Source organism: Gorilla gorilla, chromosome 6, assembly GCF_029281585.2.
Source record: "Gorilla gorilla gorilla isolate KB3781 chromosome 6, NHGRI_mGorGor1-v2.1_pri, whole genome shotgun sequence".
Taxonomy (NCBI): domain Eukaryota; kingdom Metazoa; phylum Chordata; class Mammalia; order Primates; family Hominidae; genus Gorilla; species Gorilla gorilla.
The window spans coordinates 136,641,816-136,711,377 of NC_073230.2; the positions used below are offsets into that span (position 1 = coordinate 136,641,816).

At 46.6% G+C, this 69,562-nt stretch overlaps 4 protein-coding genes and 1 long non-coding RNA gene across 7 annotated transcripts; 2 read left to right on the forward strand and 3 right to left on the reverse strand.

Annotated features, from left to right (window-relative positions):
* Window positions 1–17,392: 17,392 nt before the first annotated feature.
* Window positions 17,393–22,387, reverse strand: GCC1 (GRIP and coiled-coil domain containing 1). The gene is made up of 2 exons (XM_004046153.4): window positions 20,918–22,387; window positions 17,393–20,075 (listed from the first exon to the last, which is right to left on the reverse strand). Exons 1-2 carry the CDS (start codon window positions 21,947–21,949, stop codon window positions 18,780–18,782), a joined length of 2,328 nt encoding a protein of 775 aa, XP_004046201.1. The 5' UTR covers window positions 21,950–22,387; the 3' UTR covers window positions 17,393–18,779.
* A 2,715-nt stretch (window positions 22,388–25,102) lies between these two features.
* On the forward strand, window positions 25,103–28,463 carry ARF5 (ARF GTPase 5). Its single transcript, XM_019031343.3, has 6 exons — window positions 25,103–25,327; window positions 25,845–25,925; window positions 26,247–26,356; window positions 26,826–26,897; window positions 27,727–27,852; window positions 27,977–28,463. Exons 1-6 carry the CDS (start codon window positions 25,261–25,263, stop codon window positions 28,061–28,063), a joined length of 543 nt encoding a protein of 180 aa, XP_018886888.1. The 5' UTR covers window positions 25,103–25,260; the 3' UTR covers window positions 28,064–28,463.
* Window positions 26,341–29,006, reverse strand: LOC129534619 (uncharacterized). The gene is made up of 3 exons (XR_008681255.2): window positions 28,892–29,006; window positions 28,576–28,767; window positions 26,341–26,711 (listed from the first exon to the last, which is right to left on the reverse strand). It is a non-coding gene; the product is annotated as an uncharacterized lncRNA (long non-coding RNA).
* Window positions 29,007–30,436: 1,430 nt separating this feature from the next.
* FSCN3 (fascin actin-bundling protein 3) lies at window positions 30,437–38,917 on the forward strand. 2 transcript variants are annotated; one of them, XM_019031341.4, is made up of 7 exons: window positions 30,437–30,741; window positions 32,051–32,747; window positions 33,075–33,193; window positions 35,179–35,338; window positions 36,124–36,294; window positions 36,941–37,141; window positions 38,352–38,917. In XM_019031341.4, the coding sequence occupies exons 1-7, from the start codon at window positions 30,598–30,600 to the stop codon at window positions 38,543–38,545; spliced, it is 1,686 nt and encodes a 561-aa protein (XP_018886886.3). In that variant the 5' UTR covers window positions 30,437–30,597; the 3' UTR covers window positions 38,546–38,917. The 2 variants fall into 2 exon arrangements, with proteins under 2 accessions (XP_018886886.3, XP_004046202.4); XM_004046154.5 differs by having other exon boundaries at window positions 30,444–30,741; window positions 36,936–37,141; window positions 38,352–38,526.
* Window positions 38,918–47,093: 8,176 nt separating this feature from the next.
* PAX4 (paired box 4) lies at window positions 47,094–54,782 on the reverse strand. Of its 2 annotated transcripts, XM_004046156.4 has the most exons (12): window positions 54,602–54,782; window positions 53,915–54,040; window positions 52,556–52,667; window positions 52,041–52,171; window positions 51,520–51,735; window positions 51,124–51,199; window positions 50,398–50,523; window positions 50,091–50,173; window positions 49,661–49,730; window positions 48,743–48,798; window positions 48,335–48,476; window positions 47,094–48,006 (listed from the first exon to the last, which is right to left on the reverse strand). In XM_004046156.4, exons 3-12 carry the CDS (start codon window positions 52,566–52,568, stop codon window positions 47,864–47,866), a joined length of 1,056 nt encoding a protein of 351 aa, XP_004046204.2. In that variant the 5' UTR covers window positions 52,569–52,667; window positions 53,915–54,040; window positions 54,602–54,782; the 3' UTR covers window positions 47,094–47,863. The 2 variants fall into 2 exon arrangements, with proteins under 2 accessions (XP_004046204.2, XP_018886890.1); XM_019031345.3 differs by lacking the exons at window positions 53,915–54,040; window positions 54,602–54,782 and having other exon boundaries at window positions 47,094–47,785.
* Window positions 54,783–69,562: the final 14,780 nt, after the last annotated feature.

Genomic DNA, 69,562 nt, shown 5'->3' on the forward strand with positions numbered 1-69,562 from the left:
TAATGCAGTGCTCATGGCAACTTTCTAGAATGTAACTACTGTGGATAATGAGAATCAACTATACTTAGGAGGTCACTTCCTGCAGACTCAAGGGTCAGGAGGGTTCTAAGAGACCTGAGGTAGGAGTGAGCCAGAAGTGACAGATGGGGGAAAGAGTGTCCCAGGTAGAAGATACAGCAAGAGCAAAGCCCTGGAGGCCTCAGCCAGAGCAGAGACTTTGGGGGGCTGAGCAGCAGTGTGATTGGCAGGGAGTTGGAGGAGGAGAGGCCAGAGGACTAAACTAAGGGCCAACCACACAAGAACCCATAAATCCGATTGAAGGTGTGGGATTCACAAATTTAAGCAGCTGAGCTCCACAAAGTCTATACCGTTCACATTAAGGTTCACTGGTGGCCAAATCTGTGGGACTCTGACAAATTTAAGCAGCTGAGCTCTGCAAAGTCTGTACCATTCACATTAAAGTTCACTGATGGCCAAATCTGATGGTGGGTTCTCTGTTTCCACAACCCCTGACCCTTCAGCAGGTAGCTTTTGACACGGCAACCCCTGCTTCTTGATGTGCTTTCTTGTTTGGGCTTTGGTGACTCCAGGCTCACCTGGTTTAATCCCTACTTAACGGGCTTCCCCCCTCATATCTCCTATGCCAGCTCCTCCTTCCCTGCCCACCTCTAAAAGCTGATATGCCTCAAGCTCTGTCCTCTGATCTCCTTAATGGCTTTCATTCAGGCCCACAGCTTTACTATCAGGTATATTCCAATGGCTCCAGCGTAAGTCAGGATCCTAGCAAGAAGTGTATGACACCCTCCCTGGGTCATGAGACAAGTTTAATAAAAGGCAGGATTTAGGGAAACCACAAAGGACAGTTCAGCCCTACTGGGCTAATAACAGTGAGATACATTATCACCCCTAGGCTTGATGGGGAATGGAGGGAGTAGTTCCTGAAACTTGGAGACAGGAGCTGTGATCTTCAGTTAAACGACACAGTCAGCCCTAAGTGATACTACATAAACAGAGGGCTAGAGGAATAAATAGCCCGACCTCACTCTCCTTGCTCCCTTCCCCCAGATCTTCTTCCAGGGCTCTTTATTGGCCAAACACAATGGGAAGCCACAGGACAAGATAGGCTGTTGAGTTAATACAGGTCAGATTATTAGAGTTCAGTGCAGGGTAAAAAAAGAGTGGAGAGTGGTTCTGAAGGGCAAATTGAAGACACACAGCACAACTCCCAAATCTGTCTCTGGTCTTGACCTGTCCCCTGAGGTCAAACTCCTACGACCAACCTTTAACCCAACTCCCCAACTTGGCCTATCTGAGAACATCTCGAACTTAACTTTTGACAAATCAAAACTCTTGGTTTGCTGCCCCCTACATTCACCTCCATCCTCAAACCTGTTTTTTTTCCTTGGTTTTCTCCATCTCTGTAAATAGTACCACCATCACCTACTTACTCAGGCCAAAACCTTGGGAGTCATTATTGTTTTCTCTCTCTCTCCCTCACAGTTGACATCCAAACATTCAGTCAATCATACAGGCTCCCTCCAAAATATATCCCAAGTCTCATGACTTCCATTGCTAAAACCCCATTTCAAACCATCATCAACTCCTCCCATGACTGCTACAATAGTGTCTTGATTGGCCGCCCTTCTTCCACTGTTGGACTCCTTCCACTCAATCCTCCAAATAGTAGCCAGAGAGTACTTCTCAAAGGATAAACCAGAATACAGCCTCCTCTGTTTTAAATGGCTTCATACAGTAATTTGAATAAAATCCAAACTCCTTACCATGACCCCAAGGCCTCCACGATCTGACACAGTCTACTTGTATGACTCATCTCTTATTCCCTTCCTCCTCTTTCCTTCCACTATGGCCAGTCTGGTCCAATTTTGTGTCTCTCAAAAAATTTGGCCAGGCACAGTGGCTCACGCTTGTAATCCTGGCACTTTGGGAGGCCGAGGTGGATGGATCCCTTGAGCTCAGGAGCTCCAGACCAGCCTGGGCAACATGGTGAAAGCCCATCTCTACAAAAAATACAAAAATTAGCCTGGTGTGGTGGCACATACCTGTAATCCAAGCTACTCAGGAGGCTGAGGTTAGAGGATTTCTTGAGCCCAGGAGGTCCAGGCTGCAGTGAGCCATGTTCACACCACTGCACTCCAGTCTGGGTGACAAAGCAAGATCTGTCTCAACAACAACAAAAAAATCAAGTCTGTTCTAATATCAAGGGTTTTGTACCTACTTTTTCTTCTGCCTGGAAATCTTTCCTTCCTGAAAAATCTTCAAAGGGCTGCTTCCTTCTCATCAAATATTTACATTTTAATTCAGTTGTCATGTTCTCAAAAATACCTTCCATTTTACTTAAAAATAATCCATCCAGAATCAGGGAGGGGTAAGAGATGCAGGTGTAAATGAAACAACATGCGGCCCTGATATAATAATGGTCAATGATGGATGATGGATATGAGGCTGTTCATTATTCTGTTCTCTTTATTTTAAATACATTTGAAGTTTTCTGTATAAAAAGGCTTCTAAGGGATCCATCCCCTCCCTGCACTCAGGCTCTCTCTTTGCTCTTCTTACTTTCTGCTGCTTCACCTGCTCATGCCCGTTGGGCATGTGGTACTGTTTCCTCTGCTTTGATTCTCTGCTCACTCTCCAGAACAGCTTAATTCCTACTCATCCCTCAGGTCTCAGATTATACATGCCTTCCCTAGGGAAACCTTCCCTGACTCATTTATGTTCCAAATTGCCTTGTTCACAAGTGAGAGCTCAAACTGGTTCAGGTAACTGTAAAGTCCAGAGTTAGCTTCTGGCTTGATCCAGGCCTCAAGAAGTGTTACCAGGACTACTCATCTCTCCATCTCTTGGCCCCATTTCCTCCATGTTGGCTCCATCCTCAGAGAAGCTCACCCTCCATAGTGGTAAGATGACTTCCATGTCTCCAGCTTTCTCCTTCACATTCAAATCTAACATGAAGAATGGATTTATTTCTCCAAGAGTGTTCAAAAAAAAGCCCCATAGCTTATTCTTACTAGCTTGGGTGACTTGACTCTGGGCATAGTCCTGTTTTAGAACCAACCATTGGTGCTGTGGAAAAGCAATGATCTGATTGACCAAACAGGACTGGGTCTTCCCTGACGCTGATTGATAGATTATGTGTGGGGGGAGGTTGCCAAACCCCAACCGGAATTACAGGAAGTCTGAGGATAAATCCTGGAGAGGCAAACAACAAATGTCCACCAGGAATTTCTTTTTTTTTTTTTGAGATGGAGTCTCGCTCTGTCACCCAGGCTGGAGGAAATTTCTTGACTGAATGTTTGCATAACAACTTGTCCTCTTTAACAGCACTATGATAATTATACACTTATGTATAATTTGTTTAATATATGTGTCTCCCATAACACTGTACGGTCAACTTGAGAGAGACTCTGTCTCCTTTTTTCACTGCTATATGCCCAGTGTCCAGCACCGTTTTGGCACAGGGTAGATAGTATTTTTTTCAATAACTATGGTACTAACACACACACACACGCACACACACACACACACGGCAGGACACAAAGCAGTAAAAAATAAAAAATTTTTTCAAAAAACAATTTATCCTTAACCAAGTGAAGAAAAAACCCAATCCTCCCATTTATCCCTAATTTATCCCTTACTAAACCTTCTTTTTTATTTTCTTCACAGTAAGTATCACTGTCTGAAGTTATATCTCACATATTTATCTATACGTTTATGGTCTGTTTCCCTGCCCGTCCCACGACCATCCCTTGCGATAGATTAACTCCATGACAGCCAGTGTCTTTGCCTTATTTACCACTCGACGTGTCACCAAGGTCCAGCACAGTGGCTTCAGAGTGAATGTTTAATAAATATTTGACCAATGAAGGAACAAAGGCTGGGAATGGTGGCTCATGCCTGTAATCCTAGTACTTTGGAAGGCCAAGACAGAAGGATCACTTGAGGCCTGTTCCTGTTCCAGGCAGGAGTTTGAAACCAGCCTGAGCAACATAGTGAGACCATGTCTTTACAAAAAACTTAAAAATTAGCCAGGTGTGATGATTTTGCCTGACGTCCCAGCTACTTGGGAGGCTGAGATGGGAGGATTGCTTGAGCCCAGGAAATTGAGACTTCAGTGAGCCATGATTGTGCCATTGCACTCCAGCCTGGTTGACAGAGCAAGACTCTATCTCAAAAAAACCCTAGAAGAAAACCTAGGCATTACCATTCAGGACATAGGCATGGGCAAGGACTTCATGTCTAAAACACCAAAAGCAATGGCAACAAAAGCCAAAATTGACAAATGGGATCTAATTAAACTAAAGAGATTCTGCACAGCAAAAGAAACTACCATCAGAGTGAACAGGCAACCTACAAAATGGGAGAAAATTGTCGCAACCTACTCATCTGACAAAGGGCTAATATCCAGAATCTACAATGAACTCAAACAAATTTACAAGAAAAAAACAAACAACCCCATCAAAAAGTAGGTGAAGGACATGAGCAGACACTTCTCAAAAGAAGACATTTATGCAGCCAAAAAACACATGAAAAAACGCTCACCATCACTGGCCATCAGAGAAATGCAAATCAAAACCACAATGAGATACCATCTCACACCAGTTAGAATGGTAATCATTAAAAAGTCAGGAAACAACAGGTGCTGGAGAGGATGTGGAGAAATAGGAACACTTTTACACTGTTGGTGGGACTGTAAACTAGTTCAACCATTGTGGAAGTCAGTGTGGCGATTCCTCAGGGATCTAGAACTAGAAATACCATTTGACCCAGCCATCCCATTACTGGGTATATACCCAAAGGACTATAAATCATGCTGCTATAAAGACACATGCACACATATGTTTATTGCGGCACTATTCACAATAGCAAAGACTTGGAACCAACCCAAACGTCCAACAATGATAGACTGGATTAAGAAAATGTGGCACACATACACCATGGAATACTATGCAGCCATAAAAAATGATGAGTTCATGTCCTTTGTAGGGACATGGATGAAATTGGAAATCATCATTCTCAGTAAACTATCGCAAGAACAAAAAACCAAACACCACATATTCTCACTCATAGGTGGGAATTGAACAATGAGAACACATGGACACAGGAAGGGGAACATCACACTCTGGGGACTGTTGTGGGATGGGGGGAGGTGGGAGGGATAGCATTAGGAGATATACCTAATGCTAAATGACGAGTTAATGGGTGCAGCACACCAGCATGGCACATGTATACATATGTAACTAACCTGCACATTGTGCACATGTACCCTAAAACTTAAAGTATAATAATAATAAAACAAACAAAAAACAAATTACACTTAAAGAAGTTATCCAAAATTCAGAGTGAATAAAACACCTTTTTTCTTTCAAAAAAAGAGAAAAAAAAGAAAAAAGAAAAGAATAAATGAAGGCTCCAAAATTTCCATTCATGGCCATGAGCTCTCTCCTGAGTTCAAATCTATCCTTGAGCATTATATCTAGAAAACTTCACCTGGATCCCCACAGTGGTCTTAAATTCAGTGTACTCAAACTCGATACATCCAAAACTGATCTCAATATGGCCAAAATCTTCCCCCAAAATGTGTCCTTTTTCCTCTGTCCCTTATTTTAGTCAAAATAAAATTTGATAGGGCTGAAATGCATTTCTCCCTGGACTTCTTTAATATCCTTCTTCTGATTTTCTCTTCCTTTTCTGGTTGGGCCTTGTTGTTTCTTGTCTGTCTCTGTGTGCTCTTCTCACTGCCTACTTTTTAAATTTTAATGAGACATTTAACACTAATAAAAGATTGAAAAAGCTCCATCCCAGAGTTCTTGCAATAGAAGAAAAGAAATACAAATATAGAATGAGGGGTGGTAAGGAAAAACCCTGTGAACATGAACTGTAATTAGAGATATTGGTATAAATTCATGATTTCTAAAATGTGTATGTGTATATGTATAGTTACATGTGTACATATGTATTATATACTTATATACAATACACACAGACATTTCCTACCTCTGTCTGCTATAGGAACGTAGGAACAAGACACCCCAGTAGCCATGAGCTCACATAACCATCCAGATATTGGTCTCTAATACTAGTCACCACTAAAAGGAACCAGAAATCTGTGGTCAAAGAGCTGATTCTAGGGCTGGGACACAGAAGGTGTAAGATGAGCCAGAAACACGTTTTTGTTTGTTTGGGATTTTTTTTTTTTTTTGGATGGAGTTTTGCCCACGCTGGAGTACAATGGCATGATCTCGGCTCACTGCAACCTCTGCCTCCCGGGTTCAAGAAATTATCCTGCCTCAGCATCCTGAGTAGCTGGGATTACAGGTACCCACCACCACGCCTGGCTAATTTTTTATATTTTTTAGTAGAGATGGGGTTTCACCATATTGGCCAGGCTGGTCTCGAACTCCTGACCTCAGGTGATCCATCTGTCTCTCTCTCCCCAAGTGCTGGGATTACAGGAGTGAGCCACCACACCTGGCCCCAGAAACATGTTTTTATGCAAGAAAGTAAGACAGTACTCCAAAAAATAATGGAGGTATATCACAAGAACACAAGAGTTTGAAGGGACTCTTGTTCTCCAAATCCAATTCGAAAGGGAATTTTGAGCACAAAATAATTACGTAAAATAACGAACTGCAAACCATTGAGAAACTATTAGTCCATACTTATGATAAATGAATGGATGGATGGATGGATGGATGGATAGATGGATGGATGGATGGATAGATGGTAGAGAGGGCAGAGTTCTTGCTTAGAGGATGTCAAGAACTAAAAGGTCAATGCAGTGCAATGCTAAAGATGAAAAATCATCATTTTGCAACCATCATAGCAAAGATTGGATTATCATCAGTAGATGCTAAATTTGGCGGGGGGAACTTTGATGAGGAGCAGAATATTTGCATGGACTTAAGTGTCTCCCCACGGATTACTTATTAGTAGCAAAACAGAATATATTAACTATAGTGAAGAAATCAGACATCTTGTTCAACTGATCAAAATTAATATCATCAATGAGGAGCAGATGAATATACTTTGCCTCTGGATGTGATACCTTAAGAAGATCACAACGTCTCTGGCAGGGAATACATAACCTGAATCTAATCATGAGGAAACATCTGACAAACTCAAAATCAAGAACCCTCTATTAAAAGGGAGTGGGAAGCTGTATTATTTTTAAAATGTTAATATCATAAAAGACAGTGAAAAAGTGAGAAACTATCCCACATTAAATGCAACTAAAGAGACATGACAACTAAAAGCAATATGTAATCCTAGACAGGATTCTGTACTAGAGAGGGAAATGATCCTGCAAAGGACATTATTGCGTTAATTAAATTAGAATGCAGATGGTAGATTAGATCATACGAATAAGAGAGGAGACCACCCCTCATATTGTCTTATGCCCAATTTCTGCCTCCAAAGAAATAAGTAAAAACTAAAAGGCAGAAATGGAATCCACAGGCAGATAGCCCAGCACCGCGTCCTGGGCCTGGTAGTTAAAAAATCAACCCCTGACCTAACTGCTTGTGTTATCTATAGATTTCAGACACTGTATGGAAAAGCATCGTGAAAATCCCTGTCCTGTTCTGTTCTGTTCTGATTACCGGTGCATGCAGCCCCCAGTCATGTACCCCCTGCTTGCTCAATCCATCACAACCCTTTACGCAGACCCCCTTGTAAGCCCTTAAAAGGGACAGGAATTGCTCACTCGGGGAGCTCAGTTTTTGGAGACGTGAGTCTGCCGATGCTCCCAGCTGAATAAAGCCCTTTCCTTCTACAACTTGGTGTCTGAGGGGTTCTTGTCAGCGGCTTGTCCTGCTACAATACCATTGTAAATATTAAATTTACTGCAGTTGATAACTACACTGTGGTTATGTAAGAGAATATCCTTGTTCTCAGGAAATACTCTCTGAAGATTTAAAGGGCAGAGAGCCATGACATATATAATTTACTATCAAATGGTTCAGAAAAATATACACATGTGCACAGAGGGAGCAAATGATAAAGCAAATGGAACAAAATTTTAACAATAGATGAATCTGAGTAAAGAATATGTGAGTGTTCTTTGTAGTATTTTGAAACTTTGCAGTCAATGTGAAATTACTTCCAAAAAGTTTTTCTCGAAGGGGGCAAGTGCCACTCTTGGCCCTCTTGTCTCCAGATGCTACACATTCCTCAAGTAATCTCACCCACATTAATGCCTACATCACACACTACGACAATCTTTATCTCTACTCCAACCCGTGCTCTTGAATTCCCAAACTCTATTTTCAACTCACTTCTAGACATCTCCACCCAAATGTGCCCTGGGTGAAACATACCCACATCCTAAAGGCATCTTCTTTCTTCTATGAAATGGGCACCATTCTCCTCCAAGCTGCTTGGGTTCCTCAAAGAGAGCTGCACTCCCTTTGCCACAATCTGGGGAACAGGAAGACACTGGAGCCACACCAGAAAAATGGAAGTCTCGCTTGTGACCCACTCTCTCCCACTCCAATCAGTTCTTGATTCTAATCTCCAATGTAGCTTCAATTACCTCGGGAATCCTAGTTGCAAGAGCAACTGACATTGTTTTTGATGTGCTAGTCTCTGCAATCCAGGAAAACAGAACCACAAGGACACTGGAACAAATGGAAGAGCTAATCTACTCCATCTGCTACAATCCCCCCTGCCCATTGTCACCACCTCTGCCTGTCCATGTGGCTAATGCCAGTTGGGCCTAGTCTTACAAAGCTTGCAAAGTGAAGTGTCACTGTCACTTGAGTTTCTTGATTCCTTGCTGACTGAATTTCATGTCCTGTCCCTTCTTTGTATTCCTCCATTATAGCATTTGCCACATTGAATTGTCATCCTTACTCTTTGAGACTATATCCTGGGCTAAACATTGACAGGATGCATTTCTAGTGACTAGAATAGTGCCTGGGATAGAATAAGATGAATAAGCAGTAACACAGTCATGTGCCACATAAGGAAATTTCAGTCAACCACAGACCACTTATACAACAGTGGTCCCATAAGATTACAATGGAGCTGAAAAACTCCTGTTGCCCAGTGATGTCACTGCCATTGCAATGCCAAACCACCATGTATGTTCGTGGTGATGCTGGTATAAACAAACTCACTGTGCTGCCAGTCATATAAAAGTACAGCACACACAATTATGTACAGTACATAGCACTGGATAACAATAATAAATGACTATGTTACTGGTTTATGTATTTATTATGCTACACTTTTTATCATTATTTTAGAGTATACCCCTTCTACTTATATTTTTTTAAGTTAACTGTAAAACAGCCACCAGCAGTTCTTTAAGTAGTATTCCAGAAGAAGGCATTGTTATCATAGATGACAGCTCCATGCGTGTTATTGCTCCAAAGATCTTCTAGTGGGAAAAGATGCAGAGATGGGAGACAGTGATCTTGACGATCCTGACCCTGTATAGGCCTAGGCTAATGTGTGTGTTTGTGTCTTTTTTTTTTTTTAAGACACAGTCTCACTCTGTCACCCAGGCTGGAGTACAGTGGCGCGATCTCAGCTCACTGCAACCTCCGCCTCCCAGGTTCAGGCTATTCTCCTGGCTCAGCCTCCCGAGTAGCTGGGATTACAGGCACCCATCACCATGCCTGGCTAATTTTTGTATTGTTAGCAGAGACAGGGTTTCACCATGTTGCCAGGCTGGTCTCAAACACCTGACCTCAAGTGATCCGCCTGCTTCAGCCTCACAAAGTGCTGAGACTACAGGCATAAGCCACAGCACCCGACCTGTGTCTTAGTTTTAAACAAGAACATTTAAAAAGTAAAAACAATAAATAATTTTTAACATAGAAAAAAGCTCTTAGAATAAGGATATAAAGAAATAAAAGGCCAGGTGTAGCGGTACACACCTGTAGTCCTAGCTACTTGGAAGGATTGCTTGAGCCCAGGAATTTGAGTCCAGCCTGTGCAACATAGCAAGACCCTGTCTCTAAAAATAAATAAAATGTTTTTGTACATCTCTACAATGGGTTTGTGTTTTAAGCTAAGTATTATTATAAAAGAGTCAAAAAGTTTTTAAAATGTAAAAGTTCATAAAGTAAAAAAGTTACAGTAAACTAAGGTTAATTTATTATTAAAGACAGAATAGGCTAGGCACGGTGGCTCATGCCTGTAATCCCAGCACTTTGGGAGGCTGAGGTGAGCAGATCACTTGAGGTCAGGAGTTCAAGACCAGCCTGGTCAACATGATGAAATCCCGTCTCTACTAAAAATACAAAAATTAGCCGGACATGGTGACACACATCTGTAATCCCAGCTACTCAGGAAGCTGAGGTAGGAGAATCACTTGAACCCAGGAGGCAGAGGTTGCAGTGAGCTGAGATCATGCCACTGCACTCCAACCTGGGCCACAAAGGGAGACCCCATCTCAAAAAATATATATAATAATAATTTTTATAAATTAAGAGTAGCCTAAGTATACAGTGTTTATAAAGTCTACAGTAGTGTACAATAATTCCTAGGCCTTCATATTCACTCACTCACTCACTCACTCACCCAGAGCAACTTCCAGTCCCATAAGCTCCATTCATGGTGAGTGCCCAATACACATGTACCATTTTTATCTTAAAAAATTTATTTTCCTTTAGTACTGTATTTTTTTACTGTACCTTTTTTAAGTTTCTTAAGTTTAGATATACAATACTTAGAATTGTGTTACAATTGCCTATAGCATCCAGTACAGTAACATGCCATGTAGGCTTACAGCCTAGGAGCACCAGGTTGTCCATATAGTCTAGGTGTGCAGTAGCCTATACCATCTAGGCTGTGTAAGTACACTCTATGATGTTCACACAATGACAAAATTGCCTAACAACACCTTTCTCAGAACACATTCCAGTCATTCAGCAACACATGACTATATAACCTAAATGTTCCAGGCTCCACCTATAGGGTTAAAATTTTGGCCCATAAACACTAGCCCTCACAGGTGGGAGTTCCTGGGTAGGTTACCCTTAGTTGGCCAAATCAATAGCATCATCCTTCCTTCTGGTGTCTCCCCTTTCTCTTCTGTTTTTTTTTTTTTTTTTTTTTTTTTGAGACGGAGTCTCGTTCTGTCACCCAGGCTGGAGTGCAGTGGCACGATCTTGGCTCACACCGCTTCCCCAGTTCAAGTGATTCTCCTGCCTCAGCCACCCAAGTAGCTGAAACTACAGGTGCATGCCACCGCGCCCAGCTAAATTTTGTAGTTTTAGTAGAGACGAGGTTTCACCATGTTGGCCAGGCTGGTCTCAAATGCCTGGCCTCAGGTGATCCACCCGCCTCTACCTCCCTAAGTGCTGGTATTACAGGTGTGAGCCACCATGCCTGGCCTCTCTTCTTGTATCTCTTTAAGAGTCCCAGGAGCTGTGGCAGGGGAGGAAAGGGAAGGCTGGCACATCAATGGAGCTGCTGCCTTGCTGTCCCCCTCCCTCTGTGCCTACTGCTGCTCTGCTCACCCAGGCTGACAGTGCACAAACCCCCAGTGAACCTGGCATCCTACTGTGCTAGCCATCCAGCCATGACCCATCACTCTGGACAAGAGTTTCTACTCTACTCCTAAGCCAGACTGGTGATAGAGCCAATTTGTCCTGTGTGGGTCTTGGTTTCCTGTTTTGTTAAGAGAGGGGCATGACCGAACATGCTGTAATATCCCTTTCAGATCTAACATCCCGTGATTCCACAAATGTTATTCTCCCTCAATATCCAATCTATTAATACAATGGGCTTGCACAGTCTGGGCCTTTGGTCCATGCTTTTCTGCTGCGGTGGATGCACTTCCCTACCTAAGTCATATTATGCAGGTCAGATCATCACTCACAGCCAGGTTCATATCCTGAAGCCTTTCTTCATCGCACTGGATCACTCCCTGCCTCCTCACCCTCATATGATCCATTGATCAACCACTCTCAGCATACAGAGGCCTCCTGGGATTGCAGTCTGGATGCACATACTGTGACCCTTGACAGACTGTAAACAACTTCAGGGAAGGAATTATGATTTATATTGGAGAAGCAAAAGGGCTGAAATGGAGAGAGGAGGAGAGACGGGTACAGCAGCATCACTCATACTGGGTTAGCGAATCTCCTCTGGCTGGGAAATCAGGCTCTGATTCTCTGGGCCTGTTGGCCAAGTCAGCCACCACAACTTGAAAGATACATCCAGATACAGCCAGAGTCATCCTCAGGGCTGAATGAGCAGGGGCTGCTGACTTGAGTGATTTAGGCCCCAGGTGTCTCAAAAGTATGGTTCACTCACCACGGGAAATACCATTTCCATCTGTACCCAGGGGACTCACTGACTACCAACCATTTACAAATACTAACCAAGACACTAGAAGCGCTCCCAGAAAGTGTTCTGGTAAGACTTAGAAGAGAAAGAGCACACCACGGTTGACTCTTACCTCATGCCAGGCAAGCATATCTCGCCTAGTCCCTCTCCAGAAGTTGGGTGCTGGTCTGAAGGAGCAAATGTCAGCTCACAGAAAAATACCAACTTTTTTTGTCTGTGACTGAGCCTGGGCATCAGAGAGAACAAAATTCCATTTGTCAAGAAGTTTGTCACAGCCATAGAAAGACAAAAAAGGACAATCCATAATCCCCTTGAGATCAAGTAATGAAGGCGCTTATTCTACACAGCCCTCAAGTCCAGGGGCCTCTGATATACAGGTTCCCCATCAGGGAAGCTTATTGTTGGAGTCTTCATCAAGGGTAAGACCTGAGAGGCCAGGCACAGTGGCTCACACTTCTAATGGCAACACTTTGGGAGGCCAAGGTGGGAAGACTGCTTGAGCCCGGGAGTTCTAGACCAGCCTGGGCAACATAGCAGGATGCCATCTGTAAAAAATAAAATTAGCCAGGCTAGGGCCAGGTGTGGTGGCTCATACCTGTAATCTCAGCACTCTGGGAGGCTGAGGCAGGCGGATCACTTGAGGTCAGGGGTTCGACACCAGTCTGGCCAACGTGGCAAAACCCTGTCTTTACTAAAAATACAAAAATTAGCCTGGTGTGGTGGCGCACACCTGTAATCCCAGTTACTCAGGAGACTAAGGCAGAAGAACTGCTTGAACTCGGAAGGCAGAGGTTGCAGTGAGCCGAGATAGCACCACTGCACTCCAGCCTAGGGGACAGAGGGAGACTCCGTCTCAAAAAAAAAAAAAAAAAAAAATTTAGCCACCCTTGGTGGTGCACACCTGAAGTCCCAGTTGCCTAGGAGGCTGAGGCAGGGGGATCACATGAACCCAAGAGTTCAAGGCTGCAGTGAGCTATGGTCATGCCACCGCACTCCAGCCTAGGCAACAGAGCAAGACCCTGCCTCAGGAAAAAAAAAAAAAATCATCCTCTAGGTATGGGGGTAAAAAATAAAAATTTAAAAAATAATAAGACCTGAGACCCAAAGTTTGGCTATATGCCTGAGCCTAGAGTCCTTGCCACATCTTTTTTTCTCCTTTTCTCAGCGATCTTCCAATTAGCTCTGAAGAGAATTCCTTGATGGGACCAGGACTAGCTCCCCAAGTCCTCTAACAACCAAAGGAAACTATTTTACTTAACATCAATTATAGACATATTCCCAAAGTCAATTCTAGTCACATTCACTAATATGGCTAAAGAAAAAACAAGCAGGAAAGCAGACCAGTGGGAGAAAGCAATACTAACAAAAATTAAATTGCTCATTCTGAAGGTACAAGATTAGTATTTTTCAATCTCTTCTTGATTCATTCAGCTATTTATTGAACACTTACTATGTGCCAGGATATGAAAAGTCCTGAGAGCACAAAGATGAATGGGGCATGGGAGTGACCTTCAGGGATTTATAGGGCAGTCCAGGAGACAGAGAAGTAACTTGAATAATGAAAGTACAAGAAATCACTTCTGTGTCTAAGCACTGAGCAAAGTGCTGGAGAACCTCAGAGGATGAAGTCCCTGGGTATCAGAAAAGTCAGGATGGAGGAAGTGACATTTCAGGTGAGTCTTCAAGGATAAGGTTTGGGATACTACAAAGGTTTGGGATAGGGGTGGGGAAGGACTTTGAAGGCAGAGAGAACAGTGTGCCTGAGGATTCTAGATGTGAAAAATTTAAACTTGCCAAGTAATACAATGCAGGCACTCAGAAACACCAAACCAAAGAAGCCTGGCCTCCAGACTTATCTCAAATCTCATCTCAGCTGGCTCAGCCTCCATTTTGGACAGCTATTCCAGTGGAGTGGAGTAAACGGGATACCAGGGCAGAATGCCCCCAAGGGGCCTGTGAAATTGCCTACACTGAGGCTTCCCTCATGCTCAAAAGCCTGGTAGCTGTTGAACTAAGGGAAAGACAATGGACTCTAATCTAAATACTACCCCTTCATATATTTTGACTGTGGACAGCACAGCCTCAGTTAATATAAAATGTATGGGCCAGGTGTGGTGGTTCACGCCTGTAATCCCTACATTTTGGGAGGCCAAGGCAGGCAGATCATTTGGGGTCAGGAGTTTGAGAACAGCCAGGCCAACATGGTGAAACCCCGTCTCTACTAAAAATACAAAAATTAGCCAAGTGTGGTGGTGCATGCCTGTAATCCCAGCTACTTGGGAGGCTGAGGCAGGAGAATCATTTGAACATGGGAGGTGGAGGTTGCAGTGAGCTAAGAGCTGAGATTGCATGGGCAACAGAGGGAGACTCAAAAAAAAAAAAAGTATGAAATGTATGTGTAAACCTACGTTTAAAAACTCATTCATGTAAAGTGGTATCAGGATTCAGATTCCTTCTGTGAGATATGGAAGGAGATCATGGCAATAGATGAATTTATACTGAACCAGAGATGCTTTCCTTGCTAAAGTCAAGGGACGGGGTATTTCTTCTTAGGAGGGTCATTTTCTCCAGGCATCCTTTGCTTTTATGGGCTCCCTGCAGTGTGAGTCTGTCAGTACCTTCAATATTTAGGTTATCCATGAGATCTGGGTCCCAGGAAAAACAGTCTGTCACTACTCGAACTCTCATAAAACTGACTTGTAACAAGAGTCCATTTCATAAATCTCAGTGTGTAACAGCTCTGCTGCTAGGAAAGCAAGTTTCCGAGAAATTAGGAGGCAGTCATTTGGCACTGAAGAGAGGACCACCTGAACAAGGACCCCTTCCTCCTTAGCCTGTGCCAGCAACTGAGCCCCCTAAATTTCTTAGTGAGCAACACTTCTTCAGTGTTCCACGTTGCCCTCTGCTGGGAGACAGCACAGACATCAGAAAGGGCCTGAGCCTTTTGGTCCATATAAACATGTCTGATTCCTGATTCTGCCATGACTAGCTCTGGCCCTTGGCCAGTTCATCCCACCTTGCCAAGTCTCCACTCACTCATCTGCAAAACAGATATGCTTCTGATTGTTGTGTGATTTAAACAAGGTAGGGGAAATGTTAGTACTCTCCCTCATAGCAGACACTTGGATAAAAGACAGTCATCATTTTTCCTTTTGTTTACATCCACACTTGTGACAAAGAAACACTAGATTTAAATCCAGAAGGCCTCAGTCTGATTTCTAATTCTGCTACTCAACATTCCTGGTGGAGATAAAAAGAGTGTTTTAGCACCTACCTTGTTTCAGATACTACGCTGGCTATTTATATAATTAGGGGGTTTTTTGCTCCAAAAACCATCCATCTGAGGTCACCAGACTGCCTGGGGGAAAAGGGGGATGAGGGGGGAGAGGAGAGTAAAGTGACTCATTCATTAGGATTCTATTTCTAATTCCCAAAACTGTTTCCCCAGTTTTTCCAGAGGTGATAGTTGGAACATACTATTAACACCAGCTAGTACCCAGTACTCTTTTATTGTGTTAGAATTACTCAAGTTCTAAAGCTAGCAATCATCTGGAAACTGGGGACAGAGCAGCTTTAGGGCTGTTATGAAGAACCACTGTTGCCTGCTCAACCCTATAGCGTAGCAACTTTGCTTGGCTGCAGTTTATAGCTGGAGACGTTCTCTCCATTTGAGCCAGTCCAGTCCAGCCTAGAGAGCAGTCTCCCCATCCCTAGAAATCTAGGGAGAGGCTCTGACCCTCCCAAGGGCTGAGGAGGCAGGAGCATACCCAGATTAAGCAGGCTTTGTGGCTAATCAGACCTGACACAGACATTTACTAGTTACATGATCTTCCACAAATTTAACATCTGTTAAGATGGGGGGTAATAGCCCCTGGGAGGAGTAAATGATAAAAATGGGTGTAAATGGCTCAACATGACACCAGGACATTCTACAAGAATGAGCAAAAATGATCCTTAGTAGTAGTAGCTTCACAAAACAAGGTTGAGAGCTCAAATTCTAGGTAACAGACAGGGATTTAACAACAGCCAGGGCATGATACAAGGACAGGTTTATTCCCCAGATGGGAGGTGCCCAAGAAGGGGTCAGAATGCCTTCCCTCCACATTCTCCGTCCATCTCTTCTTCACAGCAATCCTCCTCTAACTTGCGTGGTAATGGTTAATCACGTAAGGCTCAGCCTCATTACCTTACTAACACATCTCATATACCGTCTGATATTCTGGGACCAGGGCCCAAGGAAAATGTGTTTTTCTCTAATTCTGATCTCAATTCTTTCACCCTCATTCTCCCTTTCCTTCCTTACAGTATCTGTCACAGGCAAACCAGCCAAATAACTGGAAAACTTGTTTCAGGGAAGGGTGTGGGAGATAAGGAATTTTGAATTTAGCATGTCTGCATTGATTTTGTCTGTTTCTAGACTGTGTCAAGGGTAGGAAGGGAGTAAGTCTTTTAGTTTCAGTTGGGAGTCTTCACAGCTTTATGTATCTCCCAATTTTTAAAATTAGTAATCAGAAATTGACTTGCTTCTTTTCCTATTTGGTATCTTCTCAAAAGTCAAAAGCACAGGGATTATTAGTCCTAGGAAAGCAACTGTGACTACGGATCTTTCTACTCTGTCCACAGCTACCTAGAAATAACAATTACAAGACATCCTACATTTAGAGAGAACAAGGTAAGAAAATTAAGCAAGTTTATTACTATTTTTTAGTTTGGCTTGATGTCCTGAGACTTTTTCGGGATACTATGAATCCTGATTTTAAGGATAATAAAGCATTCATAAACAGATTACTTACAGAGGTTGAAGTGTAATTATGGAAGTTTTAAGCCTGCCCACTAAACCCATAAGAAAGCATTTTCCAGCATAGGTGGCCACACACAAACATATACACACACAATTCCAGGCTAAGAAATGTGTTATAACTAAGGTGGTTAAAGCACCGAGGTATTCCTCCCTGGATTCAAGCTCATGGATTAACATATGAAAACATTATTTCCATCCTTTTCATTCACCATTTACATTCACAATCTATTTTTGTCTAGATATATAGATACTATTAAGAAACCACACAGGTCAAGTCACTCAGATTTAATGATTCCATCATTTGGACACATAAACTTCTGTTCCATTTAAGTCTGCTCACTGTAGATAATCCAGGTCACCCAGCCTCCCATTAAGATTTAATAAAAGTTTTCTGCACCCCAAACCCTCACAAAACAGACCTCTATGATGAAATCACAGAAAGATACATATTAGTCCAGTTAGTGGCCAAACATTGGTCTTTAGAGTCCAAAGACCTCTATAACCAGTAAGAGTAGTTGGGAGAAAAGAAGGAACAAAGAAACTGAGTTTTCTGAGAACCCCCTTTCCAGACTGCCTGAATAAGTTGCCTTTCCTTAAAAGAGCAGGATCAATCTACTTATGCCAAGACCCACTGGGCAGAAAGCACCCCAACCCAGGTTTAGCTGATCTTTACCACTTCCCTGTGAGAGCTACAGCAATCTTCTGGAATTTTCTGCAGCAATTTTTCCCCTTTTGCTGTCCCTACAAAGGCAGAAAAGCTAGGGGCCAATCTCTGAGCTAATTCCTTGAATCCAGGCAGGATGAGCGTTCACCATTTGGACCCCTCTCTGTAAGAAGCTAGGACTTTATTTCTTAATGAAAGTTCAACACTGAGGAAAAGATAGCAAAGTCGTTGACTCACAATCTCAGGCCAACCTCAGGCAGATAGGTTAAGGCAAGGATAGGCAAGAAAGGTCTATTTTAACCCTATCCAGGCAAAAAGCAGGTTACTTAGGAAATCCCTAAGATCAAGCTGGTGCTCAGGGCCCTCTCTAGGATGGTCATAAGCGGTGTGATTGCATAGGTCATCCCCAGGCACTAACTACACTAAGCTTCCCAGTTCCTTCCAGAATAAACTCACTATTCCTTAGCCCTTGGGCCTAGTGGATGATATGTCACTATTTCAAACTTCCTGGTCCCTTTCCAGCCTGGTTTTATGTCCCCAGAGAATTGGGGCAGCAATGGACCAGACTCAAGACTGTGATGAGAGGGAGAAAACAGCTAGGTTTTGTGCATTTCAGAGATTAACTGAACTCCCTTTGGAGTCACATTTACTCCTAGCTTTGTGCCAGGAGCATATTATTAAAACAAAACATCTTATTTTAAAACAGCCTTACCACTGTTCCAACTTCTGCACTTCTCAGTCCTAACCTCATCTTCTCCTCACATGCACACCATCAGAAGATACTGCCCCAGGACTTTCAGTATCTCTAGGGCCTAAGGATAAAGCAGCATTAATGGCATTTGGCAGAAAATCCCATCCCACATTGAAGACTCCTCCCAGCTCAACACAGTGAAGAAATACATGACAATGTAAGAGAAGAGGCAGCAGAAACCAGAGCCTGCCCTTTCCCACATAAAAGAGGCACAGAAATTCCAGGAATTCATGAAAATGGCATCATCTCTTGCCAGAAGGCCACCAGCTGGCACTGGTTGGGAGTCGCATTATCACTTGTTTCTCCTCTGGACTGAAGTGCAAGATAGTCAGTATGGCTGTGAGAGTCTGCTGGCGGCCCAGGGAGTCAGGTAAGGTCAGGAAGCGGTAGATGATGTTTTTGAGGTACTCCAGATTGGCTCCCTCCCTGCTCTGGTCCCTGATGTTCTTTTCGATGTGGCTCTGCAGGGCTGCAACCTCCTCGCGATGCTGTTCGCCCTCCTCCAGCAGCCGATCCTGCAGCTGATGCACCTCGACCTCCAGCCTGTGCTTCTGCTTCCTCAGTGACGTGATCTCCACCTCCTTGCGGGCCAGTTGCTCAGCATACAGAAAGAAAGTGGGCTCATTGGCTGCTGCAAGTTGTAATGCTTGGGTCAGGCTATCAGAGGATGATGTGTCAGCTGGGTCCCCAGGACCGCCACCACCCACAGGACTTCTGCGTCCTGGCAGCCCAGAGGCCAAGGCCACAGAACGCAGTTGCTCCAGTTCCAAGTCCTTCTCGGTGAGCACAGCTAGGGCACGATCCCGCTGCTTGTGCAGCTCCTCCTCCAGTTTCAGTGTGCGGTCCCTGAAGTCCAGCTGGCACCGCTCCAGCTCCTGCCGGTGGAGCTGCTGCAGCCGGGCCAGCTCCTGCTTCCAGTCATCAGCCTCCTGCTGGTGTTGGTGCTCCAGCTCCTCGCAGGAGAGCCGCAGGGAAATATACTTCTCCTTCAGCTCTGCAAGCTGTTCCTGGGCTGCCTCCAGCTCCTTTCCCAGGTTACCATCTTTGGTATTCTTGCTTTTGAGGACGACCTGGGCTCTCATCTTGTACCTCTCAAACTCTTCCTTCAGCTGTTTCAGCTCCTGTTGGTAATAGAGTGCAGTAGCCTTCTCCCCATCAGCAGCCTCCGAGCTGGGCATTATCTCCAGGTCACAGAGCTTCTCCACATCCAGGGTCACCTGGCTTTTCCTGGCCGCAACCTGCAGCAGCCTCTTCAGCTTCTCCATCTTATCTTTCAGGACATTCACATCCAGACTGGACTCCTCTCCATGGCTGTCTAAAGGGGACCTGCTGGAGGCTGCTAGAGCCAGTGTCTTGTTCTCCAGGTCCAGCTGCAGAATGCGCTCCTTCAGCTTCTGAATGGCCAGCTGGTCCTTCTGCTTGGCTTTCTCGTAGGTGCCTAGCAGCTCAGACACCTCGGATATTTGATTCTCCAGGGCTGCCACCCTCTGTTCTTCTACCTGAGATTGCTGACGGAGTTGATCCTCTGCAAGAGCTGTCTGCAAAACAAGGGAACAGACAAAAATGCATCCACAAAAGCCCCACAGCAAACTCTGAGAAAGCAGGAGAGGGGAGCAAAAGGGTCACAGGTTTGGGATGGCCTGGCAAGAATGCTAACTAGGGATTTTTCGGTTGATTCAGGAGCTAACAAAAGTTCCTATTACCTGCTTGGGTTCTGCAAGACACATATTATACTGAACAATATGAAGCACCTTGGTACATCTGCTATTGTTCTGCTTTCCACCTAACCACATATAATGTGTGTTACTGTTGTTTCTCAGGTGCTTCCTCAAATCCTATTAAGAAATCATACAGCATTCTTTTCCTTATCCAATATTCCTGGAAGTTCAAAACTGCGCTGGATCTCCCTCTCCACATTGAAAGGAGGCACCCTTTCAATACCTGTTCTGGAAAATAGCACTTCTCCAGAACAGGCAAATCTTGAGTAAAGGCAATGACAAGAGGTTACTTCTGAGAAAATCCCCTTTGCCTTCAGCCACCCTCCCTAGAGGCACATACCAACAGAAGACACGCTACCTTTTACTATACAGCTGCCACTATACTGCTTCATAGAGCACAGCTGGTAAGATGCCAATGCCCAGAAGTGCAGAGCTGTCTGGCTTCAACCCAGCCTACACTGAGAAGCTCCACATCCTCCTGGAAGCACATATGTCAACACCGCATAGAACAGGACTTCCCAGGTTCACTAGTGGAACTTCTCAGGTGGCATCAAAAATGACAGTATAGACACTTAGCTCTAACTAGCAAAGGAGGAAAAAAAACCCTAATATTTCTCACTTCAGGTCAATGACTGATGTTTGAAAGAGATGTGGATAATTACCTTTCTCATTTCCTGCTGTAACTGAGCCTGGAAATGGCTCTTAAGGCGGGCAGCCTCTTCCTGAAGTTCTTGCAGCCGGGGGTCTGGCTGATTCTTCTCATCTCGAATGGCCTGCAGTTCACTTTTCAGCTCCTCCACCTCACGGGTCAGCTGCTTGGTCTGCAGTTCAAATCCTTCCATCTGTTCAGCTGCATATGCTCGTCCTGCCAAGGCTTCTCGGGTCTCTTCTAACCTAAGCTCCAAGTCCTGGCGCTGGGTCCTCTCCTCCTGCAGCAGCTTCTGGAGCTCACGCAGCATCAAGGCATGGTCACTCTGCTCTTGGGCCCGATCATGCTGCTGCGTGATAAGCCGGGCTTTGGTTTCTGCTATTTGCTCCTGCAGCCCCTTCAATTCTCCCTCCAGGCGGACCCTCTCCTCCTCCGCCTTGTTACTGGCATCCTCTAAGTCCTGTTTCATCTTTTTCTTGTCAGCCAGGTAAGAAGCCTCCATGCGGGACTTCTCCTGAGTGACTGTGGCCAAAGAACTGGTCAAAGTAGCCAACTGAGTCTTCAGCTGGTGCAGTCTTTTGTCCACCTCCCCACCTGCAAATGGCCCATCCCCACTGCTACTGCTAACGCCACTCTCGGACCCACTGGCCTCTTCGGACTTTGGAGGTGGTGGTCCACGGGCCGGTCTGTCATCTTCTACCCCAAACTCACCCTTGGTGCTGCTGAGACTGGCCGCAGTATCCAAGCTAGTGGCGGTCCCAGTGCTATCCTCGCTGTGAGTGGAGCACCGGTCATCCACAGAGTCAGGAAAGGTGAGGCCTGGAAGCTGGACACCTGCGAGGCCCACATCTGCCTCGTGGGATACCGACAGCACCTTGATGCTGGCCTCTAATGCCTCTTTCTCCTTCAGCAGGCTTTTATAGGCACGGACCACATCCTTGAGCCGTGCCTGGTACTGGAGAAGCTGCTTCTTCTGCGTCTCTATAGTCTCCAGCAAGTCTTTCTTGCTCGGGCCGCCCCCAAAATTCATCCCAAACTTCTCCATGGAGGGTCTGAACGGATTGCCCCACGTCAGCTTTCCAGCAGAACGGGAGAGGGCCGTGAAGACGCAGGCGGGGGCTTAAAGAAACAGCGAGCGGGCTGTCCGGCGGCGGGCCGCACACCTACTCCACCTAGTTATCCCGGACTTAATGCGGAACGGCCGGACGGACTGGCGAAAGCGGCCGCCCGGTCCCAGGCCCGGAGGGCTGGGGCGGATTCTACCCCGGAGGTGGGACGACACTGGCACCAGAGGTGCGCACTGCCAGGGCTCGTTATCGCTGGCCCAGAAGCCGCTCCGCACTCTCCGCTCGTCTGGGCCACAGCAGCCCGGGCCGGCCCCCTCGGCCCACGTCGGCCAGACGGTTACGCTGAGCGATGTCCCATCACGACATCCTAACTAAAGCTGCCTGCCGACAACGCCGCTTCCGTGTCCGCTGGAAGTGACGTCAGCGAGGCGCCGCAGGCTCCGCCCCCAGTGGGCCCAAGGTAGGCGAGGCCAAGTCGGCCGGTGGGTGGGCGCGGCCTGTTGAGAACGCAGTGGGGCCGCGAGCGGCAAAAAACAGGCTTCGGAAAGGCGAAGCCAGCAAAGTACCAGAGTGGCACTGGTTTTGTGAGAGCGCCCAAGCTTGACCTTGGGCTACGCTCAGCGAGCTGCAGAGAGCAACGTCGCACTGCATTCTTACCAAACACCCAGGTGAACGACGCATCCAACGATTTGGGAGCTCAGGACCCATGGTCCCTAAAAGGCAACAATTAAGACTCCCATTTAGACCACGAAAACTGCAGTCCTCTATAGCACAGTGCTTGGTACCTAGTAGGCATACAGCGTAATAGTACCCTTCCTTAGTTCTGCTGAGTTGATTCCACAAATATTTACGGAGGGCACTCTATAGCCATGTCTATCCTGAGTGCCAGCTATATACCAGGAGCTCACAAGAGTTTTGCTATTTAGTCTTTACAGTAATTCTTGTAAGCACTATACTCATTAGCACTATTTTACAGATATGAAAACATGAGGCAGAAAGGTTATACGTAACATGCCCAAGGTCACACAGCTAGTAAGTTTAGGAGTTCTAATCAGTCTGATTCTCAACGTATCACGTGCTGTGCCAGATGGTAACACCATTAAGAGACACGACCTTGCCCTCAGGGAGCTCACAATCTAGTGAGGAACCAGACATACAAATATGTCCTGCTATCACACCAGTATGTCTGGGTATATTCAAAGTGGTATGAAAGTTAAGAGGAAAGAGGCCTGTGTAGGTGAGGCATGGAAGGCTCTTGGGAATAATACTTTGGGATTTGAAGGATGAGTTGTGATTGTCCACCTAACCAGAGATCAGGGAAACTAGCATTCCAGGCAGGTGGAAAAAAATGCAAAGACCTGTAGGGTATCGGAGTTTGACTCACCCAGAAAGCATTCAGTAGCTTAGGGTATGTGAAGGAGGTGACAACAGAGGGGCTGGCACAATAGGTAGGGTCCCAACTTATGGCATTTAAATTTTATCTTGGGTTATAGTAAGGCCCTAATGGATTTTAATCTGAAAAGTGGGATGTCATCAAGACTTGTGTGACATGTTGGAGGGAACAAGGGGCAGGAAACCTGTGAGGAGACTTTCAGTCATGGGGAACAGAAGGTAGTGACAACAGAGATGGAAGCAAAGAGGCTGATAAAAGAGCTAAATGTAGAATTGACCTAACTTGGTGAACACTAGTTCTGTTATTATATTGGAACTCTCTAAAATGTACTCTTCAGCCTCGTAAAAGCCTTCTTAGGGATGCAAGTCTATGACTGAAGAGAAAAGGAAAGTCATGCACTCACTCATACCTGTTTCCCAAAGTCTGTCCTTGTTACAGACTTCGCAGATCAGGATGGGGCAGGCCCTGGAGGTCTGTTCAGACCCCGTTTCTCAGTGGCCCAAATAACATCAAGCTGTATTATACATAACATTCAGTCACATTATCAAATTATTTTAATATTCACCATAACCCCTTAAGTTAGAACAAGTCTCCTTTTATAGATGACGAAATAACGGAAGAGTTATGAGGAGTGCTGAAGCCAAATCCTCAAGAAATGGCAGAATTAAGATTTGAACTAAAGCCTGAAATCACGTGCTGGCAAGTGGTGGGTGCTCAGTAAATATCTGCTGAAAAAGCAAATGAATGAGTGAAGGTTTTTTTATTCCCAGCTCAGTTTACCTCGAGTCCATAAACAATTGATCCTAGAAGCCCACTGGGAATCCAGAGTAGACATAACACCTGCCCTTGCTCCATTGAGAATCTATCAGTCCAGTTCAACTGAACAAGCATTTGTTAGGCCTAATAATGCCTGGCAATGAGCCAGTCTCCACCGCAGAAGAATTTCATTCCTATTTTGCTATTCTCCTCTCAGATGTTAAAATGAGGCAGGGAAATGACATGTGAAGCTCTTTGGGTCTACGGAGTCAAGATCTTCACAAAATCCTGAATGGGTGTGCAAGAATAAGCCAGGTCCACAAGTCTGTGGCAAAGTGGGGAACTTCAGCAAAGCGGCCAGCGCCTGGACTGAGAGGCAGGGCCCGCAGGGCGATCCAAACGAAGCTGGACTTCTCCAACAGCCCAGGAGTGGGTCTGTGACCCCGCCGCCCAAGGCCGGGAATCTTACACTGGTTCTGAGGATTGGGAATTAGGAAGTAGGCGTTTTGAGGAACCATGGAAGCTAGCTAGCACTCGGGCACCTTCCCCTACCTCCCGCGCACTCTTCACACGACCACCTACTACGCGCAAGTCCCTCGGTGGAAGATGAGGCAGTAAAGGGAGGACCAAGACCCCTACTCGCAGCTTCCACTCCCCAAAGGAGAGTGGTGCACACGTTCAGTGCTACTGGTTCCCAAGGGCTAAAACCGGAGCCCCTAGGGGCCTGGACGCAACAAACCAAAGCCCAGCGGCCGGCCACTGAAAATGGGGGCAGGGGCCGCTGCGGAGCGATGAATCCTTTCCTCAGCCGCGCTCGGGCTGCCGGTTCGGCGGCCACAGGCTTGGCAGGCGCGTTAGAGACCCATACCCGTTCCCAAGTAAGGGCCGCACGGGACCCAGGCCAGCAGTGGCAACTCGCGGAGCCTCGGCTCCCCCAGGAGCCAGAGCCGGGGGAGGCGGGGCCGAGAGTCGGGGGCGGGGCCCGGACGGGGGCGGGCCCGCGGTGACGTCGGGAGGGCAGCGACGCGCGGAGGCGGCGGCGGAGCCTCCTCCTGCTGCTGCTGAGCCCCATCCCCCCGCGGCCGGCCAGTTCCAGCCCGCACCCCGCGTCGGTGCCCGCGCCCCTCCCCGGGCCCCGCCATGGGCCTCACCGTGTCCGCGCTCTTTTCGCGGATCTTCGGGAAGAAGCAGATGCGGATTCTCATGGGTGAGGCAGATCGAGCGCGCGGCCCGGACCGGGGCGCCGGCCCCGGCGCAGCCCTTCCGCCCCCGCGTCCCTCCAGCCCCGCTCACCTGGGTCTCTGGCCCCGAGTCACCCACCTCATAACGCCCCGGGGCCTCTGCTCTCGGGCGGGTCCCGGTCTGCAGCGCCGACCCCGGGGCCTGACACCCGGAGCTGCGGGCCTGGGTGGGGTGAAGCTCCCTCCGCCCCAGCCCGGCTGGTAAGAAGGGAGGATTCCGCCCTTGGAGACGACTTTTAAAAGGAGCGCGGCCTACCTCCCGTGCCCCTTGCCTCCCAGTCCTCTCCCGCTCCGCGCCCTCTTTGGAGTTGGCTCACGCCACCCGACTGCCCTCCAGGCCTCAAAGGTAGATAACGACGCGCACCTGGAGGCGCTCCCGCTCTCCGCCCCAGTCACCATCAGCTGTTGTGGCCTCTCCCTTTCCCTGGTCTCTAGGGGGCTCCCTCGCTCCCATCTCCATCCCTGTGCCCCTCTCCGTTGCAGTTGGCTTGGATGCGGCTGGCAAGACCACAATCCTGTACAAACTGAAGTTGGGGGAGATTGTCACCACCATCCCAACCATAGGTGAGCCCGGGGACGAAGCAGGGAGCGGGAGCGCCGCGGCGGGCCCTCGCGGGGTCTGCTCCCAGTTCTGCCACTTTTCTGGAGCTGACCCTGACACCAGATACAGCTATTTGAGAAGTGGGTCAGGGTATCTTTACGTGGATACCGGAGGCAGGGTGGATGTGACCTAGCCCCGCCCTGTTGACCGCCAGTTCTGGGGTTCTGTTCCCCTGGGCCTTGATCATTGCCTTCTGGTTTTGTGTCCCTGCTGAAATCTAAGTAGTTTTAGTGAGTTCCTTTCTTTCAGAAGTTTTCTCATATTTTTTTTCCAATTATCTGCAGGCTTCAATGTAGAAACAGTGGAATATAAGAACATCTGTTTCACAGTCTGGGACGTGGGAGGCCAGGACAAGATTCGGCCTCTGTGGCGGCACTACTTCCAGAACACTCAGGTGGAGTGTTGGGAGGGGACTTTCTAACCCCACGGGAAAAGGTGTTAGGGCTGGGAGAACAGAATTGTTGGCCTAGGCTGGGCCCCCAGGCCAAGGAAAAAACCCTTCCCCACTTCTACCCCTTCTGTTTGGCTATCCCCTACTCACTCTTCAGAACTCACCTTAGTCTTCCCCAGCTTGGACTTCTCTTTAGAAGCAGGATTCTGGGACCAGGCTGCCTGATTTAGCCCTCATAACATGTCTTTATTTCCTTGCACATCTTTGGATAAACTACTTCCTCTTTGCAGTGAGGTCTCTAGTTTGTGCCATGACTCCTGTAGAGCTTCTATAGTTCTGTAAACTTCTGTAGAGTTTACTAGATGAGAAGGATTGACACAATTACAAATGGGAAGAAAACAAAAAGGGCCACACTACGGTATGTCCCAGGCAGAAGTGATTGCTTCTCCTTTCTTCCTTCCTTCCTGCCCAGGGCCTCATCTTTGTGGTGGACAGTAATGACCGGGAGCGGGTCCAAGAATCTGCTGATGAACTCCAGAAGATGGTGAGTACCCAGAGCCCTGGGAACTGAGCCCTCAGCTTGGGGACAGAGTGATCTCTGTAGTGGTATAGAAGTCAGGGAGCCCCCCACAGGCATTGAAGACCAGGAATATAAGTTTTTCTTTGTGGACAGACACATTGTGTATCTCACCCTGTTTTGGATGGGAGTGACTTTTTCACTTTTTCTGTGCATTCTCTTGTCTTTTTTTTTTTTTTTTTGAGACAGGAGTTTTGCTGTTGTTGCCCAGGCTGGAGTGCAATGGTGCAATCTCGGCTCACTGCAACCTCCGCCTCCCGGGTTCAAGCAATTCTCCTGCCTCAGCCTCCCAAGTAGCTGGGATTACAGGCGCCCGCTGCCATGCCCAGTTAATTTTTGTATTTTTAGTAGAGACGGGGTTTCACCATGTTGGCCAGGCTGGTCTCGAACCCCCGACCTCAGGTGATCCACCCGTCTCGGTCTCCCAAAGTGCTGGGATTACAGGAGTGAGCCACCGCGTCCGGCCGCATTCTCATGTCTTTACATCTGAGTCTGAGAAGTTGTGGGAGAGATGGGACTTATATGTGGTAAAGAGAAACATTTTACATTCCTGCCTTTTCCATTTGGGAATGTTGTCATTTTGCCTAGGCAAGTACTCAAATTAGGAAAAGGTCTTTCTTTTCTGGACTTATGGGCTCAGGTCACCTCAAGCTCATTTACAACTACGTCTTGTCTTCAACGGCAGACTGCACAATACTTTTTTTTTCCAATCAAGATGCTAGGAGGTAGAAAGGGAATTCCCCAACACAGTAGAGGAGACGCAGCCTGGGTCCCACCTTCTCTTCTCCTCTCTCAGCTGCAGGAGGACGAGCTGCGGGATGCAGTGCTGCTGGTATTTGCCAACAAGCAGGACATGCCCAACGCCATGCCCGTGAGCGAGCTGACTGACAAGCTGGGGCTACAGCACTTACGCAGCCGCACGGTAGGGGTCCTGCCCGCCTGATGCTGAATCCTGCCTCTTGAGGGAAGCTGCAGGCTGGGACAGAGATATAAAGGCATTCCTTTTGTTCCTGGTTGCTGACCTCTTTCTTTCCTTTTCCCCACAGTGGTATGTCCAGGCCACCTGTGCCACCCAAGGCACAGGTCTGTACGATGGTCTGGACTGGCTGTCCCACGAGCTGTCAAAGCGCTAACCAGCCAGGGGCAGGCCCCTGATGCCCGGAAGCTCCTGCGTGCATCCCCGGGATGACCAGACTCCCGGACTCCTCAGGCAGTGCCCTTTCCTCCCACTTTTCCTCCCCCATAGCCACAGGCCTCTGCTCCTGCTCCTGCCTGCATGTTCTCTCTGTTGTTGGAGCCTGGAGCCTTGCTCTCTGGGCACAGAGGGGTCCACTCTCCCGCCTGCTGGGACCTATGGAAGGGGCTTCCTGGCCAAGGCCCCCTCTTCCAGAGGAGGAGCAGGGATCTGGGTTTCCTTTTTTTTTCTGTTTTGGGTGTACTCTAGGGGCCAGGTTGGGAGGGGGAAGGTGAGGGCTTCGGGTGGTGCTATAATGTGGCACTGGATCTTGAGTAATAAATTTGCTGTGGTTTGTACATGGTGTTGTCTGTAGCCTGCAAAGGAGAGGCTGGGTTACTGGGTACCAAGAGACAACGTGGGAGAGGATCAAAGCAGCTAAGGCTGCAGGGCAACCCCACCCACACATACCCTCAGCTCAGCTTCTCCCTCCTTATTCTTGGGCTGGAAATACTGTAGGGTTTCCAGTGGTGCAAATTTCATTCCTTCCCAGCTCCAAGGAGCCTTTGCTGAAGATTACAGGATCTCCCTTCATAGTTCCATGAACCACGTTACTGTTTCCCATCATTCTCGTAGCTACTTAGAGCCGTTCTTAATGTTTGCCTTGCACATTAAAATTAGAGGGGGAGAGAATGTGCGTTAATAATACGAATCCTGAGGTACATTTCAGAAAATGTGATTCATCAGGACTAGTCTGATGCCCAACAATATGCATCTTTAAAATTACCCAGAGGAGGCTGGGCGCGGTGGCTCACGCTTGTAATCCTAGCACTCTGGGAGGCTGAGGCAGGCGGATCACAAGGTCAGAAGATCGAGACCACGGTGAAACCCCGTCTCTACTAGAAAAAAAAAAATACAAAAAATAATCCAGGCGCGGTGGCAGGCACCTGTAGCCCCAGCTACTCAGGAGGCTGAGGCAGGAGAATGGTGTGAACCTGGGAGGCGGAGCTTGCAGTGAGCTGAGATCGTGCCACTGCACTCCAGCCTGGGTGACAGAGTGAGACTCCGTCTCAAAATAAATAAATAAATAAAATTACCCAGGGAATTCTGCCACTAATAGTCTATTACCCTTATTTTATAAAACATTGGTGGGGTCTGGGTCTTGTAGTTCCTTGCTGCACACCACTGAGACTCTTGCTACTTGGGAAGACCCCTCCTATGGGGAATAGGAAAGCAGGTATAAGGAACCAGGGGTGGCTGGGCACTGTGGCTCATGCCTGTAATCCTAGCACTTTGGGAGGCTGAGGTGGGAGGATTGCTTGAGCCCAGAAGTTAAAGACCAGCCTGGGCAACATGGCAAGACCCCATCTCTACAAAAATAAAAAATTACCTGGGCATGGAGATGGACACCTGTGGTCCCAGCACCTCAGGAGGCTGAGGCGGGAGGATCGCTTGAGCTTGGGAGATCAAGGCTGCAGTTAACTGAGATGCACTCCAACCTGGCTAGCAGAGCAAGACCCTGACTCAAAAAAAGGAACCAGGGGTGTGGCCTATTCCCCAAGTGTGATCGACTGCCCATTTTCCCTTGGATCCTAGCCAGGCTTAGGCAGAACTCATCATCACTTGTTTTTGCCTTTGTTTTTCTTTCATGTCACTTTTTCCAGGTTCTGAGCTGGGTTTTCTCCTCAAGCTTTGCAGGAAGTGAGTCCAAGAGACTATAACTCAGAGATTCTTTGGAGGGGAAAGATACCCTTGCAGGAGCTCTATCTGCCCAGCCAGATGTCCTACCCACCGGCAGAGCAGCTGGGGTTGAGGAGGGGTGCTTGGTGCTCTCTCCACCTAGGCCCTTCTCCTTACCCAGGTCCTGAGCCAGCCTTCCTGATGAATATGAGTAATTTGATGTCAACTGATTAACTAGGGTTTCCTCATACACCCTGCAAAGTAGCATCTGGAACATTTTGACCTCATCCTCCTAAGGGCCATAAAAGCTGATAGATTTTTCTTGGATATCTTGAACTTAACAAAATACTTGAGTTGCAAGGGAGCCAGGCAGAACTCACTTCCTTGGGAGGAAGGAGGTTGCTTTCTATCCTGTTACCAGAATGAGAAACGGAGGTAAAGAAAGGAAAAAACTTGCCTAAATTCACAGGTTGAAGTTCCGGATCCTGGTCTCAGCTCAGCCTACCTTGGTGCCCAGAGGGGAATAGGAAGGCAAACACCGGAGGCTCTGCACCCGCCTCCTCTAGGCCATGGATTAATGCTGCTGCGCCAGGGCCCTTTCCCCACTGTGGTGGGATAAGAGGCTGCCCTCACAGTCACAATGCTCCCGGGTCACAGAGGTGCTGGGCCCCAGGCCAGCCTCTGCCTGGGAAGTTCTCTCTGGGAACATCTGGTGGGTACTACAGGCCCTATTCCAGGCCCTATGGCCTGTGGAACCTCACCACGGGGGGGAGGGCTGGGCCAGACGGAGACATCACCTGTGGTGTCAGCCCCATGGATGAGACAGAGTGGATACACAGACATCCCAAGGCTGAGGACCTAAGGGTTGGGCTCATCAGCTGGGCAGGAACCTACCTCACCTTTGAGGCATGCAAGAATACAGTCACTGCAACTGCGAAGAGTTTGGGCAGGAGACAGGTGACAAAGCAAACTCATGCTGGAACCAGTTTTCTGAGTGGCCAAGCTGTGTGTGTGTGTGTGTGTGTGTGTGTGTGAGTGTGTGAGTGTGTGTATGTGTGTGTGTGTGTATGTACTTGCCTGTATATGAAAGTATACTGGAACCAGTTTTCTGAGTGGCCAAGCTGTGTGTGTGTGTGTGTGTGTGTGTGTGTGTGTACTTGCCTGTATATGAAAGTATACTGGAACCAGTTTTCTGAGTGGCCAAGCTGTGTGTGTGTGTGTGTGTGTGTGCGCGCACGCACGCGCACTTGCCTGTATATGAAAGCAGGGTGTACTCTCAACCTAATCACTTTACTAGGTTCTGCCAGTGCCAGGCCTGAGACTTTTCTACTCTAGGCTTTTGTTCACAGACCCTATTGCCCCATCTCCCACCTCTCAATTTATTCCGCAAGGTGAAGCCTCAGCCTTGCCCTTGCTGCCTTGTCCTTCTCTAACTGTCCCTATTCCCCATCCCAGCACAGGGTGGTTGTGTCAGAAAGAAGAGAAGTGGAGAGCACAGGGTGGTTGTGTCAGAAAGAGGAGAAGTGGAGAGCCCAGGTGGGAAAGCAGAATTGTGGGCATCCAGGGGAAGTTGGACCAGTGGAGTTATTGCAAAGCCTATGTTTCTGTTCTGGTTGTGGTTTGAGAATGGGGAACTCCAGAAGCCCTAGCAGTGTTGGCCTTCATTCTAGAGAGGAATGTAGGCACCTCTGGGATGGGTGCCAGAGTGAGGCAGGGGCGAAGTTCTTCCTCTTATAACAAGGTTGATCACAGCTGAACCAGGCAGTTGCATCTGAACTGTTTGTGCTCCCATCTTCATTCCTGGAGCCAGGGCCTGCCTATAAGAGCTTTTGCTTCTGTCTTGCCGTGCTGGAAGGCAACCTTTGGGGATGGAGGTATTGGCTAAGTGTGCTCTCTGCGGACAACAGCGAGGAAGAAAAAAGTAAGACTTACACCAAAGCGTTTCTTTAAAAATTAGGTATTGAAGAGTGGGATAAGAAAGGAGGGAGGTTTACCTTCTGTTAGCTGAAGGAGGTAGACATCTAGAACTTCTCTTTGGATATTGCCATCTGGCTGCAGGGGTGGAAGGGCCCAGAGATCTCGTGATGAGGGGATAGTGGGAAAGTGGAAGAGCTGACAGCAAGGAGATACCAGGGCTGATGTGGAAGAGGAGGTGGTTGGTGCTGATGAAGGTGCCAGGGTGATACAAGCCGTGACAGTTGCAGGGCTCCTTGGTCTGGTAACTTCGTGATACTGATTTCCCTCTTCTCCCTCCTGATGCCTCCAGACCTGGGAGATCCTGGTGAGCAATGAGCATGAAACACAGGCCGTGGTGCGACTAAAGAGCGTGCAGGGCCTCTACCTGCTGTGTGAGTGTGATGGCACCGTGTGTTATGGCCGCCCAAGGACCAGCCACCATGGGTGTTTTCTACTGCGTTTCCACCGGAACAGCAAGTGGACCCTCCAGTGCCTAATCTCTGGTCGTTATTTGGAGTCCAATGGCAAGGACGTGTTTTGCACTTCCCGGGTCCTCTCAGCTTACCACATGTGGACCCCCCGACCAGCCCTCCATGTCCACGTGATCCTCTACAGCCCCATCCACCGCTGCTATGCCCGGGCTGACCCCACTATGGGCCGCATCTGGGTGGACGCAGCAGTTCCCTGCCTGGAGGAGTGTGGCTTCCTGTTGCATTTCCGAGATGGATGCTACCACCTGGAGACCTCTACACACCACTTCTTGTCCCATGTAGACCGGCTGTTCTCCCAACCCTCATCACAGACAGCTTTTCACATGCAAGTGCGGCCTGGAGGGCTTGTGGCACTGTGTGATGGAGAAGGAGGCATGTTATATCCACAGGGCACGCATCTGCTCTTGGGCATGGGCTGTAACCCCGTGAGGGGTGAGGAGTGGTTCATCCTACAGCACTGCCCAACCTGGGTCAGCCTCAGGTCAAAGACTGGGCGGTTCATCTCAGTCATCTACGGCAAGTGCTGGACCCAACACAGCAATGGAGGGAGGGAGGGCTGGCTGTTAAAAAGAGGAAAATGTGTTTGGGATCAGCACAGATTTTTGAGTCTGCTAATAAGGAAGATCCTGGGGACCCAAGGGGATCTTTTGTGCCATCGAGAAGGACAGAAAAGCATGGGTATGGGATTTAGGGGAAAGTTGCCTAGGTCTTCTCCAGACCTACCATGGTCCAACAGAAAGTGATGAAGTTTGAGGAGGGAGGGACAGAAGCCCCTGTCATAAAACATGGAGGAGGGGCCGAGACTGAGGGGGAGGCTTTTACTGACATGCGCTTCCTCTGCAGATGGTGAGGTGCGTGCTGCTTCTGAGCGCTTAAACCCAATGTCCTTGTTCCAGTTTGAATGTGACAGTGAGAGCCCCACTGTGCAGCTTCGTTCAGCCAATGGCTACTACCTATCCCAGGTGAGACCTTGGCTTCCTGAGCAAGAGAAACCTTAAGCTCTGAGCTCTCCCTCCCTAGACTTCCTTCTCCTTTTTCAAGGCAAATGATGAGAGGATGATGTGGGCTGTGGAGGCACTTGTTGATAAACATTCATTTTCACCCAATGGGGGCTCCTTTAAAAAAAAAAACAAAAATCAACTTTATTAAGGTATAATTTGAAAGTTTGTAAATTATATAATACACATATGTATAAATTATGTATATTATTTACAAATAAGTATATTATGTATGTTTTATAAATAAAATGCACCTATTAAGTATAAAATTCAGTAAGTTTTGACAAATGTATCCATCCATGCAACCATGCCGTAAGCATATCACAAGTGAGAAAATATTTCCAACACCACAAAATTTCCTCTTGCTTCTTTGCAGTCAGTTTCCCTCCACCCTTGCCTCCCTCTCCCAGCTACCACTCATCTGTGTTCTGTCTCCGTGAATTAGATTTGCCTACCTACTTTAGCGTTTCTGATCAATGGAAACATACAGTATATATGGTACATACGTTTCTTGTGCTTGGCACAATGTTTTTAAGGTTCGTTCATAATGTTCGTGTGTCAGTAGTTCATTCCTTTTTATTGCCGAGTAGTATTCTATAATGCTGCTCATAAACATGATTTGTTTATCTATTCACTTGTTGATGAACACTTGGCTTGTTTCTAGTCTGGGCTATTATGAATAAAGTTGCTATAAGCATTCATGTACAAGTCTTTTTGTGAACATACATTTTCATTTATCTTGGGTAAATATGTAGGAGTGGAATTACTAGGTTGTATAATAGATATGTGCTTAACTTTGGAAGAAAGTGTCAGTTTTCTAAAGTGATTATACTATTTTACATTCTTGTCAATAACGTATGAGGGTTCTAAGAATTCCATATCCTCACCAACAGTAAAGCTGGCTTTTGGATTGTCTTTTTTATTTTAGCCACTCTAGTGGGTGTGTAATTTATGGATTTAATTCACATTTACCTTATAATTAGTAAGGTTTAGAATTTTTTTTTTTTTTTTGAGATGAAGTCTTGCTCTGTAGCCTGGGCTGGAGGGCAGTGGCTCAGTCTCGGCTCACCACAACCTCCGCTTCCTGGGTTCAAGAGATTCTCCTACCTCAACCTCCCAAGTAGCTGGGACTACAGGCATGTGCCACCATGCCCAGCTAATTTTTTGTATTTTTAGTAGAGATGGGGTTTCACTACATTGGCCAGGCTGGTCTCAAACTCCTGACCCCATGATCTGCCCGTGTCAGCCTCCCAAAGTACCGGGATTACAGGCATGAGCCACCGTGCCCGTTTTCATGTGCTCATTGGCCATTTGTATATCTTCTCTGTGACATATCTGTTCAGATGCTTTGCCATTTGTTACTGGGTTGTTTGTCTTATTAATGCATTGTAAGTGTTCTTTATGTGTTCTAAATCCAAGTCCTTTGCCAAATATATGTATTGCAAAAGTTTTCTCCAAACCTGGGGCTTACCTTTTTATTTGTTTAATGGATCTTTTGAGAAGCAAGTTTTTAATTTCAGTGAAGTTCAGTTTATCAATTTTTTTAAATGGTTACTGCTTTTCTTGTCCCAAGAAATCATTGCCTACCCCAAAGTTGCAAAGAACTTCTCTTATGTTTTCTTCTAGATGTTTCATAGTTTAACTTTCACTTTTATGCCTATGATCTACTTTAAAATGATTTTGGAGTCAAGACTGAGGTTTATTTCTCTCCCTATGATATCCTGGCTTAGTTTTTATGCTGTGCTCTGGGATACAGCACAGACTGGGGGAAGGTGAAGAGCTGAGGCCACAGCACATCTTCCAAAAAGGTTCTGAAAGCATCAACTCTGGGAGCATGAAAAAGGCTGTTGGGTGGGATGTGGGAAGAGGGTCTAGGAATAAAACTGATGGGAAGAAAGCTGAGATTGTCAGTCCTTACTCCTCATCTCTGTTTCTGACATTCTTTCCAGAGGCGCCACAGGGCAGTAATGGCTGATGGGCACCCCCTGGAGTCTGACACGTTCTTCCAAATGCACTGGAACTGTGGCAGGATCATCCTGCAGTCCTGCAGGGGGCGCTTCCTGGGCATTGCACCCAACAGCCTGCTGATGGCCAATGCCATCCTTCCAGGTGAGTGGAGCAGCCTTCCTGCCAGATGATTCCAAGTCAGGGAGAACTTTAGAGGGAGGTGGAATATGATTGTTAAGAAGAGCACTGAAGGCCGGGCGTGGTGGCTCACGCCTGTAATCCCAGCACTTTGGGAGGCTGAGGTGGGTGGATCACGAGGTTAGGAGTTTGAGACCAGCCTGACCACGTGAAACCCCATCTCTTCTAAAAATACAAAAATTAGCCAGACATGGTGGTGCGGGCCTGTAATCCTAGCTACTTACGAGGCTAAGGCAGGAGAATTGCTTGAACCTGGGACTTGGAGGTTGCAGTGAGCCAAGATCGTGCCACTGCATTGCAGCCTGGGCGACAGAGCGGGACTCCATCTCCAAAAAAAAAAAAAAAGCACTGGAGTTGGGGTCGGAAGATTTGGGTCTGTACTTGTTCAGTCACTGAATTTTTGTCATCACTTGAGCAAAGCACCTCCTTGAGCCTCAGTTTTGTCATCTATAAAAATGAACATTTCATTGTCTACAACTCTGCGGCCTCACAGAGTTGTCATGAGGATTAAACACATCAACACATCTCAAAGGAAGGAAGAATATTAAAGCTTCTTGGGTTTCGCATGTGCTAGGTACTCTCACAAACATTTCACAAGCACCTAGCATAAGACCTGACACATAGTAGGTGTTCATTCACTGTTAAAATATTGACCACACCCTTCTGCAATTAGCGTCCCCCCTCCTGCTTCCACTTGGGAAAACACCTAAAGGCAGCCCATCCAGATAACTCCTTCCTATTTCCTTCAGGCCCAAATGAGGAATTTGGGATTTTATTTGCCAATCGCTCCTTCCTTGTATTGCGAGGTCGTTATGGCTATGTGGGCTCCTCATCGGGCCATGACCTCATACAGTGCAACCAGGATCAGCCCGACCGCATTCATCTACTACCCTGCCAACCGGGTATCTACCACTTCCAGGGTGAGTGGCTCCTCTTCCCTGCCCGAGGTTTCACAGTCTAGTCCCTGCCTTAGCCCCACCTCAGACTTCAGGGCCTGCCACTCAGGGCTTGCTCATTATAAAAGGAAAAACAGGCCAGGTGCAGTGGCTCATGCCTGTAATCCCAGCACTTTGGGAGGCTGAGGCGGGCAGATCACGAGGTCAGGAGATCGAGACCATCCTGGCTAACACGGTGAAACCCCGTCTCTACTAAAAATACAAAAAATTAGCCAGGCGTGGTGGCGGGTGCCTATAGTCTCAGCTACTTGGGAGGCTGAGGCAGGAGAATGGCGTGAACCCAGGAGGCGGAGCTTGCAGTGAGCCAAGATCACGCCACAGCACTCCAGCCTGGGCGACACACCGAGACTCCGTTTCCAAAAAAAAAAAGAGGAAAAACAGGACCTCTGTTGTTTTCACACTTCAAAGCCCCAGGGTGGGTTGGCAGAACAGAAAACAGTGGAATCCCTATTGGCGTTCCTGCATTTCCATAGAAGGACCCGCCAGTGCAGGCAGGATGGGGCAGCCAGGGGAGGGTGGCACGCCTCCACAAAGCCCCTCCAAGGCCAGATCGCTGGAGGACTCCCCTGTGAATGGCCCACCAACCTGAGCTCTTCCTTCTCCAGCACAGGGGGGATCCTTCTGGTCAATAACATCCTTTGGCACCTTTTGCCCTTGGGGCAAGTTTGCCCTCAACTTCTGTATCGAGCTTCACGGGAGCAACTTACTCACTGTACTGGCCCCCAATGGCTTCTACATGCGAGCCGACCAAAGTGGCACCCTGTTGGCAGACAGCGAAGACATTACCAGAGAGTGTATCTGGGAATTTTAGGTAAGGGAGAGGAAGAGGTAAGGGGCTAGGGGAGCAGAAGCCATGGGGCAAGAGGAGAAGGGAGGTGGGTGGGGAGGCATGTGATGGGAAGACCAAAATGCACTCCCAGGCTGACTTCTGTCCCATAATTTGATCAACTCCCGACATTTATTCCTAATCTGTGCCATTTCTTTAGAGCTTACAAACCTGGGCTTGCTAGAAAGGGGAGACAGTTTCCCCTGCTATGCCACACTGACAGGTGGGCTTGGAAGGGACAGGGTGAGGTGTTCTTGTACATTTCTATCTCCATTAAGATGCAGAATTTCACTCTATTTTTAGGGAAAACGGATGACTTTGATCATGTGTGTAGGTGAAAAAAAAGATGTGCTTTCTATCCTTTGCACCTTCTATCCCTACCTCTTGGACCCCTGGGGCTCTTGAATATTTGTCCTCAGCCCCAACCCTTCTCCTGACCTCTAATGTCATGTCTCTCCAACCTCCTGATAGACAGTTGACTTGACTTCGTCCTGCCAGTTCCTAAAAATCAGCATAGCTGATATCAGCCTGCTCATCTTCCCTTCCTAAGGTGATCCTGTTTTCCTGCCTTCCCCAGGACCATCTTGGGCATTCCCTTCTCCCAAATGCTCAGGCTCAAGAGCTCAGCACCATCTCTCCACCCTTTCTTTCACTTCCTTAATCAAACCCTGCAAATACTTGGCTACTTCTTTAACAATGCCTCTTGTGTGCTTGCTTCTTCTTAATTACCATTGCCACCACTTGGCTCCAGGCTTTTCTCCAGAAGCACTGCTTCTAGGGCTCCCTCAAAGCATTTCCTGCCGCCAGATCTGTCCATCCAATCTCATCTCCGACATCCAATCTCATCTCCACAGTTTGCTTTTATAACGTGCTGCTTCCCTTCCATCATTCCCTGTTCACACTCTTCAGGGCACCTTGTTGCTCTTAGTCCTGTCCTTCCTAATGGACCTCACTTTCCTGACTTATTGTGCAAAGTGCTTTGTTTTTGACATCACACAGACCTGGAATCAAGAGCTATTAAGCTTCTTCCTTTAAGTTAACTTCACATATGTCTAGGGTGGATCCCTCATCAAGAATAGGATAAATCACTTTATTCTTTTTCCTCCCAAGGACCTTACCCAGTATTCTAAAAGCCAGAGATCAGCAAATGACTGACTTGATTGCTGACCATTTATATTTCCTCTTTCCTCTCCAGGTCAATGGGATGTCACCTACCAAAATCCAAATCCTCCAGGAAAAACTACTACACTAAATGGACCAGGAACCTCAGAGTCAAGATGCAAGAGAAGAACATCTGTTACAACTTTTCCTACCCAGTTTAGCAAAACACCTGTTTTATGCAACAATACATCACAACAGGCCACCCCCAAGATCCTTGTGTGCATCTGACTCAGTATAGAGTAGGGGTCTGGATGAGGGTTGAAACAGACGCCCCAGGCTGCTCTAAGTTCTATACAGGAGAGACCAAATGGCAAGCAGTTCTTCCACTGATCTTCCCCGTCCCCATCCAGAACTGCTAGACTTTTTCCAGTGAACCCATGAGCAGCCAGCATTGCCCTGAAGGGTTTAGAATCCAGTTATGACTTTAAATATCTTTTTGGTTTAGAAAAAAGGAAAGATTGTTAATCTCGTGAGCACAGGATAATGGTAATAACACTTTATGCTTGTATAGGCCACTTTACCTCCTCCTACCACGATTTATTTAACTTCACCACCCATCATTACCTTTTTTGCAGTGAAGTAGGTACTTCCTCCACCACTTCTTACCTTTTTTTTCTTTTTTTTTTTGACAGAGTCTTGCTCAGTCACCCAGGCTGAAGTGCAGTGGCAGTGGTGTGATCTTGGCCCACTGCAACCTCCGCCTCCCGGGTTCAAGCAATTCTCCTGCCTCAGTCTCCCAAGTAGCTGGGATTACAGGCGCCCGCCACCACCCCAGCTACTTTTTTTTTTTTTTTTTGTATTTTTAGTAGAGACGGGGTTTCATCATGTTGGCCAGCCTGGTGTCGAACTCCTGACCTCAGGTGATCCACCCGCCTCGGCCTCCCAAAGTGCTGGGATTACAGGTGTGAGCCACCGTGACCGGCAGACTTCTTACCTTTCACAGACAGCAAAAGTGATTTGCCCAAGATCTCATGACTAATCACAACACAGCTAGGCTTCTGACTCAAATCCAACTCTAATGTCCACCATTCTTTCAGTCAAAGCAGGATTTCCAAAACGTCTGTCATTCTTACACTGTTTTTGTGATTTTGGCCTTTATCTACCTACCATCTGCCCTATTAATGTTTTTATTGACATAGACTCTTAAATACATTTATTTAGAAAGGAATATTTTTTCACTATCATAAAATGGAAAACCAGTATCGCTTACCATAAGTGGAAAATGACTATAAAAATAAATACAGGTATACCTCAGAGATATTGTGGGTTCAGTTCCAGACCACTGTGATAAAGCAAATATGGCAATAAAATAAGTCACACAAATTTTTTGGTTTCCCCAGACATATAAAAATTATGCTTACACTATACTATGAAGTATGCAATAGCATTATGTCTTAAAAACAATGTACATACCTTAATTTTAAAATACTTTATTGCTAAAAAATGCTAATGATCTGCCGGGGGCAGTGGCTCACACCTGTAATCCTAGCGTTGGGCATTAGGGAAGCCTAGGCAGGCAGATCACTTAAGGTCAGGAATTTAAAACCAGCCTGGCCAGCATGTTTGAAACCCCATCTCTACTAAAAATACAAAAAATTAGCCAGGTGTGGTGGCAGATGCCTGTAATCCCAGCTACTCGGGAGGCTGAGGTAAGAGACTCACTTGAACCCAGGAGGCGGAGGTTGCAGTGAGCTGAGATGGCGCCACTGCACTCCAACCTGGGCAAAAGAGCAAGACTCCATCTCAAAAAAATACATATATATGCTAATGATCATTTGAACCTTCAGTGAGTCATAATCTTTTTGCCAGTGGAGGATCTTGCCTCAATGTTGATGGCTGCTAACTGATCAAGGTGATAGTTGCTGAAGGTTGGGGTAGCTGTGGCGATTTCTTAAAATACGACAATAAAGTTTGCTGCACTGATTGATTCTTTCTTTCACAGATGATTTCTCTGTGGTGTGTGATGCTGTTTGATAGCTTTTGACCCACAGCAGAACTTCTTAAAAAGTTGGAATGAATTCTCTCAAACCCTGTTGCTATTTTATCAATTAAGTTTATGTACTGTTCTAAATCTTCCATTGTCATTTCAGAAATGTTCACAGCATTTTCAGTAGGAGTAGATTCCATCTCAAGAAACCACTTTCTGGCCGGGTGCGGTGGCTCAGGCCTGTAATCCTAGCACTTTAGGAGGCCAAGGCGGGCGGATCATGAGGTCAGGAGATCAAGACCATCCTGGCTAACACAGTGAAACCCCATCTCTACTAAAAATACAAAAAATTAGCCAGGCATGGTGGCGGGCGCTTGTAGTCCCAGCTACTCGGGAGGCTGAGGCAGGAGAATGGCGTGAACCCGGGAGGCGGAGCTTGCAGTGAGCCGAGATCACACCACTGCACTCCAGCCTGGGCAACAGAGCAAGACTCTGTCTTAAAAAACAAAAAACAAAAAAAAAACACTTTATTTGCTCATCCATAAGAAACAACTCTTCACCGGTTCAAGTTTTATCACAAGATTATAGTAATTCAGTCTCATCTTCAGGCTCCACTTCTAATTCTAGTTCTCTTGCTATTTCACCACATCTACAGTGGTTTCCTCCAATGAAGTGTTAAATTCTTCAAACTCATCCATGAGGGTTGGAAATAAACTTCTTCCAAACTCCTGTTACTATTAATATTTTGACCTTCTCCCATGAATCATGAATGTTCTTAATGGGCATCTAGAGTGGTGAATTCATTTCAGAAGGTTTTCAATTTACTTTGCTTGGATCCATCAGAGGAATCACTAATGTAAGACAGGTATAGCCTTATAAAATGTATTTCTTAAATACTAAGACTTGAAAGTCAAATTTACTCCTTGATCTGCAGGCTGCAGAATGGATGTTAGGTTAGCAGACATGAAAACAACATTAATCTCCTTATACATCACCATCAGAGCTCTTGGGTTACCTCTCAATTAAGGCATTGTCAATGAGCAGTAATATTTTAAAATCAATATTTTTTTTCTGAGCAGTAGGTCTCAATAGTGGGCTTAAAATATTCCATAAACCACGCCATGAACAGATGTGCTGTCATCCAAGATTTGTTGTTCCATTTACAGAGCACAGGCAGAGTAAGTTTAGCATTATTCTTCAGGGCCCTAGGATTTTCAGAATGATAAATGAGCACTGGCTTCCACTTAAAGTCACCAGATGCAGTAGCCCCTCACAAGAGAGTCAATGACTGTCTGTTGAAACTTTGAAATCAGGCATTGACTTCTCCTGTGTAGTTATAAAAGTCTAGATGGAATCCTCTAATAGAAGCCTGTTTTATCTATATTGAAATCTGTTGTTTCGTATAGCCACCTTCATCGGTGATCTTAGCTGGATCTTCTAGATCTTGCTGCAGCTTCTATAATACATCAGCACTTGCTGCTTCACTTTGCACTTTTATGTTATGGAGATGGCTTCTTCCCTTAAGCCTCATGAACAAACCTCTGTTAGCTTAACAAACTTTTCTTCTGCAGCTTCCTCACTTCTCTCAGCTTCATAGAATTGAAGAGAGTTAGGGCCTTGCTCTGGATTAGGCTTTGGCTTAAGAGAGTGTTGTGGCTGGTTTGATCTATCCAGGCAGCTAAAACTTTCTCCTGTCAGCAATAACACTATTTTACTTTCTTATCATTTGTAGGTTCACTGGAGTAGCCCTTTTAATTTCCTTCAAGAACTTTTCTTTTGCATTCACAATTTGCTAATAACTGTTTGGCAAAAGAGGCCTCGCTTTCCACCTATCTCAGCTCTCAACAGGTCTTCCTTACTAAGCTTCATCATTTCTAGCTTTTGCTTTAAAGTGAGAGATGTGTGACTGTCCTTTCTTGAACACTAAGAGGGAATTGTAGGGTTATTCATTGGCCTAATTTCAATATTGTTGTCTTAGGGATTAGGGAGGCCTGAGGAGAGGGAGAGAGAAGTGGGAAAGGCCAGTCCGTGGAGCAGTCAGAACACACATCACATTTATCAATTAAGTTCACCATTTTATTTTATTTTATTTTAGACAAAGTCTCGCTCTGTCACCCAGACTGGAGTATAGTGGTGCAATCTCAGCTCACTGCAACCTCCGCCTTCCGGGTTCAATGGATTCTCCTGCCTCAGCATCCCAAGTAGCTGGGATTATAGGCACGTGCCGCCACACCCAGGTAATTTTTGTATTTTTAGTAGAGACAGGGTTTCACCATGTTGGTCAGGTTGGTCTCAAACTCCTGACCTCAAGTGATCTACCTGCCTCGGCCTCCCAAAATGCTAGGATTACAGGCATGAACCACCAAGCCCAGCCAAGTTCACCATTTTATATGGGTGTGAGTTGCAGCACCCCAAAACAATTACAATAGTAACATCAAAGACCATTAATCACAGGTTACCATAACAGATAACAATGAAAAAGTTTGAAATACTGCAAGAATTACCAAATTACCAAAATGTGACACAGAGACAGAAAGTGAGCACATGCTCTTAGAAAAGCGGTACCAACAGACTTGCCACAAACCTTCAATTTGTTTAAAAAAAAAAAAAGCAGTATCTGTGAAATGCACTAAAGCAAAGTCAAAGTGCACTGAAATGAGGTGCACCTGGATAATGAAAATAAAGCGATGATATAAAATCCTAGTTAAACTTTTCTTCCCTGCCCAAGGCTCATAGCCTGAGGTTCCTTTTCCCTTTACTAATAAAGGAGATGAACTACTTTTTTTTTTTTTTTTTTTTTTTTTTTAAGACAGAGTCTTGCTCTACTGCCCAGGCTGGAGTGCCGTGGCATGATCTGGGCTCACTACAACCTTCACCTCCCAGATTCAAGCAATTCTTCTGTCTCAGCCTCCCGAGTAGCTGGGACCACAGGCTCCTGCCACCACGCCCGGCTAATTTCTGTATTTTTAGTAGATATGGGGTTTCGCCATGTTGGCCTGGCTGGTCTCAAATTCCTGACCTCAAGTGATTGGCCGCCTCAGCCTCCCAAAGTGTTGGGATTACAGGTATGAGCCACCGCACCCGGCCAACAACTATTAAAGTGGCACCAAAGACTAGGACCAAAATGAAACTTTCTCCTTGATACAATCAGAATTGAAAGGGAGTTGAAAAGGGAATAATTTTCTCACTTCTGACTCAGTATTATTTGAATCAACATACACACGCTTCCTAAAACATTCTTAAATACCAACAGTGCTGCCTATTCCCCACTTTGGAAAATTTGCCCCATACCATAATGAATGTCTGATTTTTAAATCTGTTGACAAGAGAAGGCTGAAACTGGAACATAAGAGAGATTCAGTTTGGATAGAGGAAAATGACTTTATTTTTTGTAAGTATATCACCCCTCAGGAGATACAAAAGAATTTTTTAAAAATTTCAGTCCAGTAATAGGTGAGGTAAGTGAAAAGTGAGAACACTGAAGGTGAGGGCATCTCCTTTCCTAGAAAGCATTAAGAATAGGCCACTTGCTGGGTGCAGTGGCTCACGCCTGTAATCCTTGGGAGGCCGAGGCAGGAGGATCACTAGAGCCCAGGAATTCGAGAGCAGCCTGGGCAACACAGTGAGACTTTGTCTCTACTAAAAATACAAAACAATTAGCCAGGCATGGTGGTGTGCACCTGTACTCCCAGCTACTTGGGAGGCTGAAGCAGAAGGATTGCTTGAGCCTGGAGGTCGAGGCTGCAGTGAGCTGAGGTTGCACCACTGCACTCCAGCCTGGGCAACAGAGAAATAACGTGTTTCAAAAAAAAAAAAAAGATAGTGCTCTATTAACCTTGAAATTTTATATCCACATATGTGCAGTGGGATATGCTCTTCAGAGAGATAGGACCTTGGAGGTCATTTAATGCCGAATCTCTCCCTCAGTATTCTAATCCCCCCAGCTACCTGCAGGGGATGCATTTAAGACTTCCAGCAGATACCTGAAACCACAGATAGTACAATATCATACATATACTCTTTTTTTCCTATGCATACACACCTAGGGTAAAGTTTAATTTATAAATTAGGCACAGTGAGAAGTAAGCAATACTAATAGTAAAATAGAATGATTATCACAAATGCCACTATAGCTACTCTTGCACTTTGGGGCCATTATTAAGTAAAATAAGGGTTACTTGAACACAAGCACTGCAATGCCAAGACAGTGATCTGATAATCAAGACTACTACTGACTAGTGAGCAGGTAGCATAGACAATATGGAGATGCAAGATTTCTCAGGCTACTCAGCACGCAATTTAAAATCAATGAGTTGCTTATTTCTGGAATTTTCCATTTAATATCTTCAGGTTGCAGTTAATCACAAGTAACTGAAACCCAAAAAGTAAAACCATGGACAAAGCGGGGAATACTGCACACACTCAGATGCATGGGCATGCATGTGTGTACGCACATGCATGCACACGTGTACACACACACACACACAATCTTATGCCCTGTTCCCCACATGGCCAACTGTCATGGGATCCTTGAGGGGTTGCTTTTCCAGCCGGAAACTTCTGTGGCTAGTGGTGCCTTTGCCTGAGTTTTGCTCAGGCTGCTGGGCTCATTCCACACACTCAGCCTAGCAGGCTGCACTCAGCTCGTGCTACTGTCCTGGATCACCTGCCAAGAGTGAGCCAGGAGTGGAGCAGTGAGGGGTGTGTGAACAAGCGGGGGGTCTAGCCACTGTGCACAGCCAGGCATGCCGGCTGTGGGGGGCAGGCAGCTCCAGGTGCTGGTACAGATGCCGGCTCTGTGCAAGGCTTCAGCAGGACCGCAAGAAGCTTCCACTGCAGGTGCTGGGGAATGAAGTGGTGCCTGGAAATTTGGAGATGCCAGGAACCACAGGGCCCCAAAGAGGGTATCACAACCCTGGCTCGGGGAACCCCTAGGTCTGGGGTCCCTGAACGGCCACAGCTCTTCTCTCTTTCTCATCACCCACAACATGGTGAGTGTGTGTGTGTGAGTGTTTCAGTTCTGTTGGTGTTACAGCTCTTTCAGTTCCACCATTTGGTGGATCTGGAGTTTTTGTCCCATGTCCAGGAAGAATGAGGTATGTGGACAACTGCAGGGTGAGCAAGGCAGAGAGGATCTTCATTGAGCAACAGAACAGCTCTCAGAAGACCGGAAGTAGGTAGGTCCTTTCTGCCGGCAGGTCATTTCAACTAGTCGAGGACACCTGAGGTGGGTAGCTCCTTCCCTCAGCTGGTAGTCCCAATGTCTGTGTGACTCTGGCTGAGTCCTGGGGTTTTTATGGGCTCAGAAGGGAGGAGTGTGTGCTAACTGGTCCATAAGTGGCCATGGGTAGGTCTGGAAAAAGCACCATCTGACTGGCCAAGGGGTCAACAATGAAGTCCTCACTCTGGGCCTCCTACTTCACCCAGAACTGGCAGCCTGGCCCCCAGGCTTCAGGCCATTCTTGGCTTAAAGGTGGGGTTTCTCTGCAGAATTGCCCCTTTCTGCCCAGGAACCTGTCTGCCTCCCACTATCAACATGCTATCCATGGCACCTAGGCTGTTTGTGCTGAGGGGTGCCTGCAGGCCCACACTAAGATGCCCTCAGTCCCCTCCCTCTGGCCTTTCTCCTGCACTTGCTGGCACCCAAAGTCTGGAGGGGGCCAAGGTGGTAGGGGGGCTGGTGTGTCAGTGCCGCCCAGAGCATACACACACCCAGCCAGGTCATGACAGTGCCCAGGTGCAGCCACAACTTTATTCCACACCCTAGTGGACTCTGGGGGCAAGGAGAAGCCAGGGAGTGGGAGCAGGCACTTCTAAGCCTGTGGGGCAGGGGCTTCCTGTGCCCCTAAGAGTGCAGGGATGCCTGGGTCTGGAGCCACAGCCAGGCAGCTGCAGCTGTGTCCAGGAGCACCGCGCTCCCACCCTGCAAACTTTGTTGGGGGCATGGCTCCTGCCTGTTCTGGGTTCCCGCTGTCCTTTCAGAGCACACAACCCCAGCCGTGCCTCCCCATCTGCAGCCAGCATCTTCACAGCAGCAGCTCAAGATGGGTTGCCACTACCACCACAACCATGAGGCCTCAGCTGAGACAGCTCCTTCTGTGACCGATGTCAGTCCTGTCGCTGAAGTGAATGAATGCTTGTTCTCAGACTGCACTGTGCAGATTGTCACCCCATAAAACCTCATCTCTTTCTGTTCTGCCTAGCAGGACCTCCAGCTTGAAAGTAGAGAAGGCAAGGCAGGGGCAAGATGTGCTCTATTACCCTTGAAATTTCATTCTAGAGCTGTGCAGTCCCGTAGAACTTTCTGCAATGACTGAAATGCTCGATAGTCCTTACAAGCCACATGTAACTACTGAGCATTTGAAATGTGGCTAATGTGAGTGAAGAACTGCATTCTTCTTTTTTTTTTTTTTAATGTGAATTACATTTAAATAGTCACATGTGGTTGGTGGCTACTTATTTAACAGCACAGTTCAGCACAGCACAGTATTTGATAATGAAGAGGCCTCTTGAATGACGTCTTCTGGATCAGTACCTATCCCAGATAGGAGTAAACAACGCCCCCACCTCTCCACCCGCCGACAAGCATTGCACCATCATTATCCATCCCCTGCCTTTCAAAAGGGAAAGAATTTTGGAAGGATAAGCCTATCCTCCTTGCTGAATATCCCATTCTTCACCCCCTTTCCCCCATATTCCTCCCTTTCTCCACATCCTGAGACTTCTCAGGAAGGGCCTAGACCTTTATTTGAAGGCACAGAATTGAGAAGGTTTGGAACCTACTGCCAAAAGAACCAAGCAAACATGCCCCTGGAGAATGTATAAATAAAGCACATATAAATGGAAAGCAGAATATGAAAAATGGCATTTCACTCTGTTTGCTGCTATGACAAAAATACATGTGCAAATACAAAATACATATGCAAATACAAAATACATATGACAAAATACATATGACAAAAATACATAATTTTCTTAGATTAAGAAGTTACAGTAAATTTTCTTAGATGTGGATATATTATTGTGATTATGTAAGACAAGTTTCTTGTTTTTTGGGGATGCATGCTGGAAGATTTAGGAATAAAATGCCATGATATAATATCAGTGTGTGTGTGTGCGCGCGCATGCACGCATACATACATAATACACATATAGATACATACATAGAGTAGATAAATTGATGCATTGACAAATACATTGTTTAGATACATGTATTGCCTACATACATACATGCATGCATAGATTAGATGGTAGATACATATATGTAAATAAATGATAGGGCAAATTGTCTATAATTGTTGAATATTAGAGTGGGCATAGGGGTGCTCATAGGGAAAACATGATGGACAACAGAACTACTGCTAATAAAAACTGCTTTTATTACTGCTGAGTGGAGGCCTCTTAAGGCCAGTGTGAGAAGTGGGTGGGTGTTGCTTTATCAGCCCCTCCAATCAGGTGATGTGCCGGAGAGGCGTCAAGGCAGGGCCAGGCAACGTCCACACAGGAGGGAGCAATCACAGGAAGGAGGAAGGAGCCACAGTCTGTATGGGCAGGACGGTAAGGACAATGGGCAGGATGGTATTAGATCTTTTCTATGCCATCTCCTTCCCACTCCTGCCTCATTCCAAGCCATACAGTAGTGGGCAGCCAGGCCAGAGCAGGGCCTGGGAGCCACTAAGACTGGCCAGGGGACAGTGGGAGGAAGGGCAAGGAAGGCAAAGCAGTCCTGAGTCCAGGGAATTCGGCTGTGGGGGCAAGTGGCCTGTGGGGACAAATAGAGAGAGCTTGGGGTTATTGCTCCCACCCCACCTCTCAAAGTCACTATGGGAGAGAGGCTGAGACATCAGTTTCCCACCCTGCATATACACACTTGAATCCCAGTCTCACATCCTTTACCTGCTATGGCTGTCAGTGATACCATAGACTCAGGGGTTACTAGTCTCCGTAATTTTGTGGACCATGCAAAGAATGAGGAAAGCTGTATTGAGATTCCTTTGATGAACCCCAATGGAGATCCATGCCCTCCTGGAGGTTGAGTCAGTTGACCCTCCCTACATCCAGCAGGACTGAGGCCTGGCCTGAATTCTTACCCCAGCAGGGCTTGAGACAGGCTTTAGGTGGGGTGTCACTCAGACACCTTTCTGGTGCTGTTGCCCAGCACAGCTGATAGCAGGAGGGACCCAGTGGTTCCAGGGCAGGCAGGGCTGCCGTGGGCACACTGCCACGGGACTGCTAAAAAAAAAGCAAGAGAAGAACCTTAGCTTCCAGTGATGCCTCCTGTAGAGAACGCCGGGACCCCAGAGCTGCCTGCCACCCAAGTAGTATCCTGCACAACTCCAGAGGGCACCGTTCACATAGTAGACTTCGGGATAGTACTTTCTTGACATGAACACTGTGGGGCCCTGGAGAGCCGGAGATCCTGGCTCAGGCCAGAAATGGAAGAGCCCATGAGCCCTTCAGTCTTCCCAGGGCACAGACTCCCCTCTCCTCCCGAGTACCTGTGCAGAGATGATTCCTGGGGCAACCCTTGGTACAGTCAGCCCCTGGGAAGCACCTATAAAATGAGAGTGAATCCACTCAGAAGGAGGAATTGGGGTTGGGGACGGGAGGAGTGTGGTGAGAGGCAGGAAGGTTGGATACAAAGAGGTTCTAGGAAAGTCAGCCACTTCTGGCAGGGGTGTGAAGAGATGGATATTTTAACCCAAAACTGTCCTCTTCCCCAAGACAGGTCCTTGGGAAACTGGAGAAGAATGATTAAATTCCAGTGATGGTACTGGGGACAGTGCAGCCTTAAGAGCCAGGACTGTGTGTGCCCAGCACCTAGCACAGGATCTGGCACTTGGGAGATGCTGAGTAAATATTGGATGGATGGGTGGATGGATGCATAGATTAATGGAAAGATGGATGGATGGATGGATGCATGGGTGCATGGGTGGCTGGATGGATGCGTGGGCGGATGCATGGGTGGATGGATGGATGAATGCATGAGCAGATGCATGGATGGATGCATGAATGAATGGATGGATGGATGGATGGATGGATGGATGGATGGATGGATGGATAAATGGATAGGTAGATAGGTGGGTGAGCAGATGGGTGGGTGACTGGCTGGCTGGATGGATGGATAGATGGGTGGATGGATAAATGGATGGATGGATGGATGGAGGGATGGAGGGATGGATGCATGGATAGATGGGTGGATAAATGGGTAGCTGGGTGGATGGATGGGTGTGGTGGGTGGATGATGCATGGATGAATGGATGGATGGATAGATGAATGGATGAATGGATGGATGGATACATGGGTGGATGGATAAATGGATGGATGAATGGAGGATGGATGGATGGATGGATGGATGGATGGATGGATGGATAGATGACTGAGCGAGCACATGGATGATGGTGCAGAGAAATCACCTGGCAGCTGCATTTCCCACTTGAGCTTCTCTTGCCGACGCCATTTGGCTCTTCTGTTGGAAAACCAGACCTGAGCGAGGACAAGGACAATGCAGCTGGCTGTACTTTATGCTGCCTGTCACCTGCTGATCTCACCACATGTTCCTAGCCTGAACTCAGAATGTTGACCCTTCCTTGGGCCTGACATCCTCCCTCCCTGCTCTAGCTTTTGCTCTCTGGCCCTTTCCTCAACTCAAAGGTTTGGGTTGGGGAAGAGAGGAGAGGAGTCAGCAGAAGGTGAACAAGGAGGATCTCATCTCTGATTGTTGCTCCAAACAAATTTGCTTCCAATTTCTCACCTCCCCTCTCCACCTCATTGGAACCCAAAGCCCTGACCGGCCCAGACTCTTCCTCCTTGTGGTTTGTACACAGTGTTGCAGAGCTCACTCACCCTCACCGTGTCCTCAGGCAGAGAGGTGGCAGTAGCCAGCTTTCCACGGGCCACTGAATCAGGATACTGCCCACGCTGGAACTCTGCGGAGATCGAGGCTCACAAAGTAAGGGCACCGGGAGAGGAGCAAGGCATGGGTCTCCCCTTAGGCAACACTCCCCACCTGCTACAACCCCAAACTACCTTCCTCCTCAAGGCAGGGCCACTCACAGCCTGCACCTCTCAGCCTTTGCCCACAGGCCTCAGGGCCACTGTCCCTGTGTCACACTGAGGACTCTCTGACCCTCCATCTGTCCCAGCCCAGCACCTTTCTCCAGTGCCTCTGCTTGGCTTGGGGAGAAGATAGTCCGATTCCGGTGGCCGGTCCCTGGGTGGGTACCCCGGGGAGTCTCAGAGCCACTATGGGGAGTGAGGAGAGCTGGAGCCAAAACAGCTGAAAAGGAAGACAACAGTTTATGGTGGTTTGTGATGGTGATTCCTCTGGTCAGATGGGGTCCCTGAGTCTCTGGGGCTGCAGCCAGGAGACACCATGGGTAGAAGAGCAGAGCCAAGCTGGTGGGGCATTCATAGTTATTAGAGGTCACTGCAGGGTCACTTGGTGGAAAGGGTGCTCAATACCATGGTGGGGTGCATGCTTAATGTGCAGGGGTTTGGAGGGACCAGCAGTAGGCTTGGTCCAGGGGTGTGTTATCCCAAAGAACATGAATGATGCTCTAAGAAGCTATGCACGGGGCAGAGGGAGGGTACGAGATGCTGTCCTGCCTCTTCTTCAGTAGATCCTGTGAACCCAGGGGCTAGGGGACCTGGGTTCTGTTCCAGGGCCTGCCATCAACTAGGTGGTGACCTTGGGTAAGTCACTTCACTTTTCTGGACCTCAATTTTCTTCTGCTGGGAGAGAATGAGACTCCCTGCCCGGTCCTCCTTATTGGGTTGTTGTGAGGGTGATCCAAGAAAGAACGAGAAAGGGCTTTGAGAACTATAAAATGCTGGAGATTTGGCTGTGATTAGCCCTGGGGACAACTCCAAGACCCACCTGGTGACCTGAGCCGTGTGCACGGTAGTCCCTGGTCCTCCTGTAATGCCCGCAGGACTCGGTTAATGGAGGAGACCTGGGAGTGTCAGGGTGTTGAGTGGAGAGATGGTGCTCAGACTCAGGGCTATACCCTGAGGACGTTGCCCTTAATATCCTTTTTCCCTTCTGTCTCCACCTACACATTGTTCCCAAGGGCAGCCTCCTCTCTCTCTCTATGCTTTCTCCTTCCCAATCCTCTTATTACCACCACTTTTCAAAAGAAAAACTTATGGGTCAGAAGAGCCCAGGAGCCCTGTCACCAGCTTGGGATGCCCACATTGCCAAATAAGAAAGGTTCTTTGTCTCCCCCAGAAAGCCTCTTTTCCAGCCCCAGTGTGGGGAGGGAAGGGTACTTACACTGGGAGTCTTGTCCTGGGTGCAAAGCCCTTCAGCACAAAGCTGGCGTTGGATTTCCCAGGCAAAGAGGGCTGGACACTCACCCTTCAGCTGGGCAATTCGAGCCACTACAGGGGGGGTAGCCAGCCGTGGCTTGCTTCCCCCAATGCCCTTGGGCTCCAAGACACCTGTGCGGTAGTAACGCCCTAGGATCTTGCTCACACAGCCATTAGATACCTGAGTCAGGTGAGAAGCAGGGACAGGTGAGGCATGATGGGCAGAAGGAAGGAGAGTGTCCCTGGGACAGGAGGAGGCTATAAGACAAAGCCAAGACTTACTGGACCAGGCCATGGAGTCGGGAGTCCAGCCTCACCTTTAAGGGCCTGAAGCTCCCCTTTTCAACCTCCAAGAGGATCTCCCAGGAAGTGACCCAAGTCCCAAAAGCCCTCAGAGCCTGCAACAGCCCCAGGCTCTTGCCTTCAGAGGAGCCCTTTCTCCCTGCTTCCTGTCCCCATCACTGGGTAAAGGTGCTGGCCCATTACCTTAAGGCTCCGTGAGATGTCACAGGGCCGCATTCCACTGACTGCTAGCCGCACAATCTGCTGCCGGGTATCCAGAGGCAGGGGCCGGCCATTCACAAAGAGCCCCCCAAGCTGGTTCATGCTGCTGATCCCTGGGCGTGAGACAGAGGTATCCACACACCACCTCTCCCACTGCCCTGCCCGCCTGTGGAGAGGGTCACTCAGGCCCCTCCAGCCTGGCTTCCCACCACCGAGTGCATCCTCTCCTGGGAGACTGCATCCTTGCTGCCCCCAGGCTGTCAACGCAAGCTGCTTTCTTTGAGAGCTGGCTCACGGGTGAGTCTTTGTTCCTTGCCCATACCCGCCGACTCTCCTGATCTAAGGGAAGCAGGACAGGGCAGGAAGGGAGGGACTGGAAAAACCTTCCCCAGAACGTTGGCCAATAGCAGATGAAACAGTTGATGGAAGCAAAGCCCTGAGGTCTTCCCCTGTCTCTGTTGTCCTCCCTGTCTTCCCACTTCCCACAGGCTCCTCACCGTCCTGATGCATGCTCCAGGCTGACCCTCCTCAGAAGGATGAGACTCCAGCTGGGAAGCCTGGGAAGGGAAGTTCCTTCTAGGAGCTCCTTTTCCAGCTTGGGGGCTGGCTCTGCAATAACAGGGGGTTATTTGCGTGAGGTCTTTTGCTTGAAATGGTCCTGGGAGGTAGTGTTTTGTGATAGAGGGTCAGGTTTCTAAAATTTGCCAGTGGGTTGGCTAAAATCAGAAAATTCTAATTCCTTTTATTTAAACCTTTGTGTGATAAAAACTAAAACACTGCAGGTTGGCTGTAGACTGGATCTTTCTTGAAGTCCTGATAAGGGGCTGGGAGGATTGAGAGGGTTCTCCTTTCCTACACATTCATTAGAAAAGTTTGGGGAGGTAGAAAGGGATAATGCTTTCAAATGTTCAAGCTTTCCCCTTTCCAAATGGACAGCTGTTGTCTCCAGCTGCTCCTAAGCCTTCTCAGCCCTGGAAGACACACCCGAGCCAGAGATTCTGGGGTCCTCAAGTTCAGGGGTCCACCTTCACTATTAGGCAGTCCTCGGTTGGGCTCTCCAAACTGCCACCCAAATGCTGCACTTCAGAAAGGCTTGCTCCTGTTTTTTTATACTCTCCAGGAAGCTCTTGGGAAACTGGGACTCAGCTCTAACCCACCAGGCATTGAGGCTCTGGTCCTACACACTGGGCATAGAGATGAACACGCCTGAAGAGCCGGCTTCTCCTAGGAGACACATCTCTTAGCATCTCTAACCTGCTGAGATTGTTCATTCTGTTCATTCTCTGAAGAGTTCTAGATCTCACAGTGAAGCTTCAATTTCAGAGACGATCTTTCTGGTATCAGACACTCATTCATTCAACTAACATTTATCAAAGGCATATTGAAGGGAATGAGAAGCAGGAGAAGACTGTCCGCTGACCAACATAGAAACCATCATGAGCCCAAGAGAGTCTCTGAGCAGCAAGGGACACAGGTCCCACAGGCCACCATACCTCTTCTACTTTCATTAGTAATTAAAGGGAGTTGAAGATGCCTCCTTTCATGGCTGGAACCCTGGTAGTGCTGGAGATCACCCCAAGGAACAGCTTATGCACAGAACTTTCTTATAATAAGCGTGCCATCTGGGCTTAGTTAATTCATCTGCAGTTGTATGCTGAATAAGATATTAAGCATGAGCACATTGCTGGTTGTTCAGGATGAAGGCAGTAAACAGAAAAGGGTAAAGTCTTTGCTCTCCAACAGATTACAGAGCAACTGGAGAAAGGAGACTAGCACCAGTGAAACAAAGAATTACAAAGAGTTTGGAATCCAGAGTCTACTTATTAAGTTCAGTAGCTACATTGGCTTTTACTCACTTGTTTCTAGGTAGGTAGAGGCACAGACCCCTTCAAATTCTCATCTTTCCAAAAAGTCGGGAAAGAAGGCAGAGGTTTTCCAAAGAGAAAACTGAGGCACAGATTGGCATTGCCACAAGTCAGGGGCTGTCCAGAGAGTAAAATTCAAGGTTTAGAAGCCAGTTCCTCACCAGAAGCTACAATTTCTGGCTCCTAATCCTGGGCTCTCTTTCTCTGCTCCCACCCCTGTTTCACGTTTGTGTAATTGCCACAAAAACAATGGAGAGAGGAGAATCAAGCAGGGACTGTAAAGGGCTGTGCCAAGACAGGGTGAAGGAGCTCAAAATATCAGCCAAACCCTAAATCCTTGATGGGACCCAGTTCTCCTAAGTGACCAGAATTCAAAAGAGCAGTAGGGTTGCAGGTTCAGTATCCAAACCTAAATAATCTCCAAACCTAAATCATTATGCCCCAACTCACAAACAGAAACCCCATTCCCAATAGCCACAACACACATTCCCAACATTCATATTAACATGTCTGAAAAAATAACTGGTGCTTGCAAGATGGAAAAACAGGAGAGGGGGTGGAAGGGGCAGGAGGGTGGTAGCTGCAAAGGCAGAGTGGGAGAGAAGTTGGGTTTGGCCACACAGAGGCATGGAGACAGCATGAGAGGCAGGGCAGACAATGAGACTGCAGGTGAGCTACCTGTGTGGAGGAAATGAGGTGGGAGCTTCAGTGGGAGGTCTCAGCTTCTGAGACCCCTGCAGGCTCCAGGGGTGGTGATGGTCTGGTCTTGGTAACAGCCTCCACTCTGCTCCTGCTTCAGTCCTGCCAGGGGGTCCAGAGCTACAGAGAGCCCGTGCTCAAGAGCAGAGGGCAGCCTTCTGGGAGTAGCCAATGATGTCACAGGCCATGAGCAGAGGAGAGAGGAGGAGGGAGGTGTGCATGGGCTGACTGACACCAGCCCTGAGGCAGGGCAAACCACAGCCAATGACCCACTGTGTCCTTCCATGGGGAATCCTCAGAGCCCACTTTGTGTCCACCTACCACCCGGAAGCAGGGACAGAGCCATTCTCAGGCAGGCAAAAGTGTACCCACACAAGCACCAGTACTCCTGAAGGGCATGCTAAGCATGGAAGATGGGGAACTTCAGGTTGTGTTCTTAAGGCTTTGAATACACAGAAGCAAAAAGATGCCTTCCCGAACCACCAACACAGCTTCCCAGCCAGAATGCACATACATGGGCTTTGGGGTCAACTCCTGAGTCGTGTGTGTTGCTATAAAAGATAAATGAGTATACAGACTGTTGCCTAAATACTGACTGAGTTGGCTCCTAGCACTCTGAGATAATGAGAGTGAATGGAGAAGAGTGTGAAGAGTGTGTGTCACCTAACACCAGCTGTCCCCAGAGAGTGTCCTAACCAATTCTCCAATTGACTCCTTGACTGAGGTGACACCAAGGTGAATTCTTGCCTGGAAATGGAAGGATCCTGGACTTCAGAACACTGACAATGGTAGTGGTGGTGGAAATGAGCCTCAGGATAGTCAGAGATGCATGTGGGTGTTTATAAGGAGGCTTGCAGCAGGATTTTCCTTCTTCCATCTTTAGATGTTAGCAGGCTCCATTCTGTTAGGGATTTGATGCTTTTAGACTCTAAGTTAGTAATGGCACTGCTGTTTCCACAAAAGACACCACAGGTTATCTGGGTCATTGGCAAGGTCAGAGGCATCAGTAGCTGGGCAGGTGGTGCCTGTGGAGTGGAATGCTGGAAGTGAAACACAGCCTCTAGTGCATGGAAGTTTTGTTGTCAGTCATCAGGGTCTTGGGCAGATGGTCTTTGGGTCCATTCCACACCTCAGAGTCTGTGAAACCATTGCAAAAGTTAGACTGGAAGTAAGCAGAGTGTAGGGCAATAAGACTAGACCCAGAAATCAGAGAATGGAAGACACATGTCATTGGTAAATGTTTTGAGGTTTTGGGGGTGAAAGTGGTTGTTGTGCATTCAGCTTGATCCTAGGGTTGGGAACTCTTGCTCTCAAAGGCCAAATATCACATAAGTGAGTTTTCCACTTTACCCTGATACATACTCTCTTCCTCTTCCACCCTCCTCCAGCATCCTCAGACTGGTCTTGGGGTACAGGGGAGACTGCAGAGGGTGATTTCAGGACCTCGGGCAGGAGGACGCTGCAAGCGTCCTTACAGCCCATTCCATCCCCGGGGCAGCTGGGGACTGCTGGTCACTCTACTTAGCCATGCTTGGGTGGGAGGAGGTCCCCAGTAAGGCCTGTGGTAGCCCTGCTCCTAGTCCCCCATTCCTGCCTCATCCCTCCCCGCTAGATCTGCCCCTGCGTCTAGGGGCTCAAGGCTTATGTCCTGACCAGCTATTCCTATAGACAGCTGCATGAGGGTGGAGATAGGGGTATCAGGGGGAGCAGGGACAAGCCCTAGCAGATGGTGGTGGCAGCGATTTACCCCATAAACTACCCTCTCCCTCCGCCTTTATGACGCGCTCTTGGGTCTGAACAAACAGAGGCTTTCGACCCAGAGGTGATGGGGGAGGGAAAAGTGGTAAATGGCCCTGGCAGGGGGGCCTAGAGAGCCCAAAGGCTCTGCCACTCAGCCCTCTGCCCAGCGCGCTAGACTGTTTGAGGAGCAAATATCTGCCTTCACTGTCTGACTCTCTCAGCCACCCCCACCGGGTTTGGGGCTAATTGTCCCTCATTAGCTGGGCCCAGGCCCCGGGCTGCCGCCAGCCCCCGCCATCTGCTCACAATTATACATTAACTCAAAGGTCTTGCCACCCGCCAACAAGCTGTGCGCCCCTCTCCGGGGCCAGCCATGGCCATTCCAGCCTGTCCCTCGCCCTGATGTAGAGCCCTGATCCCTGGCTTCTTCTGCCCTTAGGAGTCCCTGGTAGAAAGGCCCGTGTCTGTAGGGAAAGTCCTGTCCTCAGGAAAGGCGGCTGGAGTTCCCCTGCCTTCCTCAAGGGACCAGAGGGCGAGCCAAGCCCGTGCGTAAAGCTGGAGAGGACTGGGCGCGGCCAGCGCAGAGACCCACTGGCGTTGGTCTGACACCTCTTCTTGGGCTCTTGGCACCTGCTGTGGGAGGTAACACCAGCTCTAGGCTGTTTCCACCCCTCCCTATGGTGCATTTTCGTAGGCTGTGGGGTCCTGGGCCCCTTCTTCTCTTTCTCCGGAAAGCCCCATCTCCTGCCAGCCCTCAGCTTTCCAGAGCGCACGCGCCACCTGTCCAAAACCGCTCTCTGGCGGCCTGTGCCTCCCACTTTAAAGTCAAAGTGATTTCCTTGCTACAAAAATACGGGGGCTATCCGAGTTCCCTGAAAATTCTGAACTTGAGGCCCTCACGCCAAAGTTGCGCTACCCCCGCAAAGCTTTATGCAGTTACCCTACTCTCCCAGCCCAGCCCCTGCTCTGACACCAAAACCCCCTCCCTGCAAATCCCTGCAGTCTCCTGCTCAGCTTCTGGGAGGCTGGCACCCGGATCCCTCCCTCTGAACGCCCCAGGGAGGGAGGAAGGAGCACACCCTCCCAACTGTGACTTTGAACTGAGGGCACGGAAGAGCCCTCCCTTTTCCCCTCTTTTTCACCATGAGCTTCTAACCTCTGAGCTCAACCTTGCCTCATATTTCTCTCAGGGCTAGGGTAGATGAGGCGGGATGTTGAGTCTGCACTTCCCCAGACTGACTCCCAAAAGAGCTGGGTTGTTCAGGGGCTACAGCCTAGGGCCTAAGGCGGCCAGGAGGAAGCCTGTGGGGGATGTGAAGGGCAAGCTGTGCAGAGCCCAGCCCAGAGCCACCAGGACCTGCAGCCACCGTGCGCCTCTGCCCGCCCTTGGAGAGTTCCTCCTCGGGTCTGCCTGTGCACCAAACCTGCCACTGTGGGGAAGGTGCTGCTTCAGGGCTGCGGTGTTCACACCCACGCTGATAACTGCAAACTGGAAACCTGAAGTTCGTCTGTTCCATGAGATCTGCCAGCTCTGCGCTCCCAGAAGCTTTCCTCACCCCACTGGGCCCCACTTTGCATGGGGTGGAAGATCTGGGGAGGCAGCCGCAGTTTGTTTTTCTTTCATTTTCTTTCTTTCTTCTTTTTCTTTTCTTTTTCTTTTTCTTTTTTTTTTTTTTTAAGACCTCTATGGTTTGACTCCGGGATGTTTGTTTTTAAGTAAACATTATTTCAATGAATCTTATTTTTTAGGACACTTTAAGATTTACAGAGACACTTCAAAGATAGTACAGACAGTTCCCGTATGACCCACACTGCATTCCCTTCATTATTAATGTCTTACATTGGTATGGTACATTTATTATAACTAATAATGGTAAATATGTTATTATTACCTAAAGCCCATACTGTCTTCAGATTTTCTCAGTTTTACCTGAATGTTCTTTTTCTATTCCAAGATCCCATCCAGGAGCCCACTTTCCATTAACCATCACGTCTGTGGCTCCTCTTGGCTGTGACAGTTTCTCAGACTTTGCTTGTTTTTGATGACTTGGACAGTTTTGAGAAGTCAGGTATTTTGTGGAATGTCCCTCAACGGGGATCTATGCTTTTCTCATGATTAGGCTGGGGTTATGGATTTGGGAGAAGAAGACTAAAGAGGTAAAGTACCATTTTCATCACATCATACCTGGGCTTTGGGGTCAACTCCTGAGTCATCACATCATGTTAAGGGTATATACTGTCAACATGGTGTATCTATCACTGTTGATGGTGACCTTGAGCACCTGGCTAAGGTAGGGTTTTTCAGATCTGTCCACTAACATTACAATGCCCCCCTTTCCTAATGGTACTTTTCTGAAGGAAGTCATTGTGCACAGCTCACACTTAATGAGTGAGGAGTTATGCTCCACTTACTTGAGAGTGGAGTGTCTGCATAAATCATTTGGATTTTTTCTGCTGGAGCAATCTCTTTTTTTTCTCCCATTTATTTATATCAATATGGACTTATTTTATTCTAAAGAAATGTGTTTTATTTTGGGGTGTTATAATACAATACATTATTTTGTTGATCAAATTATTCCACCTTTGACAATTGGGAACCCTTTCAGTTGACTCCTGTGTCCTTTGGCATGCCCCCATTATTGTAGGGTTTGAATTTTTTTGTTTCTTGAGTTTGGGGTCTTTTGGGGATTTTTTTTTTTGTACTTCTTTACTTTCTGCAACTGCAAGATGCTCCAGGTTATCTTGTATATTCTCTGACCCAGTCCTAGAATCAACCATTTCTCCAAGGAGCCCTGGTTCCTTCTACTGAAGAATGGTATGAGAAACCAAGATCTGGACCCTAGATATGCTTGTTGCTACTGGGGTGTTAGTGCTTCTCTGTTCTCTCAGTTGACCAAGCAAAGAAATATATGTGTGTATACTGACCCATGTATATACACATATCTTTAATATTTCTATATGTAACCACTTGTATCTAAATTAAACCATTCATGAGTTCATACTCATGTCTCCAACTCTAATCCATTATTACATGGATCATTCTGGTTTCCACCCTGCTTATCTTTAAGCTCCCACTCCAACAGTGAGACACCTGGCTCCCATAATCCACCAGCTATTACTTAAGTGCCCAGTTCCAGCATATATTATTGTGGCATCTGAATTGTTAACACAAACCATACAGAAAAATGAAACAACTTTATCAACTGGAGTACAATGCTTTTGTACAATTTATTTTACCTTAAATTTACAGACTCTGTTCATTCCCAAAGTTACTTAAATCAGTAAATTTACCCCCACTCCCTTCAATTAGGTGGTTTCATATATCTATAATACAGTTAGATTATTTTGTCACATTCTGCATTCTATTTTAGGATTCCCTGACCTTCGACATGACTTTTAAAAATTTGCATACATTAAGGTAAACGCTTTGTGCTGTAAAGTTCTATAGTTTTTGACAAATGCGTAATGTTATGTATCCACTGCTACAGTATCATAACAGAATAGTTTCACCATTGTAAGAAACCCTGATGCTTCACCTGGTAACCATTGATCTTTTTACCATTGCTGATTTTTTTGTTTTTTGGGGTTTTTTTTGCCTTTTCCAGGATGTCATATAATGGAATTAGAGAGCATATAGCATTTCCAGACTGGCTTCTTTCACTTAGCAATATGTGTTTAAGTTTTATCCATGTCTACTCACGGCTTGAGAGCTCATTTCTTTTTAGTACTGAGTAATGTTTTATTGTATGGACGTACCACAGTTTATCCACTCACCTATTGAAGGACGCCTTGGTTGCTTCCAAGTCCTGGCAATTATAAATAAGGCTACTATAAACATTTATGTGCAAGTGTGCAAGTTTTTGTGTGAACATAAATTTTCAACCCATTCAATTAAATACAAAGGAGCACAATGGGTTGTATGGTAAGACTATGTTTAGCTTTCTTAAAAAAAAAAAACAAAAAACTGCCAAACTGTTTTCCAAAGTGACTGCACCATTTTGCATTCCTAGCAACATGGATGATAGTTCCTGTCACTTTGCATCCTTGCCAGCAATTGGTTTTGCCAGTTTTTTGTATTTCAGCTATCCTAAAAGATATAATGGAATTTCATTGTTGTTTTAATTTGTAATTCTCTAACAACAAATGATTTTGGGCATCTTTCCGTATGCTTATTTGCCATTTGTACACATTCTCTGGTGAAGTTTCAGTTCAGACATTTAACCCATTTTTGTTCGTTTGTTTTTAAGAGATGGAGTCTTACTATGTTGTCCAGGTTGGATTCAAACTTCTGGGCTCAAGTGATCCTCCCACCTCAGCCTCGCAGGTAGCTGGGATTACAAGCATACATACTCCACTGTGCCCAGCTTTGCCCACTTTTTTTTTTTTTTTTTTAGATGGAGTCTCACTCTGTCGCCTAGGCTGGAGTGCGGTGGTGCGATCTTTGCTCACTGCAAGCTCCACCTCCTGGGTTCACGCCATTCTCTTGCCTCAGTCTCCCGAGTAGCTGGGACTACAGGTGCCCGCCACCATGCCCAGATAATTTTTTGTATTTTTAGTACAAACCGGGTTTCACCATGTTAGCCAGAACGGTCTTGATCTCCTGACATCGTGATCCGCCTGCCTCGGCCTCCCAAAGTGCTGGGATTACAGGCGTGAGACACCACGCCCGGCCTGCTCACTTTTTAATTGGATTTTTTTTATTGTTGAGTTTTAAGAGTTCTTTGTATATTTTGGATACAAGTCCTTTATCAGATATATGTTTTGCAAATATTTTCTCCAAGTCTGTGGTTTGTCTTTTGATTTTCTTAACAATGTTTTTTGCAGAGCAGAAAATTTTAATTTTAATAAAATCCAGTTTATCAATTATTTCCATTGATCATGCTTTCGGTTTACATCTAAAAACTCATCACCAAATCTGAGGTCATCTATATTTTCTTCTGTGTTCCCTTCTAGAAGTTTTAAAGTTTTGCAGTTTACATCTAGATTTATAAACCATTTTGAGTTAACTTTATGAAATGTGTAAGATCTGTGTCTAAGTTCATTTTTTAGCATATGTTCCAATTGTTGAACATTTGTTGAAAAGACCACCCTTTCTCCATTGAATTGCCTTTGCACCTTTATCAAAGATTAACTGGCTGTATTTGTGTGGATCAATTTCTGGTCTCTCTATTCTGTTCCTTTGGTCTATGTGTCTGTTCTTTCACCAACACCATACTGTCTTGATTACATAGCTTTATAGTAAGTCCTCAAATTGGGTAAAGTGAGTCCTCTAACTTTATTCTTCTTCCACATTGTATTGGAATCTGTGTCCTTGCCTTTTCATATAAACTTTAGAATCAATTTGTCAAGATCTATAAATTAGTTTTCTGGGATTTTGATAGGGATTTCATTGAGTCTATAGATCAAGTTGGGAAGAATTGACATTTTAATAATATTGAGTTTTCCAATCCATGAACATGAACTATCTCTTCATTTATTTAGATCTTCTTTGATTTATTTCATCAGAGTTTTATAGTTTTCCCCATAAAGATCCTGTATATATTTTGTTAGATTTATATCTAAGTATTTTACTTTTTTGGTGCTTCATTTTGGTAAATGCTATCATTCAAAAAATTCTAATTCCACTTGTTTATTGCTGGTATAATGGAAAGCAACTGGCTTTTATGAATTATCCTTGTATCCTGAGAAGTACTATTAATTAATTCCTGGAGGTTTTTGTTTGGTTGGTTGGTTCTTTGGAATTTTACATATAAACAATCATGTCTTCTGTCAACAAAGACAGTTGTATTTCTTCCTTCCCAATCTATGTATCTTTCATTTCCCTTTCTTGTCTTATTGCACCAGCTGGGACTTCCAATATGATGTTGAATAGGAGTGGTGAGAGAGAACATCTTTTCCTTGTTCTCAATCTTGGGTAAATGTCCAGTTACTCACCATCAAGTATGATGCTAGCTTTAGTTTAGTTTTTTTTTATCTTCTGGAAATTTTATTCTGCTCATTGCTTATTTCAAACTTATAATTGTGCTATAATGCATTTTATTCTTTATTCTTTCTCTTATTTACTTTATTTTTATTTTGCCTATTTCTGTTTTTTATTTTTCAATTATTCATCTTTTTTGGTTTTTTTATTTTTTTATTTCTTTTTTATTTTTTGTAGAGATGGGGGTCTCACTATATTGATCAGGCTTTCCTCGAACTGCTGGCCTCAAGTGATCTTCCTGCATCAACCTCCCAAAGTGTTGAGATTACAGGCCTAAGCCACTACACCCTGCTTATAATGCACTTTAATATAATAGCCGGAAGAGCTAGTACCCTTTTCATTACTCTTTATTCAGAACTTTTCTTATTCGTCCGCTCCAGTTTATTTTTCAGTTGAGCAATAGTATCATTTTGTCAAATTAAAAATTTTGAGCCAGGTGCAGTGACTCACACCTGTAATCCTAGCAATTTGGGAGGCCAAGGTAGGTGGATCGCTTGAGCCCAGGAGTTAAAGACCAGCCTGGGCAACATGGCAAACCCCATCTCTACAAAAAAAGAAAAAAAAAATAGCCAAGCGTGGTGGAGCCTGCCTGTAGTCCCAGCTACTCAGGAGGCTGAGGTGGGAAGATCACTTGAGCCCCAGAGGTTGAGGCTGCAGTGAGCCATCATCATGCCACTGCACTCCAGCCTGGGCGACAGAATGAGACTCTGTCTCAAAAAAAAAAAAAAAAAAAAAAAATTGGACGTATAATATTAATTTAGAGAGAAATGTCATCTTCACAATATCAAGTCTTCCTGTCCAATGCAATATGTATTTTTTAATAGACTTTACTTTTTAGAGCAGTTTTAGGTTCACAACAAAATTAAACACAAGGTGCAGAGATTTCCCATATACCCTTTGTCCCACACATGCATAGCTCCCCCTGTTATCGATATCCCCAACCAGGGTAGAGTGGTACATTTGTTATAACTGATGAACCTAAGCTGTGCAATTTTTGTAGATTTCTTTATCAAATTGAGGAAGTTCTCCTCCATTCCTGGTTTGCTGAGCATTTTTATCATGAGTGGGTATTGGATTTTGTTAAATGCTTTTTTTACATCAGCTGATATGATTATATGATTTTTTTTTTCTTTAGCTTGTTGATGTGGTGAATTACACTGAATGGTTTTTAATGTGGAACCAGCTTTGCAAACCTGAAATAAATCCCACTTGGTCATGGTGTATAATTCTTTTTATACAGTGTTGGATTTGATACGCTAATATTTTATTGAGAATTTTTGCATCTAGGTTCATGAGCAATGTTGGTCTATGTTTTCCTTTCTTGCAATGTCTTTATCTCTTGGTATAAGGGTGATATTGGCCTCATAAAACAAGTTAGGAAGTGTTTCCTCAGCTAGCCAGCTTTGAGGGTGAGGATTTATCAAGCAGACATAACTCAGGCTGAGAGACACATGAAGTTCATCTCCTATAACAGCATCTAGGACAGTGTGGCTCAGTAATTAACAGTAGAAATTGCAGAGGCATCAAACCTCAGTTCCTATCCCAGGCCTGTCATGCCATCTGCATGATCTTGGATCAGTTAACTGTTAATTCAACAAATAATTATTGAACATGTGCCAGGCACTGGGATAACTGCAGTGAATAAAAAGGGCAGAATTCTCTGCCCTCTTGGAGGCTACATCCTTTTTTAAGCTTACATTTTAAAACTTTCTGTGCTTCATTTTTCTGCATGTATAAAATAAACATATCAATAGTAGCTACATCATAGGATTGTTGTGACTATTATATAAATTAACAAATGTAGAACATTCTATATAAGTGTTTTATATTATTACTATTAACACTACTATTGTGCACTAACAGTTAATATTATTATCTATTGACTGAGTTCAGTAGTTATAGTCTAGGAGACTCCCAGGCCATCCTCCCTGCTGTAACTCTGTGCTCCCATTATTTCTGTCTCTCTGCTTCTTCAGTTGGCCTTTTTTATCTTTGGGATCACTAGCCTATTATATGAAACTCCTTCTCTGGCCTAGACTTATCTTGCCTAGGAGGTAGTTGGGTGGCTATCTTTCTGCTGCTTTTGAAAACTACCAAAACTTTGCCAGGCGTGGTGGCTCATTCCCATAATCCCAGCATTTGAAGAGGCTATGGCGGAAGGATTGTTTGAGGGCAGGAGTTTGAGACCAGCCTGGACAACATAGTTTTTTGGTAGAGATCCCCATCTCAAAAGAGAGAGAGAGAGAAAGAGAAAGAGAGAAAGGAAAGGAAAGGAAAGGAAGAAAAAGAAAGAAAAAGAAAGAAAGAAAGGAAAGAAAGAAAAAGAAAGAAAGAAAGAAAGAAAAGAAAAGAAAAGAAAGAAGGAAAAAGAAACACAACAAAAAACCCCTGATAATTGTAATACCAGCAGCCTGGCAGACCGGCTGCATTGGCATCACCCTGGACTAATTAGAAATGCCATAAAAGCTTGACCCATCCCCAGATCAGGAAGACAGATTTAAGCATTAGCCTCCTGTCTCCTTGCCAGTCTACTTGCAGTAAAGCTTTCTTAAAAATGGCTGGGTGCAGTGGCTCATGCCTGCAATCCCAGCACTTTAGGAGGCTGAAGCCAGAGGATCACTTGAGCCCAGGAGTACAAGACCAGCCTGGGCAACAACATAGTGGAGGCTGAGGAGGTAGGATTCCTTGGGCCTGGGAAGTCGAGGCTACAGTGAGCAATGCTTGCACCACTGAACTCTAGCCTGGATGACAGAGTGAGATCCTGTCTCTAAAAAAATAAAAAGAAAAGAAAAATACCCAAACTTTTGCATTTTTTAAAGGGAAGGGGATAGGGAGCATAAGCCACCAATAGTCCAGGTCTTTGCCTGTGCGCTTTCTGAAGGTTGTGGAGTCTTGGCCTGGCCTAGGTTAGAGTGGCAGGGGGCACTGTATTTTCTCTAGCCATCACTGAAAATCAGGCTGTGTCAAGCCCCACATAGGAAAACTCTGCATTCCAGCTTGGGTAACTTTCCACTGCTTAGCAAGACCCAGAGGAAATGGGAAAGAAAATTCACTCGCTAAGGATAAGGGTCCTACCTCTCTGCCAGGCATCCAGAGCTCTTCAGCTTTGCTGTGCCCACAAAGGCCCCCAAAGCAACACCTGCTCAGCCCAACAAAAGCATTACACTAACCAGAGAACAAGCTATGTAAAGATAGGTGATTATAAATTAAGTCTTATCACTATTTTCAGCTTGGCATCATTGAATGCAATAACCACACTTGAAAGGAACCATTGTCCCAGGTTTCATTATCTGTCTAGCTGGCATCTCCTCCATTACTAATCCTCGCTCATCCAATTCCTCTTCACTGGTCCTCAGGTCCACTTATTGGTTCTGGATCAAAACAGCTCTTACTCTCTGAAGTCTCCACTACCTGAAATAAATGATGTTAGCCCTCCCTGGCCTGCTCCACATTTCTCTTTTTTTTCTGGAAGACAGCCCAACACTAATGTTTACAGGAAACTTTTTACTCTCTGATTTTATTGTCTCCGCACTCTCCAGCATTTAGACCTTTCATGGCAACCCTTTCTTTACCTCCTATGCTGGTTTCTCTTCAGCATTCTATTTTTATAATTGAATACATAATTATAATTGTCTCAACCAGTGTTTGGAAAGAAAGCTCTGTAGAGCTGCTTGACCTTACCTGGATAAGTCACCTGGGGTCCTGGCAGATACCCACCAGGTCAGCACCAGGGCTGCCCCTGCAGCCTGCCCAGTGCTCTGCATTTGCAGGGACACAGCCTGAGAGTAATTGTCAGCAACCCAGGCTCCCTTCATTGCCACTTCTCCCCGAGAGCCTCAGCAGTGTGACAGGAAGGGGAGACAGCAGTAGAAGGGCAAGAGGACGTGCAGACTTGGGAAAGGGATGGCTGCAGCGAGTGCTCTGAAGTCCCAGTTCCCCTCTGGCACTGGATCTCCGGACAACCCCACCCTGCACTGTGTGCCTGACTTTCTTTACGGATGGAACTGAAAAGATAGGCTCTGGAACCCAACATGGTTAGATTCTCTGGGTGTTGGAGGAAGCTGGGTCTGAGAATGGAATGCTTCTTCTTTTTCTTGAAAAAATGAGGAATTTATTTTAAAACAACGGATGAAAAGATCGATCAAATTATCTAACATGATCGTCCAAAGGTGCTAATCTTTTATTTTTTTTTTTTGAGATGGAACTCTCTCTGTCCCCTGGAGTGCACTGGCGAAATCTCAGCTCACTGCAACCTCCGCCTCCCAGGTTCGAGCAATTCTCCTGCCTCAGCCTCCTGAGTAGGTGGGACTATAGGCATGCACCACCACACCTGGCTAATTGTTTTGTATTTTTAGTAGAGACGGGGTTTCACCATGTTGGCCAGGCTGGTCTTGAACTCCTGACCTCAAGTGATTCACCCGCCTCAGCCTCCCAAAGTGCTGGAATTACAGGCATGAGCCACCGTGCCCGGCCCAAAGTTGCTAATCTTAGTAACTCGGAATAACAATTACATTGGATCAGTAGCAAAGAATGCTAATTTTCACTTGAGCCCAGGAGTTTGAGACCAGTCTTAGCAACCTAGGCAGACCCATCTGTACACACACACACACACACAAAAAGCCAAGAAAAAAAAAAGAAACAACAACAACAAAAAACTAAAAACAAAAAATCGGTTGAGAGTGTTGGTGCACACCTGTAGTACCAGCTACTTGGGAGGCTGAGGTAGGAGAATCACCAGAGCCCGGGAGGTCAAAGCTGCAGTGAGCTGGGATGGCATCACTGCACTCCAGCCTGGGTGACAGAATGAGACCCTGTCTCAAAATAATAACAATAATAATAACAATAATTTTATTTCTGGAATTTTCTTGTCTTTTTTTTTTTTTTCTTTTTTTTTTTGAGGCAGAGTCTTGCTCTGTCACCCAGGCTGGAGTGCAATGGTGCGATCTCGGCTCACTGCAACCTCCGCCTCCTGGGCTCAAGCGACTCTCCTGCCTCAGCCTCCCGAGTAGCTGGGATTATAGGCGCCCACCACCATGCCCTGCTAATTTTTATATTTTTAGTAGTGATGGGGTTTCACCATTTTGGCCAGGCTGGTCTTGAACTCCTGACTTCTTGATCCGCCCACCTCGGCCTCCCAAAGTGCTGGACTACAGGCGTGAGCCACCGTGCCCGGCCCCTCTCTTCTTTTTAATTGTGGTAAAATATACATAACATAAAACTTGCCTCTTTAACCATTTTTTACATGTACAATTCATTGCTTTAAGTGCATTCACAATGTTGTACAACCATCACCACCATCCATCTCTAGAAGTTTTTCATCATTCCAAGCAGACACTCTGTACCCATTGAATAGTAACTCCCCAACCCTTCCTCCACTCAGCCCTTTGTAAACTCTATTCTACTCTCTGTCTATGTGAATTTGCCTATTCTAGGTACCACATATGCATGAACCATACAATATTTGTCCTTTTGTGTGAGGCTTATTTCACTTCACATGATGTCCGTGAGAATAGATTTCTTATGCATGCTTTCTCTTCCCTCCTCCTTATCGTCCTTGCCTCAGTTAAAAATGAAAGCTTGGCCAGGCGCAGTGGCTCATGCCTGTAATCCCAACACTTTGGGAGGCCGAGGTGGGCAGATCACGAGGTCAAGAGATCGAGACCATCCTGGCCAACATGGTGAAACCCCGTCTCTACTAAAAATACAAAACTTAGCTGGGCATGATGGCACATGCCTGTAGTCCCAGCTACTTGGGAGGCTGAGGCAGAAGAATCGCTTGAACCTAGGAGGGGGAGGTTGCGGTGAGCTGAGATCGTGCCACTGCACTCCAGCCTGGCGAAAGAGCAAGACTCCATCTCAAAAAAACAAAAACAAAAACAAAAACAAAATGGAAGCTACTTTTGGAGCTATTGGTAGAGCCTTGGGCAATAATGAAGATGTCAGTCTATGAAGATGAACGGTAAAGATAAAACAAGTGTGCAAAGGTGTCAGTCTATGAAGAACAGACTCCCTTAGAGTTTACGTATCTTTTTTTTTTTTTTTTTTTTTTGAGACAGAGTCTCTCTCTGTTGCCCAGACTGGAGTGCAGTGATGCAATCTCGGCTCACTGCAAGCTCCGCCTCCTGGGTTCACGCCATTCTCCCGCCTCAGCCTCTTGAGTAGCTGGGACTACAGGTGCCTGCCAATGCTCCTGGCTAATTTTTTGTATTTTTAGTAGAGATGGGATTTTCACTGTGTTAGCCAGGATGGTCTCGATCTCCTGACCTCGTGATCCGCCCGCCTCGGCCTCCCAAAGTGCTGGGATTACAGGTGTGAGCCACCGCGCCCGGTCTTTTTTTTTTTTTTTTTTTTAACTTTGAGGCAGGGTCTTGCTTTGTTACACAGGCTGGAGTGCAATGGCATGATCTTGGCTCACTGCAGCCTTAACCTTCTGGACTCAAGCGATCCTCCTGCTTCACCCTACTTAGCTGGGACTACAGGCATGCACCACCACACCAGGCTAATATTTTGATTTTTAGTAAAGATGAGGTCTCACTATGTTGCACAGGTTGATCTCAAACTTCTGAACTCAAGCGATCCTCCCACCTCAGCCTCCTGAAGTGCTGGGATTACAGGCACGAGTCATCACATCCAGCCAGAGTTTACATATCTTGAGTTCTGGCAGAGCCCCACATGAGAGAGAAGACATGGCAAGAGAAATTTATCAGCCCACAGAAATACCAAGCAACTCAAACAAGAAATGGCAGCTTGCCTCTCTCCCCATGTTTCTTCTGGCCAAACCTGGGCTGGAGTTGCCCCAAGCATCACAGAGGAGAATTCCCACAAGGGAGAGCCCAAGCCATCCTGAGATGGGGCTGGTTGGGATTCCAAAGAAAGAAGCACTAAATGCCAGGATGATGAGTCCAATGCAGCTATTAGGGGGAACTTATATACAGAGTGGCCTGCAGCAATGCTTGCGGTGGACAGTGAGACAAAAGGGAAGGTCTACCTAGGTATGTCCACAGCGAGGGTGTCAGGGTATGGAGTCTATATGAGGAATTTGGCTCAGGGCTGGGGCCGGTTTCTTTCAGTGTTTTGGGCAACAACCTAGATACCTTTATTAGTACCTGGGAATGTTCAAGGCCCCAGGCTGGGTTCAAGCCTGCTGGGGAAAACCTGTAGCTTGTTGGATCACAGAGTAGTCAAGGCACTCTGTGATTTTTGGTCTGGACACAGAAAGA

What these genes read in the sequence shown, in the direction of transcription:
- PAX4 (XM_004046156.4), bottom strand. An exon ending in CACACGGCTCAGGTCACCAG is followed by an intron (nt 50,524 to 51,123) that starts GTGGGTCTTGGA and finishes CTTCCTTTTCAG; the next exon opens with CTGTTTTGGCTCCAGCTCTC. An exon ending in CAGGAATCATCTCTGCACAG is followed by an intron (nt 48,477 to 48,742) that starts GTACTCGGGAGG and finishes CTTTTTTTTTAG; the next exon opens with CAGTCCCGTGGCAGTGTGCC.
- ARF5 (XM_019031343.3), top strand. Translation starts at nt 25,261, where the DNA reads ATGGGCCTCACCGTGTCCGCGCTCTTTTCGCGGATCTTCGGGAAGAAG. An exon ending in GCAGATGCGGATTCTCATGG is followed by an intron (nt 25,328 to 25,844) that starts GTGAGGCAGATC and finishes TCTCCGTTGCAG; the next exon opens with TTGGCTTGGATGCGGCTGGC. An exon ending in CTGATGAACTCCAGAAGATG is followed by an intron (nt 26,898 to 27,726) that starts GTGAGTACCCAG and finishes CTCCTCTCTCAG; the next exon opens with CTGCAGGAGGACGAGCTGCG.
- GCC1 (XM_004046153.4), bottom strand. Translation starts at nt 21,949, where the DNA reads ATGGAGAAGTTTGGGATGAATTTTGGGGGCGGCCCGAGCAAGAAAGAC. An exon ending in TACAGCAGGAAATGAGAAAG is followed by an intron (nt 20,076 to 20,917) that starts GTAATTATCCAC and finishes CTTGTTTTGCAG; the next exon opens with ACAGCTCTTGCAGAGGATCA.
- FSCN3 (XM_019031341.4), top strand. Translation starts at nt 30,598, where the DNA reads ATGGATGAGACAGAGTGGATACACAGACATCCCAAGGCTGAGGACCTA. An exon ending in GTTCATCTCAGTCATCTACG is followed by an intron (nt 32,748 to 33,074) that starts GCAAGTGCTGGA and finishes CTTCCTCTGCAG; the next exon opens with ATGGTGAGGTGCGTGCTGCT. An exon ending in AGTGTATCTGGGAATTTTAG is followed by an intron (nt 37,142 to 38,351) that starts GTAAGGGAGAGG and finishes TTTCCTCTCCAG; the next exon opens with GTCAATGGGATGTCACCTAC.